We start from the raw sequence: 72,089 nt of genomic DNA on the forward strand, positions 1-72,089 counted from the left end.
TACTGAACGCACATAGAGGAAACTGGTATCTATCTTCTTGTCTCTCTCTGGAGAAGACGGTAAGCTCATTTCCCAAAATGTTGGCGTGTTCCTTTAACTCAATCAGCGCCAGACCCGGGTTATCTCGCCATTCGTTGAGCGCCAGGACCCCCGAAAACCAGAGTATAGTCGGGTTTTCATTTATTTTATTCTATACTTTTATTCGATACTTTTATTCATTTCTCTCACACGGACCTCAGGGTTACCATAGGGAATCACTCCGAGATCGCTAGAGTGCAATATCGGCCGCATCCAGGTAGGTGGCAGTATCGCCCACCCTTCAAAACCTTTTTTTCACACACAGTGTTACATTCAAATGTCTCCGGGCACAGTTTCCTTGGTCAGGCGAGTCTAGCGGTTCACTCGATGGCATTGGAATGCGTCCAATGCCCCTGATGCATGTGTTGTGGTGGATTATGTTGGCGACACGATGGACACCAATACTGGAAATTGCGATCAGACAATTGGAATATTTTTTTTGGGGTACCTCCTAGTGAAGGTAAGGACTATATGACATCAATCCTGCTTTGATCTAACCATGATTTTACATTGATCGTTGCGACCATGTGTAACGTACTCCAGAACGTATGCCCTTGGTGACAATCAAAGCATCAAAAAACAACCCCCCCCTTTCATGCATTCATGATATGACATAATACCTATTATATACATTTGATATGGAAATAGTAGCGTGTCCAGGCGAGCAATGCCAACGCTTTTAGTAAAATTCACGTATTCCGTTTTATGGAATTAGCTAGGATCACTCTGAAACTATACTTATATTCACCACGGTATAACACGCGAACATATACATGAACAAATTTATTCTTTTTCACATGTTGAACGATGGATAGTTGATGTCAAATGAGCCATAGTATTGTATCCATAGCTATAATATAGAATATAGTTATAGCCCTGCAAACACCGCCACACAGCCCTATCTCTTAGAGTGGTGGTGCAGTAGGAACTAAGATGTTCTAGGCATCCGGCGCTGAATGAGTTAAAGAGCCTCAACAGAGCCTGGCGCAGTGGGCGGTGGCAGCTTGTTCTTATATCACATACTTCTCCTGGTGCTACTGATGTGGCCAAAAGTCATTGGTGTTGTGTTGAGTTTCACAGTAAAGAAAGCGTACAATAAAAATTTTAGTCTCTGTGTTTTTGGTTTGATAGCAGAGTTCCCCCCCTCATCATTTTACAATCTGTTACAAACCAGCTGTTTCAGTTGTGCCTTCTTTGCCTTTTTTTTACGGTGTTGTTGATATTGTTTCCTCTCACTCTCTCTGTCTCTCTGTCTCTCTTTCTCTCTCTGCCTCTCTCTTTGTCTCTCTGTCTCGCTCTCTCTGTCTCTGTCTTTCTCACTCACAAACACAAATGTGTGTGCACTGCACACAGACATGCACGTGCACACTGTCTCTCTCTCTCTCACAAACACACACACCAGAGACACGTACACACACACACACACACACACACACACACACACACACACACACACAAATGTGTGTGCACTGCACACAGACATGCACGTGCACACTGTCTCTCTCTCTCTCACAAACACACACACCAGAGACACGTACACACACACACACACACACACACACACACACACACACACACACACACACACACACACACACACACACACACACACACACACACACACACACACACTTTCAATTCCCAGGTGGTGTTTGTCATTCAGACAACCTTCCTAAATTCTCTCTCTCTCTCTCTCTCTCTCTCTCTCTCTCTCTCTCTCTCTCTCTCTCTCTCTCTCTCTCTCTCTCTCTCTCTCTCTCTCTCTCTCTCTCTATCCCAGTCTCTTTTTGGCACATGTTTCCAAGGTAACAACCTTAAATTTTTTGGGCCATGTCTAAGGCACACAAACACAAAAACGTACACTTCCCCTTTGTGCTCCTCCAACACACACACACACACACACACACACACACACACACACACACACACACACACACACACACACACACACACACACACACACACACCGTCATACACACTCAGTTACTCTCTCTCTCTCTCTCTGTCTTTCTGTGTGTCTCTATGTCTATGTGTCTCTCTCATATTCTAAAGATTCTGGAATAAATAATTGGATTAAATTATACAATTCTGAATGAAGAACTCCAATTACAATTATATTACAAAAAGAAGGACGTCAAAAAAGCTGTAAAATCAAACTGAACTTTAAACTGAAAAAAAGAATACAAATACAGTCAAATATCATTATGCCATCAAAAATATGAAAAATGGAGCGACCGGGTAGCGCAGCGGACTAAGCGTCTGTCTACCACCACAGAGACAGTGGGATCGAATCCAGCTGTGGTGCTTCCGGGTTGGCCGACCGTCCATACTAACACAATTGGCAGTGTTAGCGGGTGGGAAACCCGGCGAGGGTGGGTCCTGGTCGTTGTAAACAGCGACTCCTACAGTTCGGTCGGGGCGCCTGCACAGCAAGGGAAGGATCTAGGAGAGGTAGTGTGACCTTCCACACGTTACACTCTCCCAGTGAGAGTCCGCGCTGCCAGGTGAAAAGAAGTGGTGGGCTGGCTACACCGTTATGTCGGAGGAAGCATGTGATAGTCTCCGCCCTCCCAGACTGACGGTAGGGGGTAGAGTGCGCAACGACCAGGAAGGGGATTGGGAATTGGCATAATGACTAACATTGGGAGGGGAGAAAAACGGAAAAAGAAGGGGGGAAAAGATAATTAAAAAAAATATATATATGAAAAATGTGGTGACCAGCCCTGTATCCCATAACACTATAAGAGTATCTTTATATTCATTCTCTCTCTCTCTCTCACACACACACACCCTGCTGCGTTGCTGACATTCTTGTCTGCTCTCATATTCCAGTGGAGCTTGCCTAGAGTTCTGCTGGGGAGAGAGAGAGAGAGAGAGAGGGAGAGAGAGAGAGAGAGAGAGAGAGAGAGAGAGAGAGAGAGAGAGAGAGAGAGAGAGAGAGAGAGAGAGAGAGAGAGAGGGTTGGGTATGATAATAACTCCTCCCTCCAGGGTAGCCTCCCTGCTGTGGAGTATCAGCTATCTGTTACACTCACACACGATACCATGTCCATCATTCTGACCCATGCGCCAGAGACACACCTGAAAGTGTGTGAAGCACCGCGAAACGCCTTGAAGCACCGTAAAGCCATTTCTCTGTGTCGGTCAATGGGAGATTCTGCTCCAATCACACACACAGAGGCGATCGGGGCTCGCAGAGAAAACAGACCAGATGCTGAAACCTTTCATTACCACACTACAGAAGGTTAACCTTTCACTACCACACTACAGAAGGTTAACCTTTCACTACCACACTACAGAAGGTTAACCTTTCACTACCACACTACAGAAGGTTAACCTTTCACTACCATACTACAGAAGATTAACCTTTCACTACCACACTACAGAAGGTTAACCTTTCATTACCACACTACAGAAGGTTAACCTTTCACTACCACACTACAGAAGGTTAACCTTTCACTACCACACTACAGAAGGTTAACCTTTCACTACCACACTACAGAAGGTTAACCTTTCACTACCACACTACAGAAGGTTAACCTTTCATTACCACACTACAGACGGTTAACCTTTCACTACCACACTACAGAAGGTTAACCTTTCACTACCACGCTACAGAAGGTTAACCTTTCACTACCACACTACAGAAGATTAACCTTTCACTACCACGCTACAGACGGTTAACCTTTCACTACCACACTACAGAAGGTTAACCGTTCACTACCACGCTACAGACGGTTAACCTTTCACTACCACACTACAGAAGGTTAACCTTTCACTACCACACTACAGAAGATTAACCTTTCACTACCACGCTACAGACGGTTAACCTTTCACTACCACACTACAGAAGGTTAACCGTTCACTACCACACTACAGAAGGTTAACCTTTCACTACCACACTACAGCAGGTTAACCTTTCACTACCACACTACAGAAGGTTAACCTTTCACTACCACACTACAGCAGGTTAACCTTTCAGTAAACCGTCTGTAGTGTGGTAGTGAAAGGGTTCACCTCCTGTAGCGTGGTTGTGAAAGGGTTAACCCTTTGTCGTGTGGCAGTGAAAGGGTTAACCTACTGTATTGTCGCAGTGAAAGGGTTAACCATTTGGTAGTGTGGTAGTGAAAAGGGTGAAACTGTGGCTGAAGATGTTGCACCCTGCGGTGCGGCCCGTCTGAATGGTACACGCGGTGAACATGGTCACCTGCTCTGACCGGCACTACGGTGTCCCTGGCCTACTGCTCTAGTTGTATTGGTCACTTGGGTGTGTGGTGTTGGGTAAGTCTTTCTAATGAAGCACATGTACGCTGCCATTACTGTTGTTGTCATTTAATCATTTCAAGATGATGCACAGAATATTCCCAAACAGCACAGATCACTTCCCAAAGTCTGCTCACTCCGCCGCCATCTCCGATACGGCAACTTGTGTCGTGTGATATTGAAATTCCCTTACTGATGATATTGCTTTAAGAAAAACAACAGTAGTGTTCAAACTTGAGTGCTACAGTGTCGAGTCTATGTTAGTATATTAGGAAGAGTGCATGACTGTAGAGGACAGTAAGGTATTTTTCTTTTTATTATTATTTTGTAATATTGATTGAAGAAGTGTGTCTTTAGTTGATGGCGAAAGATTGGCCAGGTTTCGGCTGTCCTGACTGTGGTGGGAAGTTCATATCACGTACAGTAGTACCTACTCTTACTAGTTATACCGCTGGCCAGTGGCCACTATGGCTTACTACTGTACCATAGTGTCTAACACTACAGTCTCGCCATCATTGCCTGTCGAGTTTACTTGTGAAAGCCCCGGTGATTGAGGGTTGGTTGCTCGCGGAGGTAACGAGCTGTGAGTCGCTGCTCTGGATGAAGTCTGGGGCAGACTGGTGGATTCTGTTGGATGGTGATTTGTGGTGTTTCCCGTCTTTAGTCCCAACGTGTTTATCGCACAGCTTTACAAGTCACTTTGTTCGCGCTCTCCGGCTCCCCTTTCATCGTTCTTCGTTCTTTTTTTTGCTAACGAGAGAGAGCTGATGTCTTTCCAAAGTTGTCTCCGCTAATGGAGCTTTTCCACTGCATGGCACCTACTCGACTCGACTCGACTCTACTCGCCCATTGCCGAAATTTGCGGATGGTACCTGGTACCGGGTACTTTTTTTAGTGCCTGCTTTGTCGAGGTTCCAAGCAGGTAGATCAGGGACTAAAAAGTGACCTGAAACACTGATTAGTCAGAAGAGAGAATCATCACTACGTCATCATTGCACTACACTGGGGGGGGCGTCCAAAACAAAAACTGAAACCCGCCATCTTTAAATAGCCTCGCGACTACTAAACGAATTAGCATTATTTGTTTGCAGCGAGAACAAAGTGCAATAAGCAAAAAAAAGATACATTCACAGAATATTCAGCCTCATTTATTGATGAAACAAAACCAACAGCAACACAATTTACCATCAAGAACAAAGAGCAATGTGCTTATGTGACTGGGATTTCCCAATTATAACCGTTAGCATTGAGGCTAGCGTACATTAGCTAATAAGGCACTGGTTTCATAGCTTCTAAATCCTCTATTGTCTGTGTGTGTCACGTTGAAGAGGACGTCGCGGCGCCCTCGCTATGACAACGAACGAAGTACCAAAGTCGAGTAGAGTCGAGTAGGTATACGCATGCAGTGGAAAAGTTAGGGCTACATGGGGTAACTGTATGTACAGGGTCAGCACATACTGTAGGCTCGCACATTCCTTTATTTTTTTGATAGGCTACAACAATGCAGTGAAGCATAGAGAAAGTGAGAGAGAGAGAGAGAGAGAGAGAGAGAGAGAGAGAGAGAGAGAGAGAGAGAGAGAGAGAGAGAGAGAGAGAGAGAGAGAGAGAGAGAGAGAGAGAGAGAGAGTATAGCGCAACATTCACAACTAGGGATGTCCCGATCCGATCACGTGATCGGGATTGGGGCCGATCACGTGATTTTCCGAGGATCGGGATGCCTGTACGTTAATGCCAAGCAAGCAGTGCAAAAATGCTTCCGCATTCGTCACCGCACGCTAGTGCGGTAAAGCGCCCTTCTTTTCAGACAAATGCTACCGTGCGTGCACCGGCGGCGGCGTGCTCGCTCAGGTGCGTGCGTGCGCCGGCGTGCTCGCGCGAGGTGCCCGCGCATGCGACACGAGCGGAGCTCAATATATATAAGTCACCGCCCCTTATTCAGTATCCAACAAATAGCTCAATTGGCAAGGACACATGGCTGTGGATCCTATGGCTTGTTTGCTGGCGAGTTCGAATCCCATCCAAAATATTTTTTAACGTGATTTTTTTTTAACGTGTATTCTTTCGCCGATTAAGGTTAGGCATTGTTTCGGAGTTGGTTAAGGTTAGAACGGTTAAGTTTAGGCGCTGTTAAGGAGCTGGTTAAGGTTAGAGTTTGTCAAAGAGAATGGCAATATAATTTCTATGGTTAAGGTTAGGCATGGTTAAGGTTAAGGTTAAGGTTAGGCATTGTTTCGGAGTTGGTTAAGGTTAGAACGGTTAAGTTTAGGCGTTGTTAAGGAGCTGGTTAAGGTTAGAGTTTGTCAAAGAGAATGGCAATAGACAGCCTATTTCCGCGAAAATGAAAGGCGCATTACTGCATGCCACTACGGTAAATTTTTGCACTGCTTGCTTGGCATAAAGCTACACGCGATCGGGATACATTTTTTTTTCTTTTTTTTTAAACTTTTTTTTAATTTATATTCAACAAACATGACCATGTCCACGTCTTAAACTCATACTGAGGCCTTCGTTTTGGTTTTAAATTGCATATCATCATTCATTTATTTATTGTCACACAGAGCAGAAGAATTTTGCCAAAACAAACGCATTTCCTTTGATTTAATTATATATCAAATGATTTATGTCAAGTATTGCAATGCCTCGCTTGAATGAAGTTAACTTTTCACCTGGATAACGTCAACATTCAGGGTGAATGTAATGTGAGAAATTGGGATAAAAAAATTTAAAAAAATATAAATATAAAAAAAAAATGGTCGATCGGATCGGGAAAGATCGGTATCGGTAGATACTCAAAATCACATGATCGGGATCGGATCGGGGGTGCAGTTAGTCCGTCAGAATGTGGATCATGGGGGGGTGCAGTTAGTCCGTCTCACATGTCGATCATGGGGGGGTGCAGTTAGTCCGTCTCACATGTCGATCATGGGGGGGGGTGCAGTTGGTCCGTCTCACATGTGGATCACGGGGGGGGGGGCAGTTAATCCGTCTCGCATGTGGATCACGGGGGGGGGGGGTGCAGTTAGTCCGTCTCACAAGCAGCTGTACTGATAACAGTTATATGCTCTTCCAACACGTGATACTGCCCTAACCTCACTGTCTGTAGCAATTTGCCTCAATTAGTGATCACTAAATAATTGAGTTATGAAATCTATCAATTCATTACCAGTGGCCTGCAGTATATCAAATGTCAGCTGGACACCAGAGCCGTTTAACGTCGCTGTGAAGGTCAGCGGTGACACACCCCGATGCTGCGACGATGCAATTCGTATTCGTACCGGTTCTGATCTGATCCATTCATTTTAATGAACAGTATAGACTTGGACCGTCATTTTGGGCTCATTGGACAAAGATGATTGAGATGTAATCCATTTTTCTCCATTAGAGAGAGTTAATGTGTCAACTCAAAAATGCTGCAAATCAAGTCACTTTGCTTTGATTTCGTGCACGTCATCATCATCAAACCTTTATTTAACCAGAAATAAAAACCCATTGAGACCGAGGTGTCTTTTTCAAGGGGCCAAGAAGGCAAGCACGAATTACGACAATACATATAGATAACAAAACACAATACACATACAGTAGACTACCATACAATCAAAATTGTAAATACATTTTTTTATTCAGCTTAATAAAATACAAGCACAGTAACAATCAACCTATAGAAAAGTGCTACACATCAGGAGCAGCAGGTGGCAAGGATTTCAGATATTTTTAGTTTAAAGCAATACAAAGAGATCGGAGAGGCCCATTTGAGACATGTCTGGAGGTCATTCCAGGACAGAGGACCGAAATAAAATAGGCTTCTTTTACTTGCCTCAGTTTGCACGGGCGGTATTTTAAAGTGCATCCAGGCGCTGGATCTGACATTGAGGACGTTTTGAATTAATTCAAGCTTGGAACTGATGTACCGTGACATTTACCAAGAACAGCCTTATGAAAACATACCAGTGCTGCAACCTGCGTGTAGCCAGTGAAGTCCAACCAATCAGTGAGTAAAGTGTACAGTGATGCGTCCTATAAGGTGAGTTGGAGATAAATCTCAGAGCTTCATGCTAAAGCGCATCGAGTTTTTGCTAAGGCAGTAGGACAAGCAAATCTATAAACTATGTCACCAATGCCCTATGTCAGCGTTGCTTCCGGCTTGGCCGGCTGTCATACTGGCTCGATTGGCAGAGTCAGCGGGAGGGAAGCCGGTGGGTGGGTCTGGGTCGTTGTGGACAGCGACTCCTACAGTTCGATCGGGGCGCCTGCACAGCGAGGGAAGGATCTGGAGGGAGGTAGTGTGACCTTCCACACGTTACACTCTCTCAGTGAGAGTCCGCGCTGCCAGGTGAAAAGAAGTGGTGGGCTGGGTACACATGTGTTGGAGGAAGCATGTGATAGATAGTCTCCGCCCTCCCAGACCGACGGCAGGGGGTAGAGTGCGCAACGACCAGGAAGGGGATTGGGAATTGGCATAACGACTAACATTGGGAGGGGAGAAAAACGGAAAAAGAAGGGGGAAAAAGATAATAAAAAAACAAAAACAACATGTCACCATAATCTAGTTGCAAAAAAAAAATTGCCATAACCACCTGTTTTCGGGAGGCAGGGGAAAACCAAAATTTAACCTTATAGAAAAAATGCAGGAGATGCTGGGTTCGAGCCCAGCTCTCGGCATTGCTACCAGCTTGGCTGGTCATTCATACTAACGCAATTGGCAGTGTTAGGGGTGGGAAGCTGGTGGGTGGGGATCGGACGTTGTGGACAGCGACTCCTACAGGTCGGTTGGTGCGCCTGCGCAGCAGAATCAGGAAGCAACAGGGGCGGCGTGACCCTCCCACGCCGGAGGGGACACGTGATGCAATGCTTCGTCCACATTGCAGCCGGCCTGTGGGGGGCATGGCCTAACAGCGTTCAAGACAGGGGAGGGTAGAATTGGACAATACGAAATTGGGATGGGAGAAAAATAGAAAAATGGGAGAAAAAGTAGATAAAAAAAAATGTAAGGTGGAAATTGCCTCCTTCACCACCACTGGTAGCACCCAACCTTGGGCTACGCAGGCTCAATGGCTAATACCATATACCATACACTGGCACCAGGGACACATCACACTACACAATGGCTGAACGGCTCAGGAGACATGGATTGATATCAGCCAATTAAGGGGAAGGGATGATTACGTGGCCTTGATGTCAGAGACCTGATTGGGAATTTTGGCCAGGAACGTCGGGGGAACCCCCTACTCTTTTACAATAGGCGTCCTTTCCCCACTACATTTCCAGTTCCGCGTTCTGTGATCTGCTTGGCCACGGACGTTTCTGGTGCGATCTGATTGGCCACAGACGTTTCTGGTCATGTGACATGTGCGCCCAATAGCGTGACGCGCCCATTTCCGCCCCGAACAGCAGCAAACTACCTAACGCCTAGTTTATCACTGGTTAAGCTTAGGCGACTCTTTCGAAGTTGGTTAAGGTTAGAGTTTGGAATCAGGGCTGGCGTTCTATCGCCCTGCTCTAAGACAAACTCTAACCTTAACCAACTTCGAAAGAGTGCCTAAGCTTAACCGGCGAAAGAACTTGCCGTCACACGATTGGCGCGACCAGAAACATAAGTGGCCAATCAGATCGCAGAACGCGAACGCGGAACTGGAAATGTAGTGGGGAAAGAATTCAGGCGTCCTGGGTTCTTTAACAACCGAATTCAGTCAAGACCTCGGTTTAGCGTCTCATCTGAAGGACGGCACTCGCAGCTGTACGGTGTCCTTATCACCGTAAGAGGGGCATTGTTACTGACAAGTCCAGAGGACAGAGTGCCCCCTGCTGGACAACAACACCACTTTCCGACAGCAGCCATGACCGGGGCTCGAACCGCTCATCTTCCGATCATGAGTCCGGAGCTCTACTCATGTAGCCACGCTGCCAGACAGTATTGGACCGATATCCCATATATTACTGTATCAAATATACAGGCAATCAAAGTAATCAGCATTCAAGTATAATCCTAACTTTGCACAGGCTTCAGGCTTCATGGTTCATTGTTATTTTATATACAGGTGTCAAAAAATCGTTATGGTGAAGAATGTGGAAAATATTCCGATACGACTTCTACACCGCATCTCCCACCCCTAGCTAGCTGTGTATTATGATATATCGTAGGACATTAGAAACATTTCTATCAATAGAGACTTTCCTCTATCGTTTCTATCATCGTAGCAGCAGTGTTTTACATCATTCAGACCCTGCTTTACAGCAGTGTTTTACATCGTTCAGACCAGGGCATGAAATTAGAGCCCGCCACCCGCCATTGGCGGGCAGATTTTAGGTTTGGCGAGTGAGACTGAGAGGTCTGTCCGCCATGTGGCGGGCAACCAAATAGTCATGTAAAATTATAAAAACGGCGGTGTGTTTTGGTCTTACGACAGGCCTAATTTGTGGCTTGTTTACCGATGTCACATCCACTACTCTTCTGTCCTGACTGCCCGTGGCGCCTGCTTGCACTGTAGCCGGGAGCTCTCCTCTCATCCACTTCTGTCAGCAGTGCACTGTGACTGCACACAGCAGATACTACCTTTGCTTCGCTAGTCGCCTACAGAAGGTGAGAGCCGCGTCACAGTTATCAACAACAAACAGTGGAAGTCGAGGAGACATGAATTGAATTGATCAACTGGCTAACGCTAGTAGCCTCTGGATAACGCCAGTTAGCCGTTCAGCTAACGCTAAACTACAGTGTCTAACTAACTAACTAACGTGACTCTGCAACACCAGTTCCATTAGTGAGGAAATGGGGGGGGGGGGGTATATTGAAGACGCTTGACAACAGGTTCAAAGATAACTTCACATTTATTGGCAATTCGTTTCTTTATATCACTTCCTCCAGGTTCCAACTGTGTTGACAAAATGCGATCATGGTGTGGTCAGCTACGGAGCATCAGAACGCTCAAACTCAAACTCTCTCTCTCTCTCTCTCTCTCTCTCTCTCTCTCTCGCGCTCGCTCTCGCTCTCGCTCTCTCTCTGTCTACGTTCAATATGATTTAAAGCCAAATGTTACACTATAAATATTAACTGGATAGTTGATAAACATTTCATTTCATTATCTGAAATATTCTAAAATCATTAAGTCTGCTATAAGCCATTATCCCTTTGTGTGTGATTATTATTTTCTCACAGTCAAAGTCAAAAAGAAAAACAGAAACAACACGTTTGTCATCGGTAGTAAATCAATGAAATTGTGGACTCTGATGAGGACATGATTGAGGAGGTTTAAGTTTAAGGTTTATAAAACCTTCACATTTTATTATGTTCTGTTAAATCCTGCAAAGAGGGTAGAGTGAGGAGTCTGATGATGTTTAACAGTAGGTTACAATTTAAGCTTAAGATTGAATTGACATGTATTGATTAATCAATCATCAATGAATATATTAAAATAATTTGCTTAAAATTTTACTCTGACCTCTTATTTAAGTGTATTCTTCAACATAATACCATATCTACTTGAAATGTACTGAATTTTTTTAATATATATGTGACACAAAAAAGCGTTTTTTTTGGCTGGTAAGAAATATGCTTGGCGGGTAGATTTTTCCCATCTAATATATCTAAAAATATATTATATATAAGAGGTTGGCAGTCGACTACGGCTCCTTTTGATCGATTAGTCGACTATTCGACTAGTCGAGGTCAACCCTATTATTTTGTAAAGACAAGTCTTCCATTGAATTTACAGAAAAGGTACTACATTGTGATATATCGTTCTCGAGATATGAAATAGAGCCATATCGTAATAGAATATTTTGTTCATATCGCACAGCCCCCTACCCCTAGTCTAGAACAGAGGCCTTTCACAGAATGTCTAGAATGCCCAGTTTAACCAAACTCCCAACGCCGAGAGTTGAACGGCGTTCTACCGTCAAACATCTCTGCCTATGGAGGAAGTAAACGAACCAGTGCTACTTATACTCAGATACTTTTTCCCCAAAAAGGAAAGTACTGGAGCACACAGATCAGCGTAGAAATACTTTAATTAGGTGGAAATAAAAATCACTGACGTTTCGACTCAACCATGTCTTCTTCAGAGCGATACGGCATTGGAAACACAGTCTATTTGTTGTTTCTAGGCTAGATAAAGGGAGGGGAGGAGTGGATCAGTACAGCAGGTTGGATCAGCAATTGGTACACATAATAATAATAATAATAATAATAATAATAATAATAATAATAATAATAATAATAATAATAATAATAATAATAATAATAATAATAATAATAATAATAATAAACTGTATTTGTATAGCACCTTTCATACAGAAATTGCAACTCAAAGTGCTTCACAACAGAAAAAAGACACAAAAATTAGCACAAAGTGCAGACATATAAAATCACAGTTTTTCACATTAGGATCTAACATCCCAACAGGCCCCCTTGTCTATGGTTTGATTCAGTTTTAAAAATAGACAATAAAAAGAGTAAGATAGAATAGACAGAGTAAAATAGTGCAATAGTGCAGTGCAATAAGTAGTAGAATAAGTAGTAGAACGGGCACATAGCAAATGCCCTTTACCACATTAATAGACAAAGAGATCAGTCGATTGTCAACTGCATGAATGTAAGACAGCAGATTGACTTTGTATCTTGGAAACAACAAGCCCACATAGACAACGGAGTGACCTTATAGACAGCTGGAGAGGTTAATATCGTTGAGATCTAAGGCCTCCACTGGGTTCCATCCAGAATACGTCACTTCTTACGACCCCTGGGGGAGCAGGACGTCACCATATGTGTGGGGTGGGAAACAAAGAAGTCAGGAAATTGTCAACTGCATAAAAATAAAACGGCAAATTGACTTTGTACATTGAAACCCCATAATCTACGAAGAGAATTTTAGCTCCGCTGAGATCAATCCCTGGATCCAGAACCCCTTGAGTCTCAGACTGAGGATCTGTAGAGTGAAAAACAACTAAATCAGTAGATTGTCAATTGTATAAATATAACAGCAAATTGACTTTGTATATAAAAAAAACACATGAGTTATGGAGTACCAAAAAGAAAAAACAAAAGGGCTCCACAGAGTTAAATTCATGGATCCATAAACTCTCTCTTCTAAATAGGTTGTTCATCTTTGTCTGGATTTTTTTTAATAGCCTAACACATTAGTGAAGCTGGTTAGCACTAACATAATGGTGAACCACGGTTAGCACTAACATAACGGTGAACCACGGTTAGGGCTAAGATAACGGTGAACCACGGTTAGTGCTAACATAACGGTGAACCACGGTTAGCACTAACATAACGGTGAACCACAGTTAGGGCTAAGATAACGGTGAACCACGGTTAGTGCTAACATAACGGTGAACCACGGTTAGCACTAACATAACGGTGAACCACGGTTAGGGCTAACATAGGCTGGTAAAGATATGCCTCCTAAAATGTCTAAATGGAAGTACCTGAAGTACCGGCTACAGGCTTTCCGGTTTCGACAAAACAATTATAGAAACGTGTGAAGTGCACAATATTTCCTCCTTTAAGCCACTGCTTGTTTGCCGACAGGATTCGGGGAAAGTTTGGTCCGTTCGGAGGCAGCTTCCAGGGGAAGTAGCCTACATACACCGGAAATTCGACCCCATAGACACTTTCGGCAGTAGTTCTTTACCAGGCTTTATCTCACGGAGATAAAACTGGGAACGAGGTTACGGCTAACATAATGGTGAACCACGGTTAGGGCTAACATAATGGTCAACCAAGGTTAGCGCTAACATAACGGTGAACCACAGTTAGCGCTAACATAACGGTGAACCACGGTTAGCGCTAACATAACGGTGAACCACGGTTAGCGCTAACATAACGGTGAACCACAGTTAGTGCTAACATAATGGTGAACCACGGTTAGGGCTAATATAGGCTGGTAAAGATATGCCTCCTAAAATGTCTAAATGGAAGTACCTGAAGTACCGGCTACAGGCTTTCCGGTTTCGACAAAACAATTATAGAAACGTGTGAAGTGCACAATATTTCCTCCTTTAAGCCACTGCTTGTTTGCCGACAGGATTCGGGGAAAGTTTGGTCCGTTCGGAGGCAGCTTCCAGGGGAAGTAGCCTACATACACCGGAAATTCGACCCCATAGACACTTTCGGCAGTAGTTCTTTACCAGGCTTTATCTCACGGAGATAAAACTGGGAACGAGGTTACGGCTAACATAATGGTGAACCACGGTTAGGGCTAACATAATGGTCAACCAAGGTTAGCGCTAACATAACGGTGAACCACAGTTAGCGCTAACATAACGGTGAACCACGGTTAGCGCTAACATAACGGTGAACCACGGTTAGCGCTAACATAACGGTGAACCACAGTTAGCGCTAACATAATGGTGAACCACGGTTAGGGCTAACATAATGGTGAACCACGGTTAGGGCTAACATAATGGTGAACCACGGTTAGCACTAACATAACAGTGAACCACGGTTAGGGCTAACATAATGGTGAACCACGGTTAGCACTAACATAACAGTGAACCACGGTTAGCGCTAACATAACGGTGAACCACGGTTAGGGCTAACATAATGGTGAACCACGGTTAGCGCTAACATAATGGTGAACCACGGTTAGCACTAACATAACAGTGAACCACGGTTAGTGCTAACATAATGGTGAACCACGGTTAGGGCTAACATAATGGTGAACCACGGTTAGCGCTAACATAATGGTGAACCACGGTTAGCACTAACATAACAGTGAACCACGGTTAGTGCTAACATAATGGTGAACCACGGTTAGGGCTAACATAATGGTGAACCACGGTTAGCACTAACATAACAGTGAACCACGGTTAGGGCTAACATAATGGTGAACCACAGTTAGCGCTAACATAACGGTGAACCACGGTTAGGGCTAACATAATGGTGAACCACAGTTAGTGCTAACATAATGGTCAACCAATGTTAGCGCTAACATAACAGTGAACCACGGTTAGCGCTAACATAACGGTGAACCACGGTTAGGGCTAACATAATGGTCAACCAAGGTTAGCGCTAACATAACAGTGAACCACGGTTAGGGCTAACATAATGGTGAACCACGGTTAGGGCTAACATAACGGTGAACCACGGTTAGGGCTAACATAATGGTCAACCAAGGTTAGCGCTAACATAATGGTCAACCAAGGTTAGCGCTAACATAACAGTGAACCACGGTTAGGGCTAACATAACAGTGAACCACAGTTAGGGCTAACATAACGGTGAACCACGGTTAGGGCTAACATAGCAGTGAACCACGGTTAGTGCTAACATAACAGTGAACCACAGTTAGCGCTAACATAATGGTGAACCACGGTTAGGGCTAACATAACAGTGAACCACGGTTAGCGCTAACATAATGGTGAACCACGGTTAGTGCTAACATAACGGTGAACCACGGTTAGCGCTAACATAATGGTGAACCACGGTTAGCGCTAACATATCGGTGAACCACGGTTAGCGCTAACATAACGGTGAACCACGGTTAGTGCTAACATAACGGTAAACCGCGGTTAGCGCTAACATAACGGTGAACCACGGTTAGCGCTAACATAGCGGTGAAACCACGGTTAACGCTAACATAACGGTGAACCGCGGTTAGCGCTAACATAATGGTGCGCATAACCTGTATTATTATTGCGTATCACTGCACTCACTGTGTTCCACTATTCTAACTCTTTTGGTATGCCCTAGACCACATGGGCGTTTTAACATGTACACAGCACCAGTAGAGTTACGGTTAACGAATGACTCGATGTTGTATTCTTTATCCATGCAAGGGTGTGAAAAGTATTTAGTGTTTAACATGTTTTCATGAAGGAAAATAGGTTTTTCCCACAAATGTTCTTAGGGTCATTTTGGAGCACATCTTTCACTTTCTATTCTAGGTGAAAACTCAGTGAAAAAACATACACCTTGAGGAGAATCAGAAGGATGCTGTTTTTTTTTTATCAATAGGCTCCTCCTTTTAGAGTGTATTGATTTTGTATTAGGGATGCACCGATGCTGCATGCTTTTATGGAATATTGGTTCGATACCAGGGTAAAATATAATATCGGTATCAGAGAATTTCCCCCAATACTTAGATCCGATACCAAGAAACACGCCTAACGTCTAAAGCAAAGTGACTTGATTTGCAGCATTTTTTTTTTACATGTTAGCTCTCTCTAATGGGGACACATGTATTATATCTCACAAATTTTTGACGCTCCTAGTCTATACTGTTCATTAAAAGTAATGGATCGGATCGGTACTCAGTCAATACCCAAAGCCCAGGTATCGGTATCTGTATCTGGACTGAAAAAGTAAGATTGTGCATATCTATTTTGCAGTGGTGGGAAGTAACTAAGTATTTCTACTCAAGTACTGTACCTAAGTACAATTCCGAGGTACTTGCAATTTACTTGAGTATTATAATTTTTTGAGAACTTTGTACTTTTACTTCACTACATTTCAAAGGAAATATTGTACTTTTTTTTAATCTGAAGCCATCAGTTACTAGTTACTTTGAAGACAAATATTTTGCATAGAAAACATTGCAAAGATATAAATGGTCTTTCAAATTTGAAGCCTTTCAAATTCAAGAGCTCCACTGCTATTTTGTATACAGTAGGCTGTTGACACATGTATTTCTGAGTAGTATATACCGTGATTCAAGCACTTACTGTCTTACTGAAATTCTTAATCTGAGCTGCAATAAGCACAAAACTGCGGCCTTACTGGTACAGTATGTTTTTCAATAAGCAATCAGGATGATTACTTTCTGCTTTAAGGAGAGTGTTTCTGGGTCATTGACGGATAAGACTTTTCAATAGGCCAATTTTAAAATACAAAAAATAAGGATATATTTGGCCATTTTTCAAACATTTGGAATGTAGTGTATACATGCATTTATGAAAAAAATTATTTAGAGATTTTAGTGTTTTTAAAGTTGAATTAATAGGACATGGCCTTAATAAAAGTCATTTGGGGCGACCGTAATTTATCTCAAAATGTATATATTTCCTTAACATTACTAATATTTTAACAGGTATCAGTAATTAAATATACATCTTAAGAAAGACAGGCTTGTGTGCCCTTTAATTTTTTGTAAACCATGATTTCACAAGTTTATTCTATAATGGCAGTGTCTCCCTCGTAATGCAGTTACAATACCCATATTTGCTCTAAAACCCATAAAACTGATTTAAAATGTGTACAGATAGTATCCACTTAAGCATAGTATACCAGTGATTAATATTTGAGCCAAAACTGATGGATATTCTATTTTGAATTTAGTACAGTTATTGACAATCATTGGTTACCCCGCATGACAAATGGTCGCCCCAAATGATGAGAGTAGTTAAAAGTCTATTTAAAATGTTACACAATGCAGATCAGACAAAAGAAAACTGAACAATGTTTTTATTACAATCTTTTCAAGTGGTCAACAAAAATATTCTTCAATTCATTCAAATATCACAAAAGTAAAACATGTTAACATGCGAGGGCCCACATCCTCTTGAGGAAGATTTTCCCACCTGCACTTTGGCGACCTCTACCAGCTCGGGTGTGCATATATTTTAATACAATATATATATCGAATTAAAGCCCTATTTGTTGCCTGTCGATAGCCATTTCAGGTGACACAATCCGTTCAGCGGTTCTCGAGTTACATGCCGATATGTGAAGTGTGCGCCAAAGTACACAGTGTTGTACAAATACAACACCGACTCCCGGGGCTCTAGCTCCGTCAATCATTTGGCACGGTAGGTTACAAGCTTCGTAAGGAACATTCAAATATTACAAATGTTACAAACATTAAACATTCAAAAAGGTAAAGTGCAATACACATTACATGCTTCAGGAACTTGAACATTTCACAAATGTCCATTTTCATGTCCTCATATCATCATTGGTTTTGTCAATGTATGAGAGCGAGAAGGTGGTAGTCACATTGGACAGGGATTAACAATTTAAGTCAATAATAAAAGGTAAACAGAGTTGTATGTATGGAATAAAAATTAAACACCAACACAGTTCTATAGTCAATAAACAATAACCACCAACATAGTTGCATGGATGAAATCAACGCTAAACAACCACAGTTGTATCAGTTCCTTTTAGGGATGGCACGATACCACTTATTCATGTCCGATACTGATATCACAGCCTTGAGTATCTGCCAATACCGATACCCATCCGATACTCCCTTAAAAAACAAAAACCTGTGTTTAACCTAGCCATCTATAAAACATCAAAAACTCCCCTAAAGGAAGAAATACATACCACACATGACTCAGTTATGCAATAGTGCTGCTGCTTTTTATTTTGTTCAAATTATTTAGTTAACACTTTCAGTGCCACTCACGAGATTTCTCGTTTTTTTTTATAGGTGGTTGCATGCCACTCACGAGATTTCTCGGAATTATTATTATTATTATTTTTTTGCGATCTGAAAAATTATTGCATCACCCGAGCCTACCCGAGTATAGCCGAGGGGCGCCGGCGATCACTGTGGAAAAAAGCGCCCCCTGTCGTCTCCCAGATGACATAAGTGATTTTGGAATGGACTCAATGAAAATTAATGGGGAAAAAAATCCGGTACTCCACATTTTCCAGTTCACTGATCCAGCCGGGGTTACTAGAGTTCATTCTGGAGCCTCAGATCCCCGCGGATCATGGAGTTCTACTGTATCGCGTTGGATCCATACACGTATCGATTTTTTCGAATGGTGATCAGGAATTGGAATATACCAGTTGGATACCATCTGATGTCAGGTAAGGACTCTATGTTATCAGTGGTAGGATAATCAGAGTAAGTTTGATGAAGTTATAAGCTGTTTTGTGAAATGTCTTCTTTCGGTTTCACTGTAAAAGTCCGTGAGGAAATCAACGGAGCGATTATCAGTGCGCGGCCGTAATGTGCGTGCGTGCACGTATAATATTGATCATCTAGCGTTTATTTGAAAACGATTCATAAAAAGGCCGACGAATATCAACGTTGTGGAATATTCCACTAAAAGACGATTTTCATAGAATGCTCCAGAATGAGCTGTTTTTTATATCAAAATGGGGGCTTTTCTAACTGCTCTGAAACGGCAACGACGCGATAAAAAAACAATCTGCCTTCACAGCACTGACTGGAAAATAGTCTTTGATAATGCGATGGGCAGATTAGACACATAGCCATAATTTAAAACATAGATTAGGCGATATTAACGTTAACATTGGCGCCGATGGTGGCATTCAAGCGGTAAAACGGAAAACCAGGCGTGGCGCTGAAAGTGTTAATACGTTAATAAGACTACAGCGATTTCATGACGGCTTCCTGTCCTCACGTCTAAAACGTCTGTTTACCGGTACAATGCGTGGAGAGTTTCCAATCATTGGTAAACAAACATAGTGCTGAAAATATACACTTTGACTGCTGTTTTGATAGGGTTAGGGTCTTTACTCTTGGCTACATTTGAAAAAGAAACACAACATTGTACCTATTTGAGATAGCCGTGTCAGAGATAATGACGGTTTGGCAACATGAATTGAGGCTAAGCGTCGGAAACCTACATTTTCAACAACAGAAAGGGGCTGGTCGTCCAGCACAATAAATGTGGTTATTTTCTTGGTTTTCTTCAGCTTTGCTTTGTTACTGTCTGCAGAGAGTTTCTCTCGCTTCTGAATGGTTTCCAGCTATGTTAGCTGCTGCGACAAAACTTTTCCTCTTGGCATTCGTTGCACTGAACTCTGCATACTCCCTTTCCATGATTAATCTGCAAGTGTTGTGTGGTGTTGACGTTTCCAGTGTTGCTGCCACCCCTAGAAATACTTGCGTCGCAGATATTACACTTGGCTGTGTCGTGTTATTCCACAAGTATACCCTCTGTATTTGTTTGTGCGTGTCTTCATTCTGTTAGCTCCACCATACAGGTCCGTTATTATCCACTCTTAGTCTACTCTGCCCTGCGTACCTGTCTGTGACCCCAGTACGGTGACCTGTACCTTTTTCTTCTTTGAGCTTAAAATAACTCCACACAGCTGACATGATTGCGGCGCGCTGCTAACAAGTTGACTTACGTTTAGCTAATGATAACGTTGTTGTCACGCTACTACTGTTCACGTGATGGCATGCTTTACGGCCTGTATCGGATCGGCCGATATCCAATCCTGTGAATTTGGCCAGTATCGGACCAATACCGAGACTGAGTATCGGATTGGTGCAATCCCTAGTTCCTTTTATATTATCTGATGGTAAACTGCAGGCATTTCAAATTGAGGTACATGTGCATGTTTTAACAAATCAGGCAACCTGAACACCTAGAATAAGAAGCACACCAAAAAACAAAACACTGATATTTTTTACATTTAGTTAAATTATTAACGTTCGGTTATGACATCATACAGTGACATCATGAATGTTCCAGAACGTTCGATCATGACATCATACTGTGACATCAGAAATGTTCTAGAACGTTCGGTCATGACATACTGTGACATCACAGATGTTCCAGAACGTTCGATCATGACAGCATACTGTGACATCACAAATGTTCTAGAACGTTCGGTCATGACATCATACTGTGACATCACAAATGTTCTAGAATGTTCTATTATGACAAATAAGCCGGTTCAATGACTTTATCTAAATCCAATCAATATTCCTAATGCCGTTTCAATGTAAGGTTATAAAAATATACATATAAACATTCATACAATACAATATAGCTTTGGCTCCTACAGTCAACATTCCCCAAAGATATATCAAACACAAACAAACTTTGATCAGATTATAATGGAGATGTTGCACAGTGCAATCCACTGAACATTTATTGTTGAAATATGTCACTGTTTTTTTTTTTTTTTAATTTTTTTTATTATTGCAAAACAAAACTTATTAAAAGTCAGTACTCAACACACAATGTATAATGAAACTTTCAGTAAAGGTGGTTAAAATATATGCAAGTACAGAAACAGGATGAAACAAAAATAGTCAATAATAACATTTTAACCGTATACCGTGTATATCCAGCGAAGTTACAATTATATAAATGTTAGTATATAATATACCCCTAATACCTATTTTCTAAAACCCTACACACATATGCTCCAGCTCAAACCCCCCCCCTCCCGGACCCCCTCTTGGATAGTACCTCCATTATCCCTCACTCCTAACCAGACATCACCATTATAGGCTAGCTTTTATTCTCTCCACCACTTCTAACCACATTAACATTTTGGATTCATTGAGCCCCAGAATTCTTGCTGTAGATATTTCTTGATATATCACATCGAGATATGTAAGAAACCACACTTTCCGGCACATTTTTTCCGGTTGAAACCAACGTGATGCAATCAGTTTTTTAGCTACTGTGATACCCGATAAAACCAATCTTTTTAGTTGTGGGTTCACTGCAAACTCAAAAACATCATTCAATAGCAATACCGCGGGGTGTACAGGTATATTCCAAAATACGAGTATTGATAATTGTTGGGACACATCTTTCCAGAATGCCTTAACTGGTGGGCAGTCCCAATACATGTGCATAAATGTTCCTTCGTCCCCATTTGTACATTGGGAGCATTTGGAGTCTTGTATAAGCCCCATTTTGCACAGCCTTATAGGAGTCAAGTATGTCCTGTGAATATAGTTCAGATTGATTTGTTGATGATCCGGGTTCCTTGATGTAAGTCGGACATTTGCCCAGGCTCCTTGCCAATCAAAGTCATTTTCCAGGTCTGGTATATCCCTCCTCCAGACATTGTCTAGTTGAAGGGTTTCGTACGAGGACGTTAGTAATTGATAATAAAAACCTGATACAAAACCTCCCAATGTATCTCTTTCATAGAAAAATTTGTGGTATCTGTGGTGTTCAATTGGTATGTGTAATGGAACACCGTGAGATCTCATACAAAGTCGTAACTGTATGTAAAAAAGCCATGTGGACTCGGTGAGGTTAAACTTTATGCATATTTCGACATAACTACAGAGGCCCTTGTTATTAAAAATATCCCCTAATGAGTGTATGCCTCTTTCTTCCCATACAGGGAATCTTATAGGTCGTTTTCCCATTAAGAGAGCATTGTTATTGAATATGGGAGTGTGATTATGCCATACTTGAGGGTTAGGAAATTTCCTTTGTGTTTCCCGCCATGTCCTGATTGCATGGGTTATTATTGGGCCAAATTCTCGCTCACAATGCTTGATTGAAAGTTTAGTGTATGCTATGTCTTTCAATCTCTGTGGGGCTACTATGTTTTCTTCTAATTTTCTCCAAGATACCAAAGCCTCGGGGTCAAACCATATCTTCTTCAATGGTCTTAATGTGAAGGCATTAAAATATTGTAAAAAATCTGGGACTGCCATGCCACCGTCTGCTTTACTTCTCTGTGCGGTGGATCTTTTTATGCGAGGTGGTTTGTTATTCCAAATAAATTTGTATGTGGAGGTTTGTAATCTTTTCCAGTAGCCCTCTGGAGGAGGTAACGGAAGCATTGAGCTGAAGAAATTGATTCTTGGTAATACATCCATCTTAACTATTGATACCCTTGCCTGTACTGAGTTTTTAAGTTTTGCCCACCTGTCCAGGTCGTCCTTGATTTTGTTCTGTATTTTTGTGTAATTGTGCTTCACCGTTTGTCTTATGGTGGGAAATATTTCCACACCCAAGCATCTGAAATGTTTGACCATGGGTATCGCACCTGGGAGGGTTGTCTCTTTTTTTGCACTGGTGTTAAGAGGAAGAAAAGCCGACTTAGGCCAATTTATTTTAAATCCCGATAAATCACCAAAGTTCTCTATCAACTTGAGTATAAGCGGCAATGTGTTGTTGGGGTTTTGCATGAACAATATTACGTCGTCCGCATATAAACTAATTTTATGATGTGTGCCCTTGATTACTATTGGTTCTATGTGTTGGGATTGTCTTATAAATTGTGCTAAAGGTTCTAATGATAGATCGAATAGTCCGGGACTAAGAGGGCAACCTTGTCTGGCTGAGCGCGATACCGGAAAGATATCGGAGATGAATGTGCCTGTTGTAATCCTGGCCGATGGGTCCTTGTATAGTACTTTAATCATATCAATGAAACCTTTTCCTAACCCCATCCTTTCCAATACTGCCCATAGAAACGACCATTCCAACCTGTCAAATGCTTTCATAGCATCCAGGGATAGTATCGCCTTAGGTGTGATGTCCTCTTTGTCTGTATCTAGTACGTGCAGTATTCGCCTTATGTTATCATTGATCAGGCGACCTTTTATGAAGCCTGTTTGGTCCGTATGAACTAAAGACGTCATATGCTTTTGCAATCTGATGGCTAATATCTTAGAGTACAGTTTGACATCGGTTCCGAGGAGGCTTAAAGGACGGTAACTACCGCATTCAGTGGGGTCTTTGTCTTTTTTGTGAAGAACTGAAATGAGTGCGGTATTTTGGTGTTCAATGAAGCTTCCCTCTTTGACTGAGTATAAGATCATATTTAGTAATAAGGGTCCAAATATGTCCCAGCAAGAAATGTACATTTCTGATGGGATACCGTCAATTCCCGGAGCTTTGCCGTTTTTCATTCCGGATATGGCCTTCTTGAGTTCTTCTAATGTGATCGGTACTTCTAACTGTTTAGCGTCTTCATCCGTAAGTTTAGGGAGAGTAATTTGATTAAGATATGTGTCTAATTTGTCTTGATCAAAGGTCGTTTCTGAGTTATATAAATCGGAGTAGAATTCTTTGAATGTATCGTTTATTATTTTGGGTTCTGTTACTAGAGCTTGTTGTTTCCTAATGGCAGTTATATCTGCAAATTTTGCATTAATTCTTAGTCGCATGGCTAATAGGTGACTAGGTTTAGAACCTTGGAAGTACTGCTGTTGTCTAGTGCTGCGTATTTGCAATTCCGATTTTTGTCTGTACATTGCTTTGATCTCTGTCTTTAGAATGTTAACTTGGTTATCTAGTCTAGTAGAGTTGTTGTATTTTAAAGAATTAAAAAGCGTTGAGTAAAGCGTTTCCATTTCAGACAGTTTTGTGTTTTGATTTTTGCGCAATATGGAGGTAAATCTATCCGAGAAATCCTTGATCATATTCTTTACCGACATCCATAATATTCTGGGATCTTGCACCGAGTTAGCATTATCTTAGAAATATGTCACTGTTGATCATGAGCTGGATATATAACCTATGGTTTCAAGGGATGTTAAACCTACTGTAGAATCAAAGTAAATGTTAGTGATTCAAATCCTCATTTAGAGGTAGGTGATCCACCACAGCTTGCCATGCTGCTCTTCTCTACTTCTACACCAGCCAGCATCGCCTTTTCTATCTTTTTCCTTCTCCCTGTAATCTCTGAATGCAGCCTTCTCCCTCTCCGATAGCTCATCTGACTTCACATGGAATCTTGCCCTGTTGTTTTCTTCTCGCTGAAACAATAGTGTATAATGTGATACTAATTCTGGTGGGCTAAATTACATACAAACTTAAGTTCAAGATATTACAGAAAAGGTCATTCCTAATCCTACTAACATGACAGTTTGAAATACACCAGAGAAAGATATACTGCATGTTACCTATAGTTTTTTTTTACCTCTCTCTTTTCCTGGCAAGATAGTCTACATTGACCCGCTGTCTGTAGTGAGCAGTCTTCTGTTTGCTTGTTTGTGCCATCTAGAAAATAGGTTAAACTAGTTAAACATGACTAATACATGTACAATTACCTAAATGGAATGTCATGCTATACCGTTTTAAAAATGTTCGCATAAGATGGTACAATACTCAAAAAGAAACGTTAATTCCTAAATAGGAATGAAAAATGACAGAAATGTTGAAAAATATATGTTAAAGTATACAAAGAGTTATGCTAAAACAAAGAACTTTATGTATATAAAACATGAATAAAATATAAATATACAGAAACTACAAATACAGGACATATATCTATCATCTAAAACACTCAGCAGTGGTCGCCCCACATGATACTCGGTCGCCCAGATGATGTTTTTAAGGTCAGTCAAATATTACAGGCTAACCATTAGCTACAGAAACCAAACTAGCTAGCTCTTACCACATGTCACTATCAAATTCATCATCAAAATATAGATTTTCAGATAAAACGTATTATTCACAGTTTTGGGGCGGTCGTCCCACAAGACATCCAAAAGTGGCAATTACATTACAGCAGTTAAAAAAGAGATTTATTTGCCAATATGAAAGAGACTTACTAACCTGCTAGTTGTTTCTCTGGGTCCCTCACATGTGACTGGCTGATGCAACATCCTGTCCTTGAGGTGGTTTCAAAATAAAAGTCCCACAATTGTGGTTTCTTGATGGTCGCCCCAGATGATATTTCATAAAATTAACATATGCGGACAACATTCGTTTGTATATTATGATGGAAGTATATGTGCAAATGCTTCATAATTTTGTCAATGAATGCAAAACATGTTTGAAATTATGCCAAATAGGGCAAGGGAAATATTTAAATAGATTTAAAGTGATTTGAATCCGGTTGTCCAAATAGAAGTCAATGCTGGACGGTCGCCCCACATGGACATTTGACACTTCAGATAGCAGAAAAATTACCAATAACTCGAATGTTTGGAAAAGTTAGAGTGGGTCTGTATATGGGGAAGGTATTAGAGATACATGTAATCTTTTTATGAATTTTAATGTTTTTTTTAAGGTAAGAAATTCAGTGGGACAGAAAAAATAGGCGTCACGTCATTGACCCTTCTACACATGAATTTGCAATATATAATTGTGAGTGAATAGAATCCGATGTCTTTGTAGACGGTAAGGTCTAGAAAGTCAACTTCGTGGTGATCATTTTACCGTGTGCAAAAGAGAGACCAGGAGTTCACATAATCCAATGAAATTATTCAATTCTACTTGAGTCTTGCTCCATATTAGAAGGATATCATCAATACGCCACTTCCAAAGGGCGATTTTTGAATGGAAGGGGTTATTGGAAGAATGGTAAATAAATTTTAAATGGTATAAATAGCTCAGCAAGGCCCATCACCAAACATGCATACCATGGAGCTACTGATCCGTACTGACCCCACGTCCCTGAAGGAATTAGGATCCTGCATATTGAATAGAAATAATCATTTTGGTTAATGTTAGTTGGTGGAGGGAGGCTTCCAAATAAGCCCTTTGGGTGTTCTGCCTCTGCCTGCTTTGAATATTATTTATTATTCTTAATATTTTGTATTTTTTAACTGTACAAAAAAGAAAAGAAAAGGAAGAACTGAAACCCCATTATGAGGCAGAATGTTCATATTATTTATTTTCCCTTGACATATTGAATAAATAATATTGTATTAATTGATCCCCCTATGTGTTTTAGCCTATTGTACTTTACTAATAAGAGGAAAACTAAAGTTTGAAAAAGGAAAAGTAAGAAATAATAAAATGTCACTGTGTCCATAGGAACGGCGACGAACGCAGGTTTTCTTTCCTCACACAGAACTCTGTTGACTTCTCTGCTAACTTATACAATGTCATTGCAATTCAGACAAGCTTAATATTTAATTATTCATTATACTAGTATAGGCTATTTGCTTTCCAGGCAGCTCTGTGTGGGAGTATTTTCACTCCATTTTGGGAAAAAACAATGGTTGCTATTTGTTTATATATGATAAATATATCAATAGTAATGTAATTAAATTGGTGTCTCATTATAGGGATGCACCGATCCGACTTTCACTTTCACTGATACCTGGGCTTTGGGTATGGGCCCATACGGAGTACCGATCCAATCCAGTACTTTTAATGAACAGTATAGACTCGGACCGTTATTTTGTGGTCATTGGACAAAGAATATTGAGATATAATACATTTGTCTCCATTAGAGAGAGCTAACTTGCCATAAATGCAGAAAATCAAGTCACTTTATAATGTGATTGGGGATAGTCCGTGTGGGGCGCTATTGGTAACTTGGCAGGGGAGCAGCCGCTGCTTTGTGCTGAAGAGGTACATGACAGCGTTGTTGGCAGTTTGAGAACGGCTGCTCATCAGGTGACTGTTTAGGACAGTCACAGTAAAGTGACTTAATGTAACCATGTCTTACTGAGCAGTGTAGTAGTTACTGTTAGAGAGAATCACAGTCAAGTCTTACTGGCTCTTCTGGACACAAAACAGGATGTGTTGGTCAGGTGCACTGGAGGGCAAACTCAGACGAATGAAACCTGAGATTTTCTCTGCGGGAGGAGAGAGAGGGAGGGAGAGAGAGAGCAAGAGGGAGAAAGAAGGAGAGAGAGAGGAGCAAGAGGGAGAGAGAGAGAGAGCAAGAGGGAGAGGGAGAAAGAAAGAGAGAGAGAGAGAGGAAGAGAGAAAGAAAGAGGGACGGAGAGAGAGAGCAATGGGAGAGGGAGAAGGAAAGAGAGAGAGGGGGGGCAAGAGGAAGAGAGTAAGAAAGAGAGATGGGGAGAAAGAGGGAGAAATAAAGAGAGAGAGAGGAGCAAGAGGGAGGGAGAGAGAGCAAGAGGGAGAGGGAGAAAGAAAGAGAGGGAGAGAGGGAGGGGGAGAGAGAGCAAGAGGGAAAGGGAGAAAGAAAGAGAGAGAGAGGGGGGCGGCAAGAGGAAGAGAGAAAGAGAGAGAGAGGAACAGAAAGAAAGCAAGCAAGAAAGAACAAAGAACATTTGGGTAAAGAAACATTGAGAGAGAAAGAGAGTGAACAAAAATTTGATTGAGAGCGAAATATAGATTGACAATGAAACAAAGACAGCAGGAACGAGTGAGAGATGACTGAGGGAGGGAGGGACTTGGAGGGGTAATGAGAGATTTTGGACCAGGTGGGTGTGTGTGTGCGTGTGTGTGTGTGTGTGTGTGTGTGTGTGTGTGTGTGTGTGTGTGTGTGTGTGTGTGTGTGTGTGTGTGTGTGCGACTGTGTGCGTGTGCGCGCGCGCGCGTGTGTGTGTGTGCGCGTGTGTGTGTGTGTGTGGGGGGGGGGGGGGTAGGGGTGGGGAGAGGCTGTTTAGTGGGCCTGGCTCAGTGCCTGGGGAGCCTCGTAGATCCTGCTCAGATGGGACAAACACACTGGGTTCACCGGGTTCACTGTTATGCAAAACTGTTTAATCATGTCTGTGTCGATGGCCACTTACCCACCGCCCGCGCCTGGAGGACGCGGATGCCGAGGCATGGCATGCCGGTGCTCCACACAGCTCACCCGCAGCGCCCACATCTGGCCTTGTTTCCACTAGGGATGAGTTATATATATATTAGGGATGAGTTAGAATTTTCTAATTTTCGAATAGTCGTGCCAGTCTCCACATTCGATTTCCATGTCGGAGTCGAAAAATAAATATATTTTTTTATACATTTTTATATTTAGAGGCAGCCTCATTTTCATAGCCCAATTGATCTAAAAGATGCACATGCTACTGTTTCTGTTTGTTTATTAAAACCGGTTGATAGGCCAATGCAATGCTGTTATTATAGGCTACGGTGGTGAATGGTGTCATTTAGATTTATTGTCGTCAGCTGAGTCGATCAACGTTCTGAAGGATTATCTGAAGTGCCTATGTGCAATACCCTTTGATTTGAACTCATTGGGCGCCAATAACGAGTATACTCCAGGGCTGTACGCTAAGCTTTTTCACTAGGGGCACACTTGCCCCTAAATGAGAAATTTAGGGGCAAACATTTTTTTTAGGGGCACATTTTTAAATAGCAATTTTACCATTATTTATATCGATTGTTTTTGATTTAAAAAAAGAAAAAAATTTATTTTATATAATTTTTTTTTAATAAAATATATATATTATATAATCATACTTGTAGTTGTATTATCTGCGAGACATCGCCACCACGCAACAAGTCTAAATGCTCGCTATATGCAACCAGCTCCACTGTCTGTGTGTACTCGAGTAGCCTCCAGCTACGGCCAGGATTCCCCGGAGCTGCAGCTGGACCCTATACTGTAGCCTCCAGCTACGGCCAGGATTCTCCGGCGCTGCAGCTGGACCCTATTGACTATATTCAGCGTGCCCTCAGCTCGAATACGCATCGACTCAGTGTTATAAGACATTGATATCAGGAGCTATCTGAACTATTTAGTTTAATGGGACGTTTCGTTTTGAACAGTAAGCTAACGCGAGCTATCATGCACTACTAGACTTACTGGAGCATTTGTTGATAGCTATCAGTAGCTAGCCGGCTGGCAGGCTCACCGAGGTCCCAGTGTCCCACTAGAGACTAGTGTTTACAACAGCCACGGGTGCGGGAGGGAGGAGGAGCAGCAGACGCCGCAGCTCTCTCCGTGTGTCTGAGTTCAGTTCAGTTCAGCTCACAATAGGAGGTCGAACGCGTCGAAAATATGAAACAATACTAACTTTACTTTTCTTCATAGCTAAATCAGACAGTCAGCCAGTCTATCAGAGTGAGTGCTCAGTCGATTGTTCCCGCTGATCATACCTGCTGAGTGCTCACTGCTCAGCTCGCGTGAGTGACGTCATCGCGTCATCACACGCCTTGGATAATTTAGGAGTGAAATGCGAATGCAAGTCTTGAAAGCACTACTCGCAAGCCCGCCCCCAGATAATATTTACCAATCGCAACGGCCAATTAAAGGGGCAATTCGCGACGATATCATCGCAGTGTACAGCCCTGTACTCGTGGTTCGCCGCTAAGCGCTGAGTGCCAATAACGAGTATACTCCTTTTTGGATCCTTTGATATTTTTCCTTTGATCCCCGTTCTAAACACTCAGCCAGAGCTCCCTGGCATATCTGCCGTTGGAATTGCAATGACAATCGAATATCGCCAGGTGGCAGTATCGCCTACCTTATGAACATGCATTGGCTAGCTTAGTGCTGGCCCCACAGCCCCCCAAACAACTCATTGTGAGCAGCAGTGAGCAGGACACATTCGACAATCGCGCTAGAGCGAACTATTGGATATTATGAAAAAGACAAAATGGATTATATGGATGATGATTATGGACGATAGTTTAAGTTCAAGTTTCTTTATTAGTTGTCATACAGAAGTACAGAATACTTTTATATAAAATGCTTCTTTCTGTTTTGCTCCAGAGATTGTGTTAGATAAAAATAGATAAGTATAAAAAGTATAAAATAGAAGTCAAGTACGTAGACAAAAAGTGTTCAATATATACATATATACAATGTATAATGCAGAGTAGAAAAGTAACTGAGTTACAATCAGGGTTTCCGTTAGAAAATATTGGTGCCGGTCTCCGTGTCCGGCAAGATTTCAATCTGCCGGTCAAATGGGAGAAATTCCGGTCAGAGTTTATTGAGCTTAAAAACAATTGATAGGCAGGCTATATAAAGAATGACATCCTCAAGGCATGTAGATTTATAATATTTTAACTTAAAACTAGGCTACTTTTGCGTATACAGTCATTATATTCCAAATAAAATAAGTCCAGAGACTCCGTGCTGCTGCTGACTTTAAATCAAATAGGTGTCTGTGGGCAGTCGGCCCGACATTAATAAACAGCAGTGTGTTATAATCACATTTTTATGAGCTAACGAATTCCGTTATATTGGACATTTGTATTAATTATATCAAGCGAATAAAAGAAAGAAAAAAATTTGGCAGAGAGAGACGGCAACATTATCGTAAAATATAAACGTTGCGTGATGACTATTATATCTCCGCCTCCCAGTCCCAACGAAGAACATACAGTACCAGTAGTATGCAACTGCAGAGCCGCAGAGCCAGCGGCGCTCTCATCCCAGTCTGGGGACCGCTCAGCAGCGCCACCCACCCAACAGCTGAATTGCCAATGGCTGAATTGGAGTATTGCACTGTGCGCGCACAACTGTCAGCTCTGCGGATCTGCAGTTGCATGCTTCTCACAAATCTAGCTCCCGCTGCCTAACCCAAATTAATCTCGACATCGCTTAACCAATAGTCGTAATCAGAACACTACACACATATCATAATAGAACACACATCGTTGTCATTATTAGACCTGCTTGGTGAAGCAACAATGAAACAAATGTAACTATTTTAATACAATTCAAATTGTGCTTAGAGGGAATTATTTTCACCGGACATTATGACCGGAGAGATTAAATATGTCGGACTTCAACAGATTTTGCCGGTCAAAAACCGGTAATTACCGGACAACGGAAACCCTGGTTACAATACAATATACTATATACTATACAGTACACTGCAGAAATGGGATGAGGTACAATTTAGGTACAATTTACAGTAAGGTGTAACGAGGTATGGGTTGTAGTGCAAATTCTTGTTGTTTGTTTGTTTAAAGTGAGTGTGTGCCTGTGGATGTGTGTGCTGTGAGTGCATTTGATGGTTGTTACGATTGTTCATTGTTCAATCCTTGTTCATTGAGCAATCATTGTTCATTGAGCATCCTGATGGCCTGGGGATAGAAGCTCCTTCTGAGTCTCTCTGTGCTTGCCATGAGACTCCGGTATCGCTTGCCTGACCGCAGCAGTTCAAAGAGGCAGTTGTTTGGGTGGCTGGAGTCTTTGATTATTATCTTCGCCTTGCCCATGCACCGCTTGTTGTAAATGCCTTGGAGAGTGGGAAGCCCCCCTCCAATTGTGCGTTCGGCTGTACGGGCCACTCTCTGTAGTCTGCTGCGGTCTTGTGCAGTGCTATTCCCAAACCAGGAGGTGATATTGCCAGTCAGGATGCTCTCTATTGTGCATGAGTAGAAGTTCTTGAGGATCTTCTGACTCACGTTGAACTTCCTTAAGCGCCTAAGGAAGTATAGGTGTTGTTGTGCCTTCTTGATAACACTGTCAATAAGGTGCGTTTTCCACCAGACTATGTTGGACTAAGCACTACTGGTAAAACGTAAATTAACTATAATCAAACCGACCGATGAGGAAACCTATTCGGCTCCGTGGTATAGTCTGGCCCGAGCACACAATGGTAACCTGCAATGCAATGGCGAGCGAACTATTGGATATTATGAAGAACAAGACTAAACGGATTATATGGATGATGATTATGGATGATAAGGTGCGTTTCCACCAGACTATGATGTTGGACTATAAAAAACTATAATCAAACCGACCGATGAGGAAACCTATTTGGCTCCTCCGTCTATAGTCTGGCCCGAGCAGATGAAGTAGATGGATGAGGGCTACCTAACGTTATATGTATTGATCCTGTTCTGATTCAAGACACTTTTGCACTTGAAGTGAGAAATAGAGTACCTCTAAACCAAAGGTAGCTATTTTACGTCTACTTTACCGAAACTCCATCATAAAACATGCGTTTATATGATCGCAATGTCGGATAAATGACTCCCCCCCCCCCCCCCCCCCCTCGGCTTTGTGAAGAAACAAGGTCATGTGTTTACCTTTGACCTGGCAATAATATAGGTTTCAAGCGAGCAGCCGCGAGATTTGTGCATACGCTGCACTAGGGCTGTCTTTTTTATATACCATGAGCTATCAGAATATATCTCAGCTATATCAGAATATATCCCAGCTATATCAGAATATATACCAGCTATGAGAATATATACCAGCTATCAGAATATATCCCAGCTATCAGAATATATCCCAGCTATGAGAATATATACCAGCTATCAGAATATATCCCAGCTATATTAGACTATATCACAGCTATGAGATTATCTGAATTACCATTATCTGAAATGATAAAAAAAAAAAAAAAAATCTAACCCCGACTAACCTTACTGTCATGCACTTGTCCTAATAAACTAACCTACACTGTAACACGCAACACTTGATGAACATTGTTACTCAGCTGATAGAGTTGTACCCTTCTTGCTGTCTTGTTGTACAGAACTTGTAAGTCGCTTTGGATAAAAGCGTCAGCTAAATGACTAAATGTAAAATGTAAATGTAATGTTATATCCCAGCTATGAGATTATATCCCAGCTATATCAGAATATATACCAGCTATCAGAATATATATCAGAATATACCCCAGCTATCAGAATATATACCAGCTATCAGAATATATCCCAGCTATCAGAATATATATCAGCTATCAGAATATATACCAGCTATCAGCATATATACCAGCTATCAGAATATATACCAGCTATCAGAATATTGAGAGTATTGCTTGAATGGAATGAGATATGAGAGAATGGAATGCGATGAATAAAACCTAACACTATACATAGTATGCCAATGAGGATGTGCGTGTAAAGGTAACAGTGACAAGTGTTTACAACAGTATTGCGCATTGGCATGTAGCAGTCCAGGTTCAATAGCAGCAGTCATGGTTGATGTGAACCTGTTGGTAATAAGTCTGGCGGTACGCGCAGCTAAGCCCCTGTATTGTCTGCCAGATGGTGACAGGGAGAACGGTCTGCTGCTGGGTGGCTGTGGTCCTTGATGATGCTGTGTGTCTTCCGCAGGCACCGCTGATGAAAGATATCCTGAACGGCCGGGACTCCGGGAGTCTGTTGCCAGTGATCTGCTGTGTTGTCTCTGTAGTGATTTGCACCTGTGGGCAGAACAGTTCCCATACCAGGCTGTGATGCAGCCCATCAGCAAAGTTTCTCAAGCTTGCGTGCCAAACTTCCTCAGTCTCCTCAACTGGCAAGCTTGTTCAACCACTGTGTCTGTGTGTAGTGTCCAGGAGAGGTTCTCGGTGATGTGCACACAGAGGAACTTGAAGATGCTGACCCCTCAGCCTCACCAATGTCGATAATGAAGTGTTCGCCCCTTGCTGTCTCCTGTAGTCCACAATCATCTCTGGCGTTGAGAGAGAGGTTGTTGTCCTGGCAACAGCTGGTCCGTGATGAGGCCCAGGATGGTCGTGTTGTCAGCTCACTTGATGATGCCATTGGAGCTGTGCTTGGCAGCACAGTCATAGGTGAACAGGGAGTACAGGAGGGGGCTAAGCACAGAGCCCTGTGGTGCGCCTGTGTTGAGTGTCAGCTAGGAGAAGGTGTGGCTGCCAATTCTCACCACTGGGGGGGCCTGCCCGTCAGGAAGTAGAATATCCAGCTGCAGATGGAGGTCTCCAGTCTTAAATCAGTGAGCTTAGAGACGAGTTTAGAGGGAGTGATAGAGAGAGAGAGTGAGAGGGTGTGATAAGAACTCGTCCCTCCAGGGTAGCTTGGTTTACTAAAGTGGAGAGCTGAACTCTGACTAACCTCATCCCCAGCCTGCGTTTGTATGTTCACGCACACGTTGACCGTTGAGAAACAGAATCACCTGGGAGGTATACTCTTCACATACCCCTCCCCTAACAGAAAAGGTCACCTGGGAGGTATAATCTTCACATGCCCCACCCCCTAACAGAAAAGGTCCCTCGGATGTCTCTGAGTCACCGACATGAATAATGTAATTAATAAATGTCCAATGGCGTCTGTATCAAGAGGAACATCTTGCCCTCCTTGACCTTCCAAATGGAGCCATTTGTGATGGAGCCGAGTGATGCAGTGTCGTGGTCGAGTCACTAAATCTCGATTCTGAGTCGAATCTCGAGTCCCCTCTGTTCGATTCCGAGTCCAAGTCAGAGTCACCAAAGAAGAGCCAGAGTCGAGTCGGATTCGAGTCCCCATTACCCTACTATGAGTCCGAGTCCGAGTCCAAGTCATCAAGGTTGAGTCCACTCCACTCTGGCAGTCAAAGAGCTGACATACACATAAAAAAGGTTCTACATTAAACATCAATGGCACAGCGGTCACCATTTCAAAGGGAGTTTATTTACTTTGTAACACAATAGCCAAACAAATGCACTAGCCATCAATATCGTATGCCAAATTATTAGGGCCTATTACAATATTTTATAATAAATAACTCTATTTATCAATGAACAAGGCTGAGTCCTCGTCTGTCGTCCGCCATGATTCGGACTTCAGTCAGAGTCCTGGGCCCTCATGTATCAACGTGACGTACGCACAGATATGTGCTTAAGCCGTGCGTACGACCATTTCTAAGCAAAGTGTGGGATTTATCAATTTGAACTTGTGCTTGACTTTGTGCTTATGTCTACGCACAGCTCTGAGCATGCTTAGCTGACGCCCAGTTGTAGAATATCGTTACTACGGCATATGCACTCCTCAGTTAATGCATTAGTTTCAACGCGGAAATAAGCTTCCGTGCATTACTTCCAACACTGGCGTGTTCAACTTCTGTATGACCCGTAATTCATTATAGTTCATTGTAAAATAGCGACAGTAGTGTAATTATAACGGGCTCATGCGGGAACAAGAGGTTGGCTTGCTTGTTTGGCACAGGGGGCAGAAGCAGAACACCCACCTCCAAACGCCATTAAATATTGTTTCAAATAAAAGCGACATACTATTATTTTGTGTCATGTTTCTAAATAAGATTGGCCACAACGGAATGCTTTCTACTTCAATTTGTTGATTAGAATAGATTACCTCACTCCGTTGAAACTTCACTGAGCTCAGCACACAGACATGATAATAATAATAACAACAACAATAATAATAATAGCTTCATTTTACATAGCGCCTTTCAAGAGACCCATGCAAGGTCGCTTTACATAGATGGGGGGGGGGGGAATAACAAAGTAATAAAGATAGTGGACAGACTATGTAAATATGATGATGAGATTCAAGTTCGCGTTTTTATTGATCATAGGCATGCTGTCAGAGTATGATATCTTAATCAAACATTCTAGAACATTTGTCGTCACAGATCATGTCATAATAGAACATAGGCTACATGGCATGGTCCATCGTGATATTGTGTAGACTGTTATTACTGTACCACCCATTGTGACAACAGCCTTGTGAGCTCCTGCACACAAACATGATGGAATTCAAGTTCATGTATTGATCACATAGGCAGGCTACATCATACATGGCAGTGAGATTCATTGTTCTTGTATATGCTCTCGTATTATTGTTTATATAGGCTACCCAATACTGACATCAAAATAGATTGTATGCCTCTAGAAATCATATGCAGCAGGTAGAAAATTGACGGAAAATCTGTCGCGATTTGGAATAAAATTGAGGAGAACTTTAATCCCTGGGTATTAATCAAACAAAACGGAAAAAGGCAGTCATATTCCAGCATGGTCTTTATTAGTGTTTGCGCTGCCCAGGCAGCAATGGTTAATAGATATCATATCCGACATCACCGTACGTGTACACGTCTGTCAGCCTGTCTCATAACACGCTTCCCTCGGTTTAGTACATTTTTCCACATTTCATGGGGGTGTTCCATTACCGTATATGGTTAATCGGGGCGGTTTTGGTATGCAAATACGTGAAAGTGTGCACGAGCCTCAGCGTAGAAGCAAGGTGATATTTATCATGACAGGTGTGCGTAGGACCTGTGTACGCACGTGTGATAAATCCCATTTTTTTTGTGCGTGCACACATTCTAAATTCTGTGCTTACGTGTGGAAATAGAACATTTTCTGAGGAAACTTGATAAATGAGGGCCCTGGACTTGAGTACTACAACACTGGAGTGATGACATCGCCACACACACTACGCTTTCTTCTTCTTCTAGTCTAGGGTTTCTCAACGGGGGTGGTACCACCCCCCCAGGGGGCGTTCAGAAGGTGTTGGGGGGCGCTGGGTGCAGAATTGTTGAAAGGGGGTTGAGATACTCAAAGGGGCCATTCGTTTATTTAATTTATTATCATTGTTTTAATATCAAGACAACAACTTGACTGGAACTAAAATCCCACTTCAGAAACAGTGTCACTTTTTATCAAATAAAATGTTTACTTATTGTAATGTTTGATTTATACACACTTGGTTGTAAAATGAGTAAAAATCAGAATCCAGGATTTAAATGTTTTATTTTTTTATTGGGTCCCATTAGAAGCCATTTGAAACAACACTGTCGCTAAATTTACCCAAGAAACCGGTCCAAATAGAAACATTAATGGCTGAGAATTTCATACATACCCATGATAAACAGAAAATAATCATAATTGAACTCCGGAAATGTAACTTGCTTTGGGTGTAGGGGGTTGAGTGGGGCGTTATGGAACATACACACCCACGCACACGAGCTAATTTAATATGTCTCGCTCCGTGGACAATAATGCAGAGCAATATACCCAATGCTTAATGAGTACTGTTGGTCAAAACAGTCAGTTACCATTTGTAATCATTTTATTACCTCCACTTTGTCTACAGCAGGTCTCTCCGCTCATGGAACGGCATGTCCGTATCAATACTAGTTTATGAACAACACTATGCAAAGTGGGCGATATGTTGTTGGCACAATTTGGAAATGCATGATCACGAACCACTGTTTTTATCTCTTAGATAACACTAAGCTAGCTTTCAACCCAACACAGTTTTCATGGTGCGCTCTCATGCTCCACAGCTGACCAGTGATGTCTTCCTGCAACAACTCAAGCTTCGCAGGATTTCAGAGCGAGATTTCTGTTCCAGTGGTACAAACAAGCACTTTTGGTGATTAAAAAAAAAATCTAGCACCCTCAAAAACCACTCGAGTTCAGTTGAAACGGTGAGTACTCCAGTAACCGATTACTCACGCACCCATCCCACTGTGACATTGCTTTTAGCAGGGGTGTAAAAAGTACTCAGAAATTTAAGTGAAAGTATGGGTACCATCTCAAAATCTTACTCAAGTAAAAGTATCTGGCTAAAAACACACTTGAGTAAAAGTCAAAACGTTTCTACTTATAAATGTACTTAAGTACTAAAAAGTTAAAGTAAAATTTCTTTTTTCTGACTGTCTATTCTTCTGATAGCAGGTGTTTAATAAAAAATCCCCGCTTTCTAGTCTAGCACAAGCACCAATCAGCATGGGTATGGGCGGGTTCATTTTCCATTGATGGGTATTCGATTGGCTGTTTTTAAATAAAGTGCGGCCGCAGGATTAATAACATTAACGTTAGTTGGGCCAGAGAAACAAATGTACTAATTAAAATGTAAAATAGTATATAGTATCTGCGAGATTTGTACTTTGTGGGTCTGCATATCTCTGAAATGTAATTGAGTACAAGTATACAAACCTAATAATACTCGAGTAAAGTACAAATCCCCCAAAACAGTACTTAAGTATTGTAAGTAACGGAAGTACAATTACTCAAGTACTTTACACCCCTGGTTTTTAGATAGTCTGGTTGTGGAATGCATGCAGACGGATGCCTTCCAGGGGTTGCAATGTGTTTATTTCACATCCGTCCCTGAACTGTCCCAAACTGAAGAAGAACCATCCCAAATCCATCACCGGATGTACTTGTTCACAAAATCAGCCTTTTTTTCTTTATCCATCGCCCCAGGACCATCCCATAATCTGTTTTGTACCATCCCACACATGGTTTCTATTGTCCCCGGGACATCAGGACGGCCCTTCATTTATAATTTCGAGCTCACAGCCAGTGGTGGTTCTCCACAGTTTTGGCACCACAGCAAACCATAACCACCCACGGAATTCTATAGCACACCTTGTGTTATTGATTGCCTAAAAAAAAAAGCCTAGTATTGTGAAGTAATTGCAAACAAGGCATGTAACAAAGAGTAGAAAATACAAAAGAGATTCTGGTCAAGGCCGAAATCGTCATCGAACCGTCCTCATTTCAGTGATTTGAAATGTATTGAATGTTTCTTTTTGTTTTTTGTTTTTACACAACAGATTTGAGCAGAATTTCGTAGCACACCCAAGTTCATCCTGCACTGAACCAACCCAAAAATCACCTCTCTGAATACTGAATGCACCCTGGATTGACAAGACATGCGCACACTGTGCCAATGTGGATAGCCAATATGTGATGGAAACACAGGCACATCACCTACACACAAAGATTTTCACTGAAGTTTTTCCCCTGACAAAGAAACCTTGCTCCTGACCAGGCCATGTGAGCGGCGCGGCGCGTGAGCGGCGCGGGGAGCGGAGCGGGCGGTTTTGACGTGAGCGAGGAGTGGGTTTTAAAATGGGTCGGCGCGACGTCCGGAGCGAGAGTTTTCCTCCGCTCCAATCCACTCCGGGCCGCTCACAGTGGTTTAACACTGATGTAATATCTAATATACATGTAGTACAATGCCAAAGCAACAGATGGCGATGTACAAACATGAAGGCCATTTTCAACCAATGAGAAGGGTGAACCTGTAATATCCTGTTCAGGCTTTGTCACTCACTCCTGTTAGAAAAAGTATCGACGCCATTGTTGTTGTCATTAGCTTACATGCTAACGTTAATGGCAGCGACCATAGCATTGTGGCTCGGCTAGCTATCATCGCTTAATAGAGCTAGTGAATGGATAAACAACGTTATTTAACATTGCAGAATGGGTACAATTACAATGCGGCTCAATACAAACAATTGTTAAGGGGCCCAGGGGGTGTAGACTGTTGTAGTTTGAGCTAATTTATACCATGCTCCAATTTTTTTTTAAATCTGCCGAGCGATCTGCCGCGGGGAGCGCTCGATTCAAGGTGAGTGGTGAGCGAGCGGAGAGCGACTTGGGGGCGGGGTCAACATGAGCGATTAGCGGAGCGGACCAAGCTTTAAAGAGCGAAGAGCGGATTTCTCGCCCGCGCCGATCCGCTCACGTGGCCTGCTCCTGACACTGTAAACCAAGTAGGAGCGTGCCTATGTTCCCACAGCCCTATGTTCCCACATTTCCTTTTTCATGAATTTGTATCTGATTTTATCCCCCTTTCTCTTAACACATTGACTGCCACGCTGTTTTTTCATCTTTAATATCTGGCGCCAGCGTTTCAGACCATTTTAACGATGTTTGTAGACCCATCGTATATTCCATATTATAGCTATGGAGACAGACTATGGCTCATTTGAAATGCTTATATTTATACTCCCAACAGGGAACAAACCGTTTGTTTCTACAAACTTCCGTTCCTGCGCAACCCCAGCCTACATAGTGGCCATTTCCCCAAAATGCAGGGACATTTTTCTAGAGAGCGAGATATTGCGTCTTTTTTAATCATGCACCTGTCTTGGCCCGGCGGTGAGATTTTGAGTTTGACAAGATCTTGCCATGTATTTGTAATCCATAAACATACCTCGTCAATGTTGTGCGTTAGCGAATTTGAAAGAAGGAAGGGCGGCAGTATAAAGATTTAGCCTCCGTCGCTCGCCAGCTCTGCGGCCCCGCCTCTGCATACGATCCCTCGCCGCGTACGAGGCCTCTTTGTCCGGGCAGACGTTGTAAACAGACCCGGTCTGCCCGGAGGTCTGACAATGTTGTTCAGTCCATCGAAAAATATGGAAATATCCAGTAGTCCGACATGTGAAACAATGTCCAGTTGCTCTTGTGTACAAAGGGTCAGCGCGAATAGACTGGACATGACGTAATGCAAATAATAGTTGATCTGCCGTTCCTCAACTTCCTGCCGGCGAGACGCAGAGCTCCTGCCATGAGTGCCATCCCCCCTCCCATCATCACAGTTTTACAAAATCCATGCAGAAGGTCACTGGGACTGTCTGTCTAGTATCCTAATTAAAAATAAAAACATTAAACGAGTATACTTGTGTTTGGCCGTCAATGTGTTAATTTGGTGGCCAATTACACCCAACCTAGTATCCAATTGTCCTCTGGTAGTAGAGGGTTCGTGCGGGAACATAGGGCTGTAGGATCATTGGGCTGTGGGAACATACTGTAGGGCCTAATTTTGAGAGAAATCTTAGAAATGTGGGAACATAGGGCTGTGGGATCATTGGGCTGTGGGACATAGGGCCTAATTTTGAGAAAAATCTCAGAAATGTGGGAACATAGACATAGGGCTGTGGGAACATAGGGCTGACCCCAACCAAGTAATGGAAATCTCCACGGTCTAGTAGAGCTGCGTCGTGGTGAGTTTGGCAGTGTCCCGTCTGATGTGCAAGTCTGCCTACAATATTATATTTTCATTGGCTTCTGTAATGTATTCCATCGAAATTGTGAAATAATCAGAAGCAGAAAGTAACAAGTGACTTATATCTCATCCATTAGCCAATGGAAATGCATCTTCAGAAATAGGATCAGAGAAACGAGACTGACACAAGACCAAATAAAGAAATAGGTATTGGTCAGCTACTGTAGGTAGGATTGGATTACAACTGAGCTCAACATTATTAGAACAGACTCTGGTGCCTGTTGTATAGGTCCACAGGAATTATGACATTTTACATAGGCACACATAGTGTCATATATTCAATTCACATAGAACACAATAGATAAGTACATTGTAGGCACTGTTTAAGTCATTTACAATAGATGGAATTCATAAATAGATAGATAGATATGGTAGATTATAGATAGGTAGATTATAGATACTGTAGATACTTTTATGGATAGTCTTATATTAGCATAAAACCTGCAATATTCTAACACTTCCTATTGTGATTGTGGGTGAGGTCAAATGCATCATATCTCCAGTAGGGCTGACCTCGACTAGTCGAATAGTCAACTAATCGATCAAAAGGAGCCGTAGTCGACTGCCAATCTCTCAGTTGAATGCAAACAAAATAAAAGGTATTCCAATTGGGCTGTGGGGTGCTTAATGTCTGATTTAACTTAAAACAGACATTAACCGAAACTCTTTGAACTTAAATCAGACTGCGCCCCCAAAAGTGGCAATTTTTCTTTGTTTTTGAGGACTGCATACATTTTTGCAAACCAGAATACTGCATGAGCCTGGTCTTTTTTGAATGATTCCATTCAGAATTTTCTGATACAATAAAGAAAATTCACTTCAGTGCTAATGAAATAGGGTAATATAGGTATGACCTTATGTTGTAGAAACTCACATTTTTCTGTAGTAGTTAGTAGTCCAGAAGTAGTATTTCCAAACAATTCAGTCCATAGCCTGAAGTCTTTTGTAGTACATGCATTCGACTGAGAATTCTCTTCCTGTTTTGGCTCGTGACTTTTCACCTAGATCCCTGATTCGCTCATTCCCATGTGGGGTACCATTGGAAAGCCCTACTCATTGGTTACAGCCTTGTCCAATAATCTTCGAGATCGCCAAATGATTGATAGAGGTAGAGGCTTAAGAGTCGGGAGTGGTATTAAAAGAAAATTAAAAAAAAGTTGCACGCCTCACATATCGGCATGTAACTCGAGAACCGCTGAACGGATTTTGTCACCTGAAATGGCTATCGACAGGCAACACATATATATATATATATACAAATCGATAATAATATATATATTGTATTAAAAAATATGTACACCCGCGCCGCTAGAGGTCACCAAAGTGCCGGTGGGCAAATCGTCCTCAAGAGGGCCCACATGTGGGGGCGTTGCAGGCTAAGAGGGTACCCCCCACAGCCCAAATGGAATGATCCAAAAAAGAAATTAGCCAATCAAAGTCGACTATACAAATCCTTAGTCGGGGACAGGCCTAATCTCCAGACACCCCATGCTTTGTTGTTTCATCCAGTATATGATTGACATGTCACTCTAGCATTATTCATTACGATTTTAGAGCCGAAAAGTAAGCAGGAAATGTGTCTTACGTGCACGCAGGCTCTCCCCATTTGCTTGCTCTGAATTGAATCACTGAGTTAGCAGGTGTGTCTGTGTGTGTTTTGAAAGAGAAAGAATTTCCTGAGAGCAGTTACACATTTAAGTCGGAGAGAGCACATTTTCACATCAGAGAGGCAAGTTTGGCATGAAACGCCTGTCGATTGCATACCCAAAGTAATATGAAAGTTATTATTAAACCATTTATAGTACATGCATAAGTCCGGTCTCTTTTGAAAGGAAACATTCTGAAGTTTCTTCCACAACACGAGTGCTACTGTAATAGAGTTACAGAGGTTTACTTTGAACACAAGTAATTTTCTTTTACTTACGTCTGAATTATTTTGGAAACAGATGCCTGCAAAAGAGTTCCAGCTGAAAGGTATGAGCTGGAAAACACAATGGGTCCATAGTCTGAAGTCTTATCTAGTACAGGTCCAAAGTTGATAACAATACCACGGAAAATTTGTGTTTTACACATGTTCTTCTAATGTGTGTATCGGTATGCTTATCCAAAATGGCCATCCGGACCAATGCATTTTAGATGAGGCGATGTTGAGCGAGAATTCTCCATTCTTCTTCTTCTTCCCTCACTTTATCGTAGTAATCCTCCCTCATGTAAAATATCGTCATCTCCAGTATTTCATTGGCTACAAAAACTTGATTGATTTGATCAGAATTGATCAGCCTGAGGGCTGAGGGGAAGAAACTCAGTCTGTGACAAGCTTTCACAGCCTTTGGGATCCTCAGCCTTCTCCCAGAGGGGAGCAGGGTGAAGAGGCTGTGTCCGGGGTGGGAGGGGTCGGCCATGATCTTTTTTGCCTTCTTCAGTGCCCTGGAGTCGTGCAGGGGACAGCCGATCACCCTCTCCGCGGAGCGAATCACCCGCTGCAGCTTGGCAAGATATTTTGCCTCTGCAGCGGGGAACCAGGAGATGATGGAGTGGGTGAGGATGGACTCAATGATGACGTGTAAAATTGGGCCATCATGGTCCTCGGCAGTTTGGATTTTTTCAACTGCCGGAGGAAGAACATCCTCCCCTGGGCCTTTTTAAGCAGGGCCGTGATGTTTAGCTCCCATTTCAAGTCCCGGGAGATTGTCATGCCTAGGAATCGGCATGACTCCACGGAGGCCACCTGGGTGCCTCCCAGTATGATGGGAGGGGGCGGGGCTGCTTTCCTCCGGAAGTTCACTACCATCTCCACTGTCTTTTGAGCATTGAGCTCAATGTTGTTGCAGCTGCACCAGCTCTGCAGCCTCTCGATCTCGCTCCTGTAGGCCGACTCGTCCCCCCTGGAGGTGTCGTCAGCGAATTTCAGGAGTTTGACCGAGGGGTGGAGAGAGGCACAGCTGTTGGTGTACAGGGAGAACAGTAGTGGGGACAGGACGCAGCCCTGTGGGGAAGCGGTGCTGGTGGACCTAGACTGGAAATGCTCTTCACCCGCTGAGACCTGTTGGACAGGTGACTGGTCCGTTTACCACTATGTGAAACCGGACGTGGTCACTTTTTCGAAACTGACACTCTGTTTGGCTGTTTGGTTTTATAACCCGAGATTGGAATCACGTAATAGGTCAATCAAACAGCGGTAATTTTAGCTTTCAAGCGATGTGTTGGTTGACCGACAATAACACAGCCTGAAGCCGACAGACGAGGGAAAATGTGCTGTGATGTGCAGGCGATGCTTAACTCATTGAGTGCCACGATGTTTTTCCATCTTTAATCCCTGGCGCCATGCCTTATTGATCATTGTCATGATGTTTCATGATGTTTGCGGAGCTATCGTATATTCTATATTATAGCTATGGAGACAATAGTATGGCTCATTTGACGGGCACTATTTATACTCCAACATGGAAAAACTGTTTATGTCTACATACCTTCGTTTGTGCCCTATCCCGTGCTAAAGATCGCCTCGTTTCACTATAATCCAGGCTGCTTTCCTGAAAGTTATGACGTGTTATGTGCATATGTGCAAATCGTTCGGGTTGCTCGCCTGAAACCTATATTATTTCCTAATCAAAGGTATATACCATATAGATGTTTTAAAGTCATCATGGAGGGGGGGGGGGGGGGTCGTTTTACGATGCTGCGATCGTTACCAGAAGCATGTTTTAGGTTCGGTAAAATACGATGCTGCGATCAATACAAAAGCATGTTTTAGGTTCGGTAAAATAGACCTAAAATAGACGTTACCTTTGTCAGAAGGTACTCCAAAATGAATAATCCAGTAGTTTGTATCACAAACAGTACTGTAATTGCAAATCTGGTATGTCATAAATGTATAGATGGAGCAGTACTGTCTATCTGTATGTCATGTATGTCATATATGTTACGATGAATTGAAAATGGGGGACCCTGATGTAAACAAGACGAAAGTCTTTCTCTGGTCTGCATCCCCTTAACAATTGTATGTATTGAGCTGTACTGTACTGTACCCATTCTGCAATCTGTTAATAAAGTTTTCATTCATTCATTCATTTCATCACCATTACTGGTGTGCATTGGGCCTGGCTATAATACGGAAAACAATAGGTTACCTCCTCGCAAATCGGCGACAGATGGCTGTGTGCTGCTTCACTTTGAGGGGGAGGGGATTCCTGCAGCCGGAGGCACTGAGAGACTGAGAGACAACCGAGAGACCCAGTTCAAAAGGTAGGTGATACTGCCACCTGTCGGGTTTCGATCGTCATTGCAATTATAACGTAGGCAGCGGTACCAGGGAGATGCACCACGCTAGTGTTTAGAATAAGAAAATGGAAAAAAAGGAACTAAAAACAAGATTGGCGCTCAACGCTTGGATTTCAAAAACAAGATATCTCGTTTTTGGCGTTGAATGCATTAACACATTGTGTGCCGGCCGGATATGATGAATTATCGCTTGTATGCCAGCACTTTAATCAATGGGAGGACGAGCACATTTGCGAGCGATTAAACTATATCTTAAATTATGGGTCTAATACACCTGTCGCTTATCAATGACTTGCTTGCAGTCAACATGTACGAAACGGATTGTTTTGAATACGAGTATAGTTTTGGAGATTTCTAGAAAGAAAAAAAGATTCCGCAGTAACAGCCATTTACTGGAATACACAAAACACATTGTCATTTTCCGGCTGATTTTTTAAACGTTTTCAAATAAACGCTAGATTATCGAGAGTATTTGTGTTCTTATGCACGATACAAAAGCGGGCTGAAAAATCATTTATTCGTGCCGCGCTCAGCACCTAATGCCACACACACACACACACACACACACACACACACACACACACACACACACACACACACACACACACACACACACACACACACACACACACGTTGTGAACGCTGTGAAAAAAACCTCTGATTAACCCAAGACTGGTAACATAGAGTCCTGACCTCAGATCAGATGTTCTGCAAAAAGATGAATCCAATTCCTGATCGCCATTCCAAATATCGATCGCGTTTATTGATCCAACGTTATACTCCGAAACACATAATCCACGCTGCTTCCAGTCCCCTCAATGAATGCAATAGTATCAGGTTGCATGCCCCAGAAGTAAAATGTGGACCGGAGTTTTTTTTCTCTATGCACTTTTTCACCCAATCCAATCCAATGATGTGCATTACCATCCGGGAGACGATAGGGGGCGGTATTTGCCCTTTTCGAGCTCAGAGCCATTCCCAATGATAACGTCAGGCTGGATGGATGAAAAATGAATGGATATCGCTAATAAAAGAAATAACGATTAAATAACAAGAAAACTCGTCATTGGCACACAACGCATGGCGAGTTAGAACAAGAAATCTCGTCGTTGGCACTCAAAGTGTTAAGAGGTTAAACAGAACCATGTGAAATGGACTCTTAGTACAGAACCATGTTAAATGGACTCCACATAACCTAGGCCGAGGAGCCAAGAACAAATCATTTCCTTCCTCTATCTATAACAGAATATACTCCTCTTGATGAACCTCCCCCTCTCATGCCCTGACAACCTATTAAACAGTAAAGAAGACATATTTTGGACTATTCAAGTAGTTTATGTGCCTCTTCCTGTCTGGAATTTACAACACCCTCTCCCCCCACACACACACACACACACACACACACACACACACACACACACATACACACACATACAAGTCCATTCAGCTCTCTAGGTAATTGAGGCCATAACGAGGTCAAACATTTTCAGTGTAACAAGTGATCGAGGTATGCTAGCTTCCCTTCCTTCACCCCTGTTCACCAAACCTCTCAGTTTCTTTAGATAAGTACTATTTAAGAGACCCCCCCCCCCCCCCCACCCCCCAAAAAAAACTCATTCATTTGAAAGATTTCAAGGTTTAGAAGGGTCAAATTTTTTTAGGGAGCAGAATAAGAAAATGCTGAGGAATTGTATAACCAATTTCTGACCATTAAGCCCAGTTTTAACACTTTTAGCGCCAGCTATTATCCTCATCCTGTAGTCAATGGGCCAGCTTTCCATTGCCTATTTTCACGATGCGTCACGATGTTTGCAGAGCTATATCTATATTCTATATTATAGCTATGGAGACAATACTATGGCTCATTTGACAGTCACTATCTCTCGTCCAACATGTACATTTTTTTTTATTGTTTCATGTATACGTTGGTGTGTTATCCCGTGGTGAATATTGTATAGTTTCAGAGTGATCCGGGCTAATTCCTGAAAAGCTGAGTTATGGAGTGCTATGTGAATTTTGCTAAAGTCGTTCGCGTTTCTCGCCTGGACACGTTACTATTTCAAAATCAAAGGTATATAATAGGAATTATGTTTCATCATGAATGCATCAAATGTCGTTTTTTAATGCTCTGATCGTCAGCAACGGCATACGTTTTGGAGTACGTTACATATGATCCTTGCGATCGATGTGAAATCATTGTTGGATCAAAGTAGGATTGATGTAATATAGTCCTTACCTTTACTAGGAGGTATCCCAAAATGAATATTCCAATTGTCTGATCGCGATTTCCAGTATTGATGTCCATCGGGTCCCTGACATGAAATGGCACAAAATATGCACCAAGTGTGTTCCAAGCGTTCCAAGTTGCTCGAATGAACTGTTTCACTTGCCCGAATCCAAATTCTCCGCCCGGATCATATAAGATGTAACACGATACTGCCACCTAGCAGGATTCGGCCGGCATTGCACTCTCGAGGTCTCCGAATGAGTTCCAATGGTAACACAGAGGTCCACGAGAGTGTATAGGATATTAAAATAATAAAAAAAAAAAAAAATTATCTAAAAACGTAATATTACGTTTTTGGCGCTGAAAGTGTTAATAAGAAGTGGAACAAGTTTGGGGGGGGGGGGGGTGATTGGACAGGGCGATGTGATTGGATGGGGTCACCCCTCAGGTGTGACACGATTGGGACATAGTCACAAACATAAACCTATAAGTGACGAGTCTGCTGGTGCATTTTTCAAACCCCTTGAATTGGTGATTAGACGGTCAGCTTCGCTCATATTGAGTTTTGTAGTCGGCTAATCAACGTTAAAGATACGTCCCGTGTATTTTTTAAAAGCCTATGTGATTTCTCACAAACTCTTGAGTCATTTTGATCTTATCCAAAAAAAATAAAAGCACTGGCGCCAGTGTTTAGGTTTCAGAAATTTGCATTTGTTTTTGGAAGTTTGTTGTGGAAGTCAATGTTGGCATAAAGTACATATCTGAATCGCTTGTTACTGTGAGGATTCGCCTGTTCCCTGGACCTTTTTTCCCTGTCTCCTCACCTCACCAGCCCCCACCCTTGTGAGAACTTTTCCCTGCCTTCTACTCTCCTTCACCAGCCCCCACCCTTGCTGTAACTGAGGGGTTACAAAACCCTGACTGTATTAAAGATTGTGATAGATTAAACCACTACTACATATTATTATTATTATTATTACTTGCCAGACAGTACAGTTAATTATGGCAGACACTCAAATAGACGGCACGGTGACAAAGAGATATCATTTACAGTATTTTATTATTATGCAGAAGATACAACTGATAATTACTGGGTCGCTCTTTTATGGCGAATGATATTAGAAAGTCAGAGAGTAGCAAAGTCAGTGGGAATGAATAATTCCTAGGCTAGGTATACTAGACCAGACGCCGCCTGGCGTGGGATGGCAATATAGGGGGGCAAAACGAGGGTACAGCTGGAGACTGGTGATATCCTCCCACAGAGTTGTAAGCTCCAGAGGAATGAAGAATGTACGGATACTCAGGCTGGTCACTTGAAGAAAAGGGGTTCTCATACGGATCCGGTCTTTATAATCCAAGTGCTCAGTAGCAAGGTAATAGCTGTAATCCAATGCCCGATAGCAATGATGATAGCCAGCCAGCTTCGTCCCCGAAGCTAGCCCGATGTAGAATCTTCAGGGTAGTTAAATCCAAACGACAAGGGTATTAACGATGCTCTTCTCCACGGTACTACGTTTCCACAAGTCACTATAATCCAACCAATAATGGTTCTACAATATCGCCGCGGTAGGTTCCAATGCGCACATGTCCAATAGTTCTGCTACTAGGCCCACCTCGTGTTCGGATACTAATTACTTTAAGTCCACACACACTTGCTAAGGTTCACGCTAGTTACTAAACGAACGAACTGCTTGTTAATGCTGCACACCGAACGAACTGCTGTAATACGATTCACACTAAATGACAACTCTTTACTTCACATTAAGTTAGGTCGAACTTGACTCTGCTACTATACGCTAGGTTCAACTACTGCTGTTGCATTACTTCGGACGAACTTCACGTTACTGCATTAGGTCGAACCTCACCGTTGTACTGACGAACTGCTACTGTTTGCGCCTTCCACAATATATATACTTAGAGGGCTTTCTAGTGCGCAGCCGAAGCTCTTGTCTGGAATCAATGCGCTGGCCCCAGGCATGTCTCAACTTGTCCAGACTCGTCTTTGAACTTGTCTGAGGGGCGCGATTCTTGGCGCCGCCAACGTCAAGGGCATTATCCAATGAGGAAAGCGAATAATGCTATGATTCAAACGGAGGCTTAAAGGGATATAGCTTATATATATAAATAATATACAAGTTATATAAAACAATAAAACGTAGATTCTCAATGTTAATCTGGCCCTTCAGAACAGCCGCCTCCTAATTAGTCCGCACCTAATTAGTAAAGGGAGCACAGATTAATATTAGGGTCCAGTCAACTTCTCCATACTTTGTTGTGAGGAGTTAGAGCAATCTACAAAGTCAGTGGGTCATGGTCGTCATCAGGGGTGTCAGGGATCTCCGGCAGCTCTATCAACTTAGCCACAGGTCGGGTGTAAGTCCGCCCTTGGACTATGACTTCTGCCGCTCTGACCTTCCCATCGGCACCAGTAATCACTCTGCTCACGCGGCCGGCCGGCCACGTAGCTCGGGGTAGTGACTGGTCTATTATCATGACGACTGTGTCCACCTTCAGGTTGTCCCTGTCCTTTACCCACTTCTGACGGGCTGGAAGGGATGGTAGGTAGCGTAGGAGGAAGCGGGCCCAAGACTGGTCGATCTGTGCTTGGTTGTGTCTCCACATCCTCCGTCCGTTCCTGTCGTCCTGTCTGTACACCGTCTGAGGAGGGGCCGGGTCCGGCCGCCCCATCAAGAGGTAGTTTGGGGTGCTGGGTTCGAGGTCAGCTACGTCGCTTGGAGCGTAGCTGAGGGGGGTGGAGTTCGGAACTCCCTCTTCTTGAGCCCACGGTTCTCTCACAGGCATCTTCGTCCGCTTCAAGAGTGGGGTTGCGTGTCTGGACACTCCGTCGACCTCGACCCTCTTAGTCTTCTGCTCGAGAAGAGCTATGGCGTACTTGTCCTCCTTGGAGCGAACTAGTTTACGTTCGTTCTTGAATGGCAGCGAGTCTAATGTCCATAGTCTCTCGACGTGCTGCAAGAGGGTAGTGTCGTGGTCGCTCACCTTCGTGTAAAGGCAGCGTGTGGACGTTGGTTGGCTGGCAGGTCCGTAGAGGGGGCCCTGGAGCGTTCACCCCAGTCGGGTCTTAACCGCGGCTGGGCATCCTTTGGGTCCGATGTGGGCCGCCTTGGTTGGGACAATGAGGTCCGCGTGGTCGGAGCCTATGAGCAGGGTCGGTGTGGCGCCGTCGATGAGCGGTATAGGCAGTCTGCGTAGGTGCGCGTACTTCTCCATCAGCTGTGGGATGGGGTAGTCATAGTGTGACAGACCTATGTCGTGGCTTGTGAACGCCTTGGTGATGCTGTACCGCTTCTCGGGCTGCTCGACCGCTGCTATAGTGAATGAGACGTTTTCACCCTTTATTGTTTTTAAGTCTCGACTAATGGTACGGAGGGTCATTGTTTCCTCGGTACCCCGCAGGCCCAACTGGGTTGCGGCGGAAGCGAGGAGGAGAGTCTTTTCTGACCCGTCGTCGAGGACGCCGTAGGTGTCGAGGACCTTGTCCTCGTAGCTCAGGAGCACTCGGACCACCTTGATGAGTACTCTGGGGCTCCCACTATACGCGGGGTCGATGTGGAGCACTTCTGTTGGTGAGTTGCCTTGTAGAGCTAGTCTTGTCTTGTGGACCTTGCGCAGTGATTTGCAGTAAGCGGAGTCATGCGTGTTAGCCTTAAGCCGCTGATCCATTTCGGCGGGGGTCAGTGTCTTGTGGTCATCGCACTGTGACAGCCAGTGTCCGCCGTGGCAGTAAAAACATGTTATCTTCCATTCCTCTTTGGCGGGGGGGTTGAGACTTGTCTGTGGTGACACCGACTCGGCCTGGTACATCACCGTGATGGGCCTACTTTGGTCTCCTGGTGGGCGCTTGTTGCTCTCGTGTAGTACTTCTAGGTGGGCGCCGTCACACTTGCCGCACCTTTTCTTGAGGCGGCACTCAGCTGCCATGTGGCCGCGCGCGCAGCGGAAGCAGCGGCGGTTATCCTTAAAGAAAGTTGATTTAATAAAATGTTTTACTAATTTAATCAGATTAATCACTTTATTCAAATTGAGGATTTAGTTTGAGAATAAAAAAAAGTAAAAAAAAAGTAAGTTTATTATTATTTAAAAAAAAAAAAATTATTATTAAAAACCAAGGTTCGAACGTCCGTTCGGAAAAACCCAGACGAAGTTCTAATCCCAAAAACAGGCTTCAGGGACAGCCCTAACACAGACACACACATGTTGTTGTGACTATTATAAAAGAATACATCCAGAAGAACATTTATGAATTATGCAGTGATTTAGTTATCAGAAAGGAAGGAAAGTTCCTGCATAAGGAAATTGATTGATTGATTGAAAACTTTATTAACAGATTGCAGAATGGGTACAATACAGTATGGCTCAATACACATAATTGGGGATGCAGACCAGAGAAAGACTTTTGACTTGTTTACATCAGGGTCCCCCATTTTCAATTCATCGTAACATTTATGACATAAACGACATACAGATAAACAGTACTGTTACATCCAGACATCTATCTATCTATCTAGGTCGTCCTCGGACGGGCCCTCCATCGGTGCTTCCAGTCATCCCGATCCTCCATGCATCTGGCTAGCTCGCCGGTGCTTTCTGTTCCCACATCTCTCCTGAGTACGTCCACATAGGTTAACGTGGGACGTCCTCGTGATCGATGCCCGTGTGTTGGTTCCCACAGTACAAGTTTGCTGGTTGGCATCTCATGGTGTCTCTGGCAGTGACCTGCCAGCCTCATTCTCCTGACTGCCACTTTATCGCTCACCTTTAGCACCCCCCCATACAAGTTTGCATTAGTGACATGCTCATCCCTGTTGATGTTGAGCACCACACGCATCATTCTGGTGTAGCACCCATCCAAGGACTTCTGCAGGGTGGGCTTCAAGGTCCAGCATTCACTGCCATACAAAAGGACAGACTCAACTGTTGCATGAAAGAAGTTGAGCTTGATTTGACGGGGGAGGTTGGATTTCCACACACTGGTCATGCCGTTCAGAGCCCTCCACGCAAGTGCCTTCCTCACTTTAAGGTCTTGCTCGGACGAGTTGACCCACGAGCCCAGGTACTTGAAATCACTGACTTCCTTTAGAGCAGAGCCTCCTGTTGTCCTTAGAGGTGGATGATCCGGGAGGATGTTATACATTATGACCTCGGTTTTCTTGGCATTTAGCCTAAGGCCAACCTTGGCGCACTCCGTCTCCACTCTGCACAGGAGTTCCTGTGCCTGCTCCACCTGGTCAGAGAGCAGGCTGATGTCGTCCGCGTAGTCAAGGTCTGTTAGGACTATGGCGGGGTGTCGTCTCGATCTCCTTGGGGTTATTGTGAGACCAAGTTCCTGCTCCCGTCCATTGATGGCCTTCCTGAGCGCATAGTCGAGGACTATGATGAAAAGGAAGGGGGCAAGGGTGTCCCCTTGCATCACTCCAGCCAGGATGTCAAATTCTTCACTGTTGCCGTCTGGGGTTACCACCTTGGCCCTTGTACCCGTGTGCATGGTCCCTATGGCCCGGAGTAGATTGGGAGGGACTCCGTAGGCCTTGAGTATCCTCATCATCACGGCTCTGTGTATCGAGTCAAAAGCCTTTTTGAAGTCGATAAAGCACAGTACCGCTGTCAGGTTGTTCTTCTTAACCTCCTCGATGATTCTTCTCAAGGCCAAGATCTGGGCCACAGTGGTCCTCTTCTCTCGGAAACCATTTTGGTTCTCCCTGAGGTGGGGGTCGATGGCTTTCCTTATCCGGTTTAGTATCATGCGATTGTACATCTTTGCAATGACACATGTCAGACTTATGCCACGGTAGTTGTCTGGCTTCGAGAGATCTCCGGACTTAGGCACTGGGATGATGTTAGAGAGAGACCACATATCAGGCTGGTTGTTTTTCATCAGGGCATGGTTGCAGAACTCCAGGATGATGTTGTCAAGGTCACAGTTCTTATAGACCTCTGGGGGAATGCCGTCCGGCCCAGAACTTTTCCCCTGCTTCAGTGTGGATTTCACTTTGGTAAACTCCCTGGCTGTGAAGGGACCATCGTCAATAGTGAGATTCGTGAGGACGGCAGGTATCGTCTCCTCATCTTCATCCACTGTCGAGTGTGTTCCCAGTAGATTTCGGAAGTGAGTGAACCAGGAGGTCACCCTCTCCTCTGGGCTGTTGCCTTCTACCTGTCCCTGCTTCGACCTTTTCCTCCCACTCATCTCATTGATGACCCTCCATGCCTCCCCATACTGCTGTTCACCATGCGCTGCCTCCACTCTCTGCACCTTCTCCATCAACCCCTCCCCCCTTATCTTGTCGTAGGTATCGAACAAAAGCTGTTTGGCCTTTTTCAGTACCTTGCGATTCTCTGCAGTCTGCTCATGCCCGTAGCCTCGTCGTGCCTCCTCCACGCCCTCACGTGCCACCATGACTTCTGGGTGTTTGGACCTCCGGGAGACCCCATTCCTCTCCACCACTGGAACACACATCCTGGCCGCCTCTTCATTCGCAGCAACGAACCGCTTGTATTTGGTATTAGGCTCCTCCCCCTCACCTAGCAGCTGAAAGCGATTCCTCACTTCCACTGCGTACCTAGTTTGAAGGCCAGGGTTGACTGAGAACGCCTTCCAGTCATACCGCGTCTTCAGGCTTGGTTTGGGGACCCTGAGGCTCAGTCGCACCCTCATGGAGACCACTCGATGATCAGAGCCCACAGAGTTGAACGTGCTGTAAGGTTCAGCATTCAGGATGGAGTTCCTCCACCTTCGTCTTACTAGTATGTAGTCCAGTTGACGTTGCATACCGGTAGCCCGATCCTGGAAGGTCCATCTCTTGCCCCTTCTTTTCTGGAACATGGTGTTCGCAGCCAGTAGCTCGTGTTCCATCAGTAGGGCTGCCAGGTATTCGCCATTGCGATTGGTGGATTCGTGGTGTGTGAAAGGTGCATCCTCTGGTCCGAGCCTTGCATTGAAGTCACCCAGGATTGCTAGGAAGTTGTGAGCCGGGATATCATAGACCGCTGTTGCAAGGTCCTCATAGAACTTCTCCACCTCCTCAGCTAGTGCCACATTGGTGGGTGAGTACACGACTATGACAGTTGTAACTGGGTTGCCATCAAAGTCAGCAATAAGGATCCTGTTGGTGTGATAGCGTACCCTACGGAGAGCTTTACGTGCCCGAGAACTCAGCAATAGCCCCACACCGCCAGTGGCAGCCTGTGCCTCGTTTCGCCACGCTGATGAGGTGATGAACCAGCATCTCTCCACTCTGTGATACACTATCTGATCCTCAGCATGCACTCTTCTATGCTCCTGGATTCCCAGGATCTCAACCCCCCTTTCCTCGGCACAGTGTGCCAGTTCCTCCAATCTTGCTTCTTCTCTCACTGTGTTTGCGTTGAAGGTTCCCATGGTGAATGGTCTCCGACAACGCAGGGGTGCATTGGACGCGTGCTGTGATCGGATAGAAGCCTCCCTTCCGGGTTTGGGGTCCTATCGTCATACTGTCCTCTGGGGAGAGGACCAGCACCACCATCCTCTGCTTGGTTCCTGCGGACTCCCGCCGCTGGAAGTATAGGTTTAGGAATGACTTTGTTCTCCATATTTTAGGCCTTACAATGCGCAATTTAAAGACTGTGGGGCGCAACTCCTCGTAGTCCTACTTTGGCCGTTTTAGGCATGATCCCTTATCCGCCCTTCACTCCAATGCCTCCAGGTGGTAGACGGCTCGGAGCCAGGTGCAAGCAGCACCCGTGGTTTTTGTTCGGAGTGTCCTTCTCCTAGATGGGTTGCCTTGCATGGCTATGAGCCCCATCTGCCCTATGCACCCTGTATCCCTAGGTAGGGAGGCTAGAGAGGGTACTAACACTTGCCCAAGGTGAACCCTCAGACTAGTGGAGGGAAGGAGTTGTCTTACTTCTCCATTCTAGTTCGGCTTTCGCTAGAACTAGCCACCGCCCTCGGGTCATTGTTTCCTCGGTACCCCGCAGGCCCAACTGGGTTGCGGCGGAAGCGAGGAGGAGAGTCTTTTCTGACCCGTCGTCGAGGACGCCGTAGGTGTCGAGGACCTTGTCCTCGTAGCTCAGGAGCACTCGGACCACCTTGATGAGTACTCTGGGGCTCCCACTATACGCGGGGTCGATGTGGAGCACTTCTGTTGGTGAGTTGCCTTGTAGAGCTAGTCTTGTCTTGTGGACCTTGCGCAGTGATTTGCAGTAAGCGGAGTCATGCGTGTTAGCCTTAAGCCGCTGATCCATTTCGGCGGGGGTCAGTGTCTTGTGGTCATCGCACTGTGACAGCCAGTGTCCGCCGTGGCAGTAAAAACATGTTATCTTCCATTCCTCTTTGGCGGGGGGGTTGAGACTTGTCTGTGGTGACACCGACTCGGCCTGGTAAATCACCGTGATGGGCCTACTTTGGTCTCCTGGTGGGCGCTTGTTGCTCTCGTGTAGTACTTCTAGGTGGGCGCCGTCACACTTGCCGCACCTTTTCTTGAGGCGGCACTCAGCTGCCATGTGGCCGCGCGCGCAGCGGAAGCAGCGGCGGTTATCCTTAAAGAAAGTTGATTTAATAAAATGTTTTACTAATTTAATCAGATTAATCACTTTATTCAAATTGAGGATTTAGTTTGAGAATAAAAAAAAGTAAAAAAAAAGTAAGTTTATTATTATTTTTTTAATATTTTTTTTATTATTAAAAACCAAGGTTCGAACGTCCGTTCGGAAAAACCCAGACGAAGTTCTAATCCCAAAAACAGGCTTCAGGGACAGCCCTAACACAGACACACACATGTTGTTGTGACTATTATAAAAGAATACATCCAGAAGAACATTTATGAATTATGCAGTGATTTAGTTATCAGAAAGGAAGGAAAGTTCCTGCATAAGGAAATTGATTGATTGATTGAAAACTTTATTAACAGATTGCAGAATGGGTACAATACAGTATGGCTCAATACACATAATTGGGGATGCAGACCAGAGAAAGACTTTTGACTTGTTTACATCAGGGTCCCCCATTTTCAATTCATCGTAACATTTATGACATAAACGACATACAGATAAACAGTACTGTTACATCCAGACATGTATGACATACAAGATATACAAATATACAGTACTGTTTAACACAATCGGGGCCATTCACGTAATATTACGCGTTTGCCCGACAACCGTTGGGTGCCAACCACGTAATAATATTATGTTTTTGGTTTTTATTTTATTTTCGATTTTAATATCCTATTCAACGCCCGGGGCGCGTATGTAGCCGTTAGAAGGTCTACTGCGACGCAGAGGGTGCAGTACCGGCCATATTCTCCCAGGTGGCGGTATCGAGCTGCAGTAAACCCTGTTCCAGACCCTGTGTTACACTGAAGTTTTTTTTCTTCCACAGATTTTCAGTAGACGGCAAGGCTAGAGGTTCAATCGGTCGCATTCAAACTTCTACGGGACATCCGATGCATATGCTGTGGTTGGTTATATCGTGGGCCAAATGGAAATCCGTATTTCAGTATTCCTACCAGAGAATGTGAACTCGGTGCCGGACCCTAGAATATTATGGATGTCGGTAAAGGGAATGATCAAGGATTTCACGGATAGCTTTTCATCCAAAATACGCAAGAATCGATGCTCAAAACTGGCGGAATTAGAAACGCTTTACTCTACATTATTTACTTCTTTACAATATAACGACTCGGCTCGACTGGAATCTCAAATTAATTTACTAAAAATAGAGATTAACGCCATTTACAGACAACAATCTGAAGTACAAATACGTAGCACAAGACAACAGCATTACTCTCAAGGTTCCAAACCAAGTCACCTACTAGCTACGCGATTAAGAGTTAACGCAACATTTGCAGATATAACTTCCATTAAAGCACAACAAGGACTTGTAACAGACACCAAAGAAATAAACGCGACATTCAAAGAATTCTACTCCAACTTGTATAAATCAGAAACGACCTTCGATCAAAACAAAATGGACACATATCTTAATCAAATTAACCTCCCCAAACTTTCATAGGATGATGCAGTTAGAAACACCAATCACACTAGAGGAACTCAGGAAGGCCATATCCGAAATGCAAAGTGGTAGGGCTCCTGGAAGAGACGGTATCCCACCAGAAATGTACCTCTCATGCTGGGACATAATTGGACCCCTATTACTTAATATGATTTTATACTCAGTCAAGGAGGGGAACTTTCATAAGAACGACAATATTGCACTCATAACAGTCCTCCTTAAAAAAGTGTGGTAGTTATAGACCCTTAAGCCTCCTCGGAACCGATATCAAACTGTTCTCTAAGCTAAGGTATTGTTATGGTTTGTAACCGACCCCAATCGCACAACACAAGACAGGTATGGTGGTTTGCCAAGAAACAGATATTTATTGTGAACAGGGAAAAAGGGCACTGTCCCTTTAAGGGAGAAAACACAAAACACTGGAATAACACAAGAGGGGAAGGTAAAGTGCCTTTAAGAGGCGGGCAGGAAAAGGGAACACTATGGGAAGGTAAGGGAACGCCTAAGGGAAGGTTAAGGGAACGCCTTGGGACAGAGGAACTAGAGACTAGGTAAACCAGGGACAAAGGAGAACTAGGGAGAGAGGACTAGGGACTAGGAGAGCTAGGGAACAGGAGAAACGGGGACTAGGGGAACTAGGGACAAGGAACTAGGTGGAACTAGAAGGGGAGAACTTGGGACCAGGAACTAGGTGGAACTAGAAAGGGGAGAACTAGGGAACAGGAACTAGGTGGAACTAGAAGGGGAGAACTTGGGACCAGGAACTAGGTGGAACTAGAAAGGGGAGAACTAGGGAACAGGAACTAGGTGGAACTAGAAAGGGGAGAGCTAGGGAACAGGAACTAGGTGGAACAGAGGGGAGAACTTGGGACCAGGAACTAGGTGGAACTAGAAAGGGGAGAACTAGGGAACTGAGGGGACTGAGGCCCGCGGAGGCGGGCTGGGAAACAGGGAGGAACTGGGAGGACTGGTGGAAATCATCTGGGCCGCTCTGCAGGACAGAGGAGATAGTTAATGCACAAAAGGGGAAAAAACAGAGCAGGTGCAGAACAGTCCAAATAACAAAGTGAACAAAGTAATAATATCTTCGTGTGACAAACACACAGGGGGAGATGTAAAGTCCAAAAATACTATTCTAAGTGAGAACCAAAAACAGAGGCAATACGCTGGGAGAGTGACATCACAATCTAAACTCACCCTGGCGTATGCGTAATGGTACAGGAAACGCAGCGGGAAGGGGGCAAGGGGCATTACGCTGAGTGAGTGACATCACAATCAAAACTCACCCAGGCGTATGCGTAAAGGTACAGGGGCAGCAGCGGGAACGGGGGCAAGGGCACTACGCTGAGTGAGTGACATCACAATCAAAACTCACCCAGGCGTATGCGTAAAGGTACAGGGGCAGCAGCGGGAACGGGGGCAAGGGCACTACGCTGAGTGAGTGACATCACAATCAAAACTCACCCAGGCGTATGCGTAAAGGTACAGGGGCAGCAGCGGGAACGAGGGCATCGCCACCGGGTGGCTGGCTGTCCGAGCCGAGGAACAGAGCGCTGGAACAGCGGCGGTGACGAGGGCATCGTCCACCGGGTAGCCGCTGTCGGAGCCGAGGATCAGAGTGCTGGAACAGTGGCGGTGACGAGGGCATCGTCCACCGGGTAGCCGCTGTCGGAGCCGAGGAACAGAGTGCGCGCCACACCTTGGTGTGCGCGTCGGAACAGGGAGCTGGAACAGTGGCGGTGGCGAGGATGTCGTCCACCGGGTAGCCACTGTCGGAGCCGAGGAACAGAGTGCGCGCCACACCTTGGTGTGCGCGTCGGAACAGGGAGCTGGAACAGTGGCGGTGGCGAGGATGTCGTCCACCGGGTAGCCACTGTCGGAGCGAGGAACAGAGTGCGCGCCACACCTTGGTGTGCGCGTCGGAACAGTGGCGGTGGCGAGAGCGTCGTCCACCGGGTAGCCGCTGTCGGAGCCGAGGAACAGAGTGCGCGCCACACCTTGGTGTGCGCGTCGGGACAGTGGCGGTGGCGAGAGCGTCGTCCACCGGGTAGCCGCTGTCGGAACCGAGAGACGCCTCGGGGTGCGTCTGCGAGGAGGAGTGTGCCAAGCTCGAAGGTCTGGAAGATGCGCGTCAGTGCGCTGGTACGGAGGAGCGTGCCAAGCTCGAAGGTCTGGAAGATGCGCATCTGTGCGCTGGAACGGAGGAGCGTGCCAAGCTCGAGGGTCCGGGAGATGCGCGTCAGTGCGCTGGAACGGAGGAGCGTGCCAAGCTCGAGGGTCCGGGAGATGCGCGTCAGTGCGCTGGAACGGAGGAGCGTGCCAAGCTCGAGGGTCCGGGAGATGCGCGTCAGTGCGCTGGAACGGAGGAGCGTGCCAAGCTCGAGGGTCCGGGAGATGCGCGTCAGTGCGCTGGAACGGAGGAGCGTGCCAAGCTCGAGGGTCCGGGAGATGCGCGTCAGTGCGCTGGAACGGAGGAGCGTGCCAAGCTCGAGGGTCCGGGAGATGCGCGTTGGTCTAGATGTGCGTCAGGACGAACAGCTGCGCTGGGGTCTGCAGTGGAACGCTGAGGTGCCTCCCGTGGAAGTTACAGGGAGCGCAGAACAGTCTCCTCCACAGGCTACGGCGACAGCAGACGAAGGCTGGAGCAAACATCTCAAGGCTGGAGAGGTCCATCTTACAGCATTGGTAGACCAGAGGATCTCCCGAAAAGAGTCTAGATGTTAGGAATATGACTCGGCATGAATACAACACGACCCCACGCCAAAACGAGGGGAAGCGCCCTGGTATTTAAAGCCCACAGGGGGACTAATTAGCCTGCCATCACAGGTGCGAGAGATAATAGAATATCAAACAGGTGTGGCCACTAAGGGTAAGGAACGAGAGGGTGGGGGCTAGAGAGAGTGAGTAGGGAATTCCTAACAGTAGGCTTAAAGAAGACAGAGAAAAGGTAGTGAGCAGCGGGCAAAACCTCACAGGTATTAGCCATCAGACTTCAAAAGCATATGACGTCTTTAGTTCATCCGGATCAAACTGGCTTCATAAGAAACCGTTTGATCACTGACAACATAAGACGATAACTATACGTACTAGATGCCAGCAAGGACGACACCACACCCAAGGCGATGCTGTCCCTGGATGCAATGAAAGCTTTTGATAGGCTGGAATGGTCGTATCTATGGGCAGTATTAGAAAGGATGGGGTAAGGAAAAGGATTCATTGATATGATTAAAGTATTATACAAAGACCCATCGGCCATGATTACAACAGGTATAATCACCTCCGGAATATTTCCGGTATCACGCTCTTCTAGACAGGGTTGCCCTCTTAGTCCCGGACTATTCGATTTATCACTAGAACCTTTAGCACAATATATAAGACAATCCCAACTCATAGAACCAATCGTAATCAAGGGCACACAACACAAAAAGTCTATATGCGGACGACGTAATACTGTTCATGCAAAACCCTAACACCGCAATGCCTCATCTTCTCAAGTTGATTAATGACTTTGGCGACCTATCGGGATTTAAGATAAACTGGCCAAAGTCGGCTTTCCTTCCACTGAACGCCCCTGCAAAGAATATAAGTCTTCCAGAAGAAATACCAATGGTTAAACACTTTAGATGTTTGGGAGTTGAAGTATTCCCTACCATAAGCCAAACGGTGAAACACAATTACATAGAAATCCAAAATAAAATCAAATACGACTTTGACAGGTGGTCAAAACTTAAAAACTCAGTACAGGCACGGGTTTCAATCGTTAAGATGGATGTCTTACCTAGAATCAACTTCATCAGCTCAATGCTTCCGTTACCCCCTCCAGATGGTTACTGGAAAAAATTACACTCTTCCGCATATACATTTATTTGGAATAACAAACCACCACATATAAAAAGATCCACTGCACAGAGAAACAAAGCCGACGGAGGGATGGCATTTCCAAAAATTTTCCACTATTTTAAGGCGTACACTTTAAGACCACTGACAACCTGGTTTGAACCCCAAGCATCAGTATCCTGGAGAAATTTAGAAGTAAATATAGTAGCACCACAGAGACTGCAGGACATAGTATACACCAAAATATCAATTAAGCAATGCGAACTGAAATTTGGCCCCATAATTACTCATGCGATCCGGATATGGCGTGAAACACAAAAGAAATATTCTAACCCACATAAATGGCATAATCATACCCCCTTATTCAATAACAATGCACTCCTGATTGGAAAACGACCTATAAAATTCCCCAGATGGGAAAAGCAAGGCATACATACATTAGGAGATGTTTTCAACAAACAGGGTATTTGTAGTTGTGATGAAATAGAAAAAAAATATTATTTCACCGGTTCCACATATTATTTTTACGCACAATTATTGTTATGTTTGAAGTCTCACAGTGTTCCATTAAGGATACCAATTGCACACCACAGATACCACACATTTTTCTATGAAAGAGAGACATCGAGAGGTTTTGTATCAGATTTTTATCATCAATTACTAACGGCCTCGTATGAAACCCTCCACCTAGACTCTATTTGGAGGAGGGATATACCAGACCTGGAAATAGATTTTGATTGGCAAGAAGCCTGGGCAAATGTTCGACTTGCATCAAGGAACCCGGACCATCAACAAATCAATCTTAACTATATTCATAGGACATACTTGACTCCTATAAGACTGAACAGAATGGGTCTTAAACAAGACTCCAAATGCTCCTTATGTACAAATGGGGACGAGGGGACATTTATGCACATGTACTGGGACTGCCCACCAGTTAAGATATTCTGGAAAGAAGTGACCCAGCAATTATCAAATCTCTTAATTCTGAATATACCTGTACACCCCTCTGTATTACTGCTGAATGATGTTTTTGAGTATGCAGTACATCCACAGCTAAAGAGATTGGTTTTATCTGGTATTACAGTGGCTAAAAAACTGATAGCATCACGATGGATTCAACCGGAAAAAATTTGCCGAAAGGTCTGGATTCTTACATATCTTGATGTGATTTATCTAGAAATATCTACAGCAAGAATTTTGGGTCTCAATGAATCCAAATTGACAATGTGGTTAGAAGTGGTGGAGAGAATAAAAACTAGCATATAATGGTAGTGTCTGGTTAGGAGCTAATGATAATGGATGGATTATCCATTGGGGGGTCCAGGGTGGGGGGTGCGAGCAAGAGCATATGTGTGTAGGGGAATAGATAGCAGGTATTAGGGGCATAAGACATTTATTTAAACTGTGATTTAATTTGATGTGCACTGTTAACAATGCTTGTATATCTAATTGTGTGTTGTCATGTATGTTTATGTGTTTGTTTAAAAAAGAATAAAAAAATTAAATACAAAAAAGAAATCGGATGGAGCAGATATCGATCAAACAATTGGAATATTATTTTTGGAATACTCCCGATCAAAGGTAAGGATCATCTGACGTAAATTCGGGCTTGATTGTGCAAGGCTTTCATACCGATCCAGCTGATCAGTGTTTTAGCGTTCAATACTAATGCCGTTACTGGTAATCAATAATCAGAAACGACCCCCCCCCCCTTTCATGCATTCATGATGAAACATAATACCTACTGTATAGATTTGATTCGGGAATACTAGCGTGTATAGGCAAGAAACGCCAACTAGTAGAATTGGCCTATATGGCTATTACGCAGCCTTTCAGGAATGACCCCATACCGCTGTAAAACCATACTTATATTCACCACGGTATAACACGGGAACGTATGCATGGAAAAAATATTTCTAATTATCTATGATCTAATATTGTATCCATGGCTATAATATAGAATATAGATTTAGCTCTACAAACAAGGTCATGCAGTCATATCTTTTAAGTAGTATATACATTTGAGGGGGAAGAAACTGTACACTGGAGGGGGGGGGGATATTTACAGGGGCCAGTTTCAATTGCAGCCTCCCGTAGGTGCTCTTTGAGAGCGGTTTTGAAGGTGGGTAGTGATTCAAAAAAAATTACGGCTGTGGGTAGGGCATTCCACATTGATGTGGCATAATTGCGAAACGTGTTTAGTCCCTTGTTTGAGCCAAATCTGTGTTGAACATGATTTGTGGAACTCCCTCTGGTGTTGGTATTCACTGACCTTTGGGAAGTACCTCGACGTGTACATGGGTACCTTAGTGGTATAGTGTATCTTGTAGACCAGGCCCATTGCAAGTTGCTGTACTCTGTCGTCTACTCTAAGCCATCCTATAGGTTGTCAAAATGGGCAGGGGTGAGGTGGGTTTTAGGAGTAAGATCAACCAGATTGTTTTATGTTTGTAATCTTGTTTTTAGTGCCTTTGAGGTGCTTTGGTACCATGAGGTTCAAACATCAAAACTTTTATGGCTGCGTTCTTCATTGTTTCCATGGACACTGTGAATAAATAAGACACTGTCAAATATGATTATTTAAAATGTATTCTTATTTATAAAAGAGACAAAAATATATGGGGGGGGGGCAATATAACTAGCATGCCACAACTAGGGGTGTGAACATTTCTCGATCCTAAGATGCATCGCGATGCGGACGTGGACGATTCTGCAACGATGCAGTGACAGAACATAATCGATTATAAAAAAAAAAAATGTAGATGTAAATGTAAAAGTCTCTTGCTAGCTTTTATGTTATTTTACAATGTAGCACTTTGGGATTTGCTCAACAACTATAAAGCGCCCTACAAATCAAATATATTATTATTATTATTATTATTATTATTATTATTATTATTATTATTATTATTATTATTATTATTATTATTATTATTATTATTATTATTATTATTATTATTAATTATTATTATTATTATTATTATTATTATTAAAGCTAGTGCTCTGGTCATGCATCCACTCAACTCATAGAACAGGGCTATTCAACTGGCGGCCCGTGGGCCAGATCCGGCCCGCGGGATGATTCTGACCGGCCCGCCAAAGATTACATGATAATAATAATAAAAAAAAAAAATTAAATATGTTTTATTATTCTTATTTTTTTAACTTTTTTTTCATGTCAACGTTAACACGCACAATTGAGCCAAAAGTCACTCAATTAATGACAGATTTCATTGATAAATTGAGGGAAAACTTTGCAAGTTGATTTGATGAATTTGACATGTCCAGATAATTGATGCATTTTGTGAGCAACCCATTTGCCAATGTAGCTGCTATTTCCACAAAAGGACAAGAGTTCCTTGCATCACTTCACATTGATGAAGGTCTCCTGCAACTTGAAATAATTGACATGCAAGCATCATCTGCTGTGAAGCAGGCACTTGAGAATGAATCCACCACAACATTTTGGATAAAGTGTATTCATGTCAAGACATTCCCCAAAATAAAAACGCTGGCAATATCTGTGCTAACAATGTTTGGCTCAACATACACCTGTGAATCCAGTTTCTCTCACATGAATGCCATTAAAACAAGCAACCATGCCTCCTTGACAAATGAGCATCTGCATCACTGTTTGTGGGTAGCCCTCACGTCCTATGAACCCTCTTTCTCTGCCATTGCCCAGTCAAAGAAGTGCAATCGCTCTCATTAGATGTGTGTATGTAGGCTAGGCCTGTCTGCCCCCCACCCCCCTGATGTTTGAGAGTTAAGAGTCGACAATAAGTGCTAATAAGATGCTGTGATTTGCTGTTGTTGCACAGACATGAAGCACTTTTTCATAAGCTCAGCTGCACTATAAATGTGTTTTTTTGTTCAAGTGTTGATGTTAGAATGTTCATATGCACATCATGCACTTGCTTGTTTTTTATTTTATTTTTATATTGAAATGTTGAAGAGGAGATGTTGCAGTTGTTGCACATAAATGAAGCACTTTTTTTGAAAAGTATACTACTTTTGCAATGTAGTTAAAGGGGATCTTATAAATGGCCTTTTTCAGTGTTTAGCATTGTTTCCTAGCTATGTGGACTTATATTAATATGATCTATGTCTCTAATTCTCATATTGGCGCATTCTTCCAATTCTCCTCTCACAATATTCACCCTCACTGAACTGAGTCATCTGAAAATGTGCTGATTTGTGATGTCAGAGAGACACTGCTGCATGATAATCAGCTGAGTTTCCACACAGTTCCCACAGTGGTTGGAGCCCAGGCTCAAAACGTGTTTTTGAGTACTTGATTAGAAATACAAAACAATGAATTAAAAAAAAAAAAAATTATAGAGGTGTTCCATAAACCCACAGGAATTGTGTAAAAGTGCCCAAATAGTGAAAGAAATAGTAAAATAGTTCCCCTTTAAATAAAAGTTGTGAAAATGTGGTTGCGTGTTGTGTCAAGTGTACATATATTCATAGCACGGGGAGGCGCCGTGGCAGTCCGGCCCCTGGCCCCTTGGGTTTCTGACAATGTGGCCCCCTGAACAATTTAGTTGAATAGCCCTGTCATAGAAGATACAGCATCAGGCTATTATAAAAGTATTGATACTAATACTGATACTAATAAAGAGTATTACACCGTTTTTAACAGCTGGGTATCGAGATACCTTTCTAGTATCTGTATCATGCAGTAAAGACATTTATTTTGACATTCTGATTTAATAACTTTCTAAATAAAAGTTAATTTATCTGACTGCTTGTATTATTTGATGAAAAAATAGCCATGTGCAGTAATATAGATTATAAAATTGAGGATGTATGTAATATATTATTGAGATGCATCTTCGAATCGAATCGTCGAATCGTGAGGCCAGTGACGATTCACAGCTTTAGCCACAACAGTGTTTCAGTGTTTTCCTGCTCTGTCCCTTCAAAAAGCCACAAAAATTACTGTGGTACCACAAAGAGCCACAGCATACTGTACCAGCGTTTCTCAACCTTTTTTTCAGTCACGGCACCCTTCATGTGTTTATAGGTCCCACCCTCTGGGCTCTGAAGTTGCTAATGTCTTTATTATTTGGGCCTCATAGGGTTAAGTACCCTGTTAGACCCACGGTTGCAAAATAAAAATGTTTACTTATTACTTTTAGCCATTAAAAAAAAAAGTATGTAAATGTTTATTACATAATTTTTTTCAATTTTAGCATGGTGTTATTCACAGTCAAAGATTAAAAAAATATATATAGAATTGCTATTCTCCTTTGGTTCATTACAATTTACTCAAGCCTAGTAACAGACACAATATTTCTGACACTGGGAATACATTCCCTCAGATCCATAGATGTCCCTAGAATCAGATATCAAGAATATGCAAATAGAAATTAAAAAAAAAAGTCTGTAAATGTTTATTCTATGTTCTTATGGAATGAATGACAAAAAAAAAGTATATATATTTTTTTAATCAATGGATGGAGGAGCCGCACATTGACGGGCAAAGAGCCGCGGGTTGGCCACCCCTGCTGTAGAGGGACTCTGTGTTGTCCTGCTCTGTCCCTTCATGTAGAGGGCCTCAGTGTTGTCCTGCTCTGACCCTTCATGTAGAGGACTTCAGTGTTGTCCTGCACTGGCCTTTCCTGTAGAGGTCCTCTGTGTTGTCCTGCTCTGACCCTTGCTGTAGAGCCTCTGTCTTGTCCTGCTCTGACCCTTCCTGTAGAGAGCCTCTGTGTTGTCCTGCTCTGACCCTTCCTGTAGAGGGTCTCTGTGTTGTCCTGCTCTGACCCTTGCTGTAGAGCCTCTGTGTTGTCCTGCTCTGTCCCTTCCTGTAGAGCCTCTGTGTTGTCCTGCTCTGACCCTTCCTGTAGAGAGCCTCTGTGTTGTCCTGATCTGTCCCTTCCTGTAGAGCCTCTGTGTTGTCCTGCTCTGTCCCTTCATGTAGAGGGCCTCAGTGTTGTCCTGCTCTGTCCCTTCATGTAGAGCCTCTGTGTTGTCCTGCTCTGTCCCTTCCTGTAGAGCCTCTGTGTTGTCCTGCTCTGTCCCTTCCTGTAGAGCCTCTGTGTTGTCCTGCCCTGTCCCTTCCTGTAGAGCCTCTGTGTTGTCCTGCTCTGTCCCTTCCTGTAGAGCCTCTGTGTTGTCCTGCTCTGTCCCTTCCTGTAGAGGGCCTCTGTGTTGTCCTGCTCTGTCCCTTCCTGTAGAGCCTCTGTGTTGTCCTGCTCTGTCCCTTCCTGTAGAGCCTCTGTGTTGTCCTGCTCTGTCCCTTCCTGTAGAGCCTCTGTGTTGTCCTGCTCTGTCCCTTCCTGTAGAGCCTCTGTGTTGTCCTGCTCTGACCCTTCCTGTAGAGCCTCTGTGTTGTCCTGCTCTGACCTTTCCTGTAGAGCCTCTGTGTTGTCCTGCTCTCTCCCTTCCTGTAGAGGGCCTCTGTGTTGTCCTGCTCTGTCCCTTCCTGTAGAGAGCCTCTGTGTTGTCCTGTTCTGTCCCTTCCTGTAGAGCCTCTGTGTTGTCCTGCTCTGACCTTTCCTGTAGAGCCTCTGTGTTGTCCTGCTCTCTCCCTTCCTGTAGAGGGCCTCTGTGTTGTCCTGCTCTCTCCCTTCCTGTAGAGCCTCTGTGTTGTCCTGCTCTGTCCCTTCCTGTAGAGCCTCTGTGTTGTCCTGCTCTGACCCTTCCTGTAGAGCCTCTGTGTTGTCCTGCTCTGACCCTTCCTGTAGAGCCTCTGTGTTGTCCTGCTCTGTCCCTTCCTGTAGAGGGCCTCTGTGTTGTCCTGCTCTGTCCCTTCCTGTAGAGGGCCTCTGTGTTGTCCTGCTCTGTCCCTTCCTGTAGAGCCTCTGTGTTGTCCTGCTCTGTCCCTTCCTGTAGAGCCTCAGTGTTGTCCTGCTCTGTCCCTTCATGTAGAGGGCCTCTGTGTTGTCCTGCTCTGTCCCTTCCTGTAGAGCCTCTGTGTTGTCCTGCTCTGTCCCTTCATGTAGAGGGCCTCTGTGTTGTCCTGCTCTGTCCCTTCCTGTAGAGCCTCTGTGTTGTCCTGCTCTGTCCCTTCCTGTAGAGCCTCTGTTTTGTCCTGCTCTGACCCTTCATGTAGAGCCTCTGTGTTGTCCTGCTCTGTCCCTTCCTGTAGAGAGCCTCAGTGTTGTCCTGCTCTGTCCCTTCCTGTAGAGCCTCTGTGTTGCCCTGCTCTGTCCCTTCCTGTAGAGAGCCTCTGTGTTGTCCTGCTCTGTCCCTTCCTGTAGAGCCTCTGTGTTCCTGCTCTGACCCTTCCTGTAGAGGGTCTCTGTGTTGTCCTGCTCTGACCCTTCCTGTAGAGGGCCTCTGTTAGAGCCATATGGAATCCGCGATCACGGAATCGCGGACGGAATCGCGGAATTGAGCAATAAAAATGGAATCAACTATAAAAAAAAATAATAATAATTAATTAATTTTTTTTTTTTAGATTTTTTTTTTATGTTGTGGGACTTGTACAGCACTTTGTTCAACTTTGTCAGTGCTGTAAAGTTTAAACCTTTTTAAATCTTAGACAAACAAAACACTTTGCTTTCATGAAATATTGTAAGCCGTCATTTGAGGCTTTATAAAAGCAGCACAATGAACACAAATCTGTCAGTGCCGAGTCCGACCTCATCTTAAATAACAAACAGCATTGCTTGTTGTAGTTAACAAAGAGAGGCAGAGTTGATTTTGCAAAAATATATATAATTATTATTTTTTTTGTTTTATAATCGAATTTTATTTTCATATTCGAATCCCATGCCCATCGAACGAAGCTTCGAAGTATTTAAGACAGCCCTATTAAATGGACTGTTATATCTTATTAAATTGTGGACATTTATTCATTCCCACTTATTAGACACTATTTCTGATGGTAAAATTAGCGTACAAAGCAAAATACAGAATTCTGAAATATTAAAACGGAAAAAACTGAATTTGGAAAAAAATAAAATGGAATTTGAAAAAAAATAAAACGGATTTCATATGGCTCTAGCCTCTGTGTTGTCCTGCTCTATCCCTTCCTGTAGAGGGCCTCTGTGTTGTCCTGCTCTGTCCCTTCCTGTAGAGGGCCTCTGTGTTGTCCTGCTCTGTCCCTTCCTGTAGAGGGCCTCTGTGTTGTCCTGCTCTGTCCCTTCCTGTAGAGGGCCTCTGTGTTGTCCTGCTCTGTCCCTTCCTGTAGAATCCAGGGGCTCTGTGCTGTCCTGCTCTGACCTTTCCTGTGTCCACCAACATGAATAGTGTATAATAATGTAATAGTGTGACAGCTGCTACCTAATGTACATTTGCGCTCTACTGAGCACACCGTTTTAGTTCAATATGGAGTATAGGTTGCTTCCTCGTTAGGCAGAGATATTTGACAGTGAAACGTGTGGCTTTCGTTAGCGTGTTTGATGGTCGGCCATCTTTGCTGTGTGAGACAGTATATCCACCATGTGTTTGGCTTAGCTGACAAAGTAGAGAACAGATCCCCTTCTCCGTCCAAGTCCCCAGTCCCACTGCATAAACACACATGCATCCCTGCACACACACACACACACACACACACACACACACACACACACACACACACACACACACACACACACACACACACACACACACACACACACACACACACACACACACACACACACACACACAGCAGTGTCTGGGCAGGGTTCCATGGTTCTGGTTCTGTAGGACTTGTCCACTTGACAACCAGCTTGCCACACACACACAAACGCATGCACACACACTTTCACACACACAAACGCACACACACACAAACGCAAGCACACAAACGCACGCACACACCAATATATTCCCATGAACCGATTCATAGCATATGCTTGCACCAATTGCACCAATTTCTAGCTTCTCTGTGACTTTGTAGTTACGGTTAAGGTTAGGTTAGGCTACGGTTGGGGTTATGTTTAGGTTAAGGTTATGTTTAGAATAAGGTTAGGTTAAGGTTGAGGTTAAGGTTAAGGGTAAGGTACTTAATAATACCATTACAGTTCTAACAATTACTTTGAAAACATGTTTTATTTTCATCAGATGTTCCTCACTTTCTGCACACGCACGCATGCACGCACACACACACACACACACACACACACACACACACACACACACACACACACACACACACACACACACACACACACACACACACACACACACACACACACACACACAGACACACACACTCTTAGATTGCATCAGATTCTGGATTTTCTGTTCCTAGAATATAATTTTATATAATCCAGAAGGTTTACACAGAACTGTGCAATATATTTCACGGAACTGTACACATGTTCCTGAAATTAATGAAAAACTATCTGGTGCAGAAATGGTTAACCCTTTCACTGCGACAATACACATAAGCTTAACCCTTTCACTGCCACACAACAGCAGGTTAACCCTTTCACTGCCACACTAAATCAAATAAAATAAAATGTATTTGTAAGGCCCGACAACACACGTTAATGTCCCCATGGGCACACGTCTTCTTTAAACAAGTCAAGAAGAAACATCACAATAAGTCAAGAACAAAACAAGAACACCATAAGGTCCAACACATTTAAAATAAATGCAAAATAATTGAATGGGTAAAGGGTTAACTACAGAAGGTTAACCCTTTACTATCACACTACAGACGGTAAAGAGTTAAGTTGTAATGTAAACTGGGCCGATGGCACGCTCCCCTATCACTTCATAACAGGAGCGCAGACTCTGCACGTTTATTTAGAGCAGGCTTACTGGAGATTTATTTGGAGTGTGTTTTTTAATGGTTTAAAATGTTCCTGTAAACAGTCAGAGAGAGAGAGGGAGAGAGAGAGGGAGGGAGAGAGAGAGGGAGAGAGGGAGAGAGAGAGAGAGGTTAGGAGACAGGGAAAGGGGGAGAAAGAGAGTAAGGGAGAGAGACACAGGGAGATGAAGGGGGAGAGAGAATTTGGCGTTTCACAGCATGGAGCTTAAACAACCGGCACAAGATGTGCAGCCAAAGTATTTCTCTGCTTGGCTGGTCTCTACTAAACATATTTAATGTGTAATGTGTGTGTGTGTGTGTGTGTGTGTGTGTGTGTGTGTGTGTGTGTGTGTGTGTGTGTGTGTGTGTGTGTGTGTGTGTGTGTGTGTGTGTGTGTGTGTGTGTGTGTGTGTGTGTGTGTGTGTGTGTGTGTCTGTGTCTGTGTGTGTGTCTGTGTGTGTGAGAGAGAGGGGGGGGAGGAGAGAGAATGTGTGAGGCTATTTTCAACTAAACATATTTATTGTGTGAGAGACAGACATACATAGAGAGAGAGAGAGAGAGAGAGAATTGGTTTGGTAATGAACTCCAACACTGACAATCATGTCAACTTTCAATTCAGCTTAAAAACATCAAAGTTATCAAAATTGAGATACAGTATTTTGGATTCACTTGACAGCAGAGAGATTGTTAGAGGCAGGAACAGAGGGAGAGATAGAGTATGTGCGTGTGTGTTAGAAATGACACAGGGTCTCTCAGCGGGTGTCTTGCGTTGCGTGTGCATGCCTGTGTGTGTGTTCTCCATCCTTCCTTTCACAGGTGGGCATAGACACACACTCTCACACACACACACACACACACACACACACACACACACACACACACACACACACACACACACACACACACACACACACACACACACACACACACACACACACACACACACACACACA

This window comes from Notolepis coatsorum (assembly GCF_963971535.1).
Source record: "Notolepis coatsorum genome assembly, chromosome: 4".
Lineage (NCBI taxonomy): Eukaryota > Metazoa > Chordata > Actinopteri > Aulopiformes > Paralepididae > Notolepis > Notolepis coatsorum.